The following is a 70,778-nucleotide window of genomic DNA, read 5'->3' as shown; positions in this document are numbered from 1 at the left end:
TCTTTAAAAAGGAAATTACCTGTAGGACAAAATTTGGATAAGTGCATGCAAAGCTTTTGCTTACTTATGGTTTCAATTAATACATATTTTCTTTATCGTATGATTTGAGTAATATAAGATTGACTTTTTTTAAAATTGGAAAAGCAAGGCTCACCCACGTAGGGCAAACATTGAGTGAAATGCCATTGACAAAACACGAAAAAAATACAATGAGGTTTCATTGCGTTACACTCTATATGACTGACTGAAATTGAAATATGCATGTTTAATTGCTTTAAATAATGAGGTCAAAAAATATATCCTGAAAGTTAAAGCTCGTTTAAATTACTGTCAAACTCCTACAATAAATCATTTGCAATTCCCGCCCACAACAAACAGACGTTCGTCTTACATCTGCGTCCGTCGTCTGCGTCCGCCGTCCGCGTCCGTCGTCCGCGTCCGCCGTCCGCGCCCGCTTTTTATCTACACCCCATCTGATCTGTGATCTGTTTTTCTTTTTTTAATGGGTTTTTATCAGGAAAGATTATTTTTTTACTTGATTAAGTTTGTAAACTGATATTGCTTTCAGATCACGTTGTTGCATAGGTTACACTTTATAAATATAAAATATTTGGAGTATAAGACAAGAAAACCGTACCATTTATAAGTACAATGTAGTATACGAGAAGAGCTGAAATGAACAAGTGGGTTTCTTCCACAGTGCATTCGTTCTTTTTGCTTTTAAATCATCTTACATCGTTTGTTGCAACACGATCAAGTCACTTGCTGAAGCAAAAAAGAAATCTTACAAAGTAGTGTGTGGGAAAAATAATAATCTTCCTCAAGGATTCTGTCTTGATTTCAAGGATGAAGCCAGTGCGTTGATGAATTCGTAGCTACGTTGCATTCAGAGGCGTAACTAGAACGTTAATGGGGGCTATATTCATATATTCAGTTGTGCCCTACTGATTTCTTTTGAAATTCAAATTACTTTCACCTTAACCTCATTATAATCAAATTACTTTCAAAAGAAATCAGTAGGGCACAACAGAATATATGAATATGCACCCCGCCCCCACCCCCCCTCAATTAACGTTCTAGTTACGCCACTGGTTGCATTGTGCTCAAATTCAACAAACTGTAAGCCCTCAAAATTTGCAAATTAATTGATTAGCTAAGGTAACCATGTGGACTGAATAATTTACAGAAATAGGTTGAACTCTGACTTAGTTAGCCCGTCTATGCACAGGTTGTCCTAAAATGTTTCCCTGTGCAATTTACTCATCTTTTGCAAGCACTATGCAAACTTTTAAACGTATTTTAAAATAGTCCTATATCCTCCAGAGCCTTTTTTATTGCGTTAGACAATAGTCATGCACATGCATGATGAAAATGTCGACATCTAGATAGGTTTATTGGTGCACTAATTTTTAATAAATTTAACCTTTCGCCTGTTTTTGATTCTTTTCTTTCTGTTGACATGCATGTCTAGCGCAAAAATGGATTACCTCTACCAAAGAATCTTATCAACTAAAAAGAGAATGCCACTAAGCGAAGAGTGCATTACTGGTTACTGCATAATTCACATAAGAAGCGCATTAAATTACATAAATGTCAATCGATTTAAAGAGGTATGTGAAGACAAAATCTCAACTTTAAACCTCAAAGTGAAAAAGGGCCACTATAGTTCTGAATCTTTTTTGTATTTCATTTTTTGCTGTTATCAACTTACAGATCTCTTTAGAAACATTTTGTTAGGGTCCTGTTCTATTCATAGATAAAAAAAGCTGACTAACTTTTAATAGAAGTTATTTTGCATTTCTTTTAAGGATGCATTGCGTGCAAAGGCATTAGCTATCATCGTATCATCGTTTGACGTTGTTAAGTCCCATAGCTATGTTATCGGAAAATTCAAGACATTTTTTTCCCTTTTGTGTAAACATCTTATCTTTTTCTTCCTTGTGGGGAGTGTTGATCAAGAAGTTTGTAAATTAATATTCCTTTCAGACCACTTTGTTTTAGATTACGCGTTATCAAGATAAAAACGCACATATAAAGGAACGTACACCGTAGCAGTCATTAGCCTTTTCGACAAAGTAGTAGCTAAAGATCTGTTCAAAATGAATAAGTTAGTTTTCCTCCTCGGTGTTTTCATACTGTTTGCTTTTGAATCATCTTGCACCATTTGTTGCGACACGTTAAAGGCACTTGCTGAAGAAAAAGAGAAAGCTTACCAAGTTGTGTGTGGGGCAAGTAATAATCTTCAAGGTTGCTGTCATGATTTTAAGAACGAAGTCAATACATTCATGAATTCATACGCTGTATTGTGCTCGAATTCGACAAACTGTAAGTACTCAAAGTTTGCAAGCCTCATTGATTAGCTTAAAAAACCATGTAGACTGAATAATTTACTGAATAGGCTAAACACTAACTTAGTAAGCCAGCCTTTAGTGGAAAATAAAATTTCCCCTAATACAAATTGCTCATCTTTTTTTGAAATCACCTAATTATACATCTCGAAATGAAAACCACTCATTTTTAAAATCGTTATGCTTGCTTCCATCATCGCAATTAATTACTTCGACGAACAGATTACTCACATTGTTTATGTTCAATTCAATTAAAATGCCATTGTAAAATAACGCTTAAGAATTATTTGTATATGGGGAACATTTCTTGGGACATACTGTATAGTCACGCTATGCAAATATTTTGATGATCAGTTACTGTGAAAACAAAAGATTTCCAAAAAAATGAACGATGGTAATATTCTGAAACTGGCATCCTAAATTGGCAAACTAATTACGCTTATTCGTCAAGTCGCCTTGATGAACGTTTGTTAAAATAAAATTATTTGTTGATCATAAAAATATATTGCAGTTTAGGTTAGCATTGATACACGTCACCATTCTAATTGGTGTATTTCCTAAAACAAAAATGAAGTATATACCTAAAATGTACGCAACATTTTAATTTATTTTTACTAGTCATCTGCAGAGATCCAAAACCACTCGGAATGGAAAATGGGAAAATACCAGATAGTGCTATAACTGCGTCGTCTGAGTATGCCAGTGCGTACCTAGCGCCATTTGCTAGATTAAGAAATACAAAATCATTAAAATGTTCTTGGGCTCCAACTGGAAGCAACAGAATGAACTCGTGGCATCAAGTTAACTTTGGTAAAAATACAATCATAACTGGTGTAGCTACTCAAGGATCATGCCAATCGAATGAATGGGCAAAGACGTACTCCATTTCATACAGTAACGATGGCAAAAACTGGTCATCTTACAAAGAAAACGGATCAATTAAGGTAAAATTTAAAAAATATCAGGAAAGACCTGTATTAATGGAAGTTTAAAAATGATTTTATCAACGCGTGAGTTCTGGCAATTTATATTTATCCTGTTTAATTGGCAAAAATATTAAGATCAGGGACAGCGGAACATCGATAATTGAAGGGGTATATTTATATATGAATGATATGCCATACTAATTTCCTTCGAAATACATTGTTTTCCACAAATTATAACAAGCATATACTATACTCCCACCCCACCCCATTTTTGATCTGTCAAAGTTCAATGAAAATATGTTCTCAAAAAAATATTTATTTTTCATCACTTTTTTTAAGATCGAATGATTCGAATTTGCCGGAATGGAAAATTTATATAAGTAGCTATCTAAGAAAAAATACGTCACCTTTTACTTATTATTTAAGTCAGTCCTAAATCAACAAAAAAGTCAAATTTGTATATCTTAAAGAAATACGAGATCACGCTTAATACTTTCTATCAATATTTACTCAGTAAATTACACTGGCAAATTCTCTGTAGACTATTAGGGGGACATCAGTTTACATTAAAGTATTCATTGTATTACATATAACTTTCCCAAGTTCATCATTAAAATAGCCTTATTTTGCAAAATTTTTTAGATCTTTCAGGGCAACAGCGATACAACGACAGTAGTCAAGCATTCCTTTTCATCACCAATAATTAGTCGCTTCGTCCGTTTCGTGCCCAAAACGTATCAGGGCTATCCCACAATGCGAATTGAATATTATGGATGCTATTGAAAATAATAATGAATGTGACAAATGAACTTTTTGTCTATACTTCATTTTTTACATTATGAGTGGTGTTCAATTGTAAACAACAGCAAAATGGGTCATAGAAATCAGTGAGTTGTTCTTTGTATGAATTAAATTTGCAAATTCACTGGCGGGTTGTAAAATCTTTGCTCGGTCGTTCATTACGTGAATTTTTTATCAACGTCAAATTAACAACATGAATTTGCAACAATGCATTTTTACATCAATACAAAAATGAATATTTTTATTATAATTTTTCATCGCGCACAAGTAGATATTGTGGGGGGTGGTTTCATTGTAAAATTTGGAATTAAGTTTCTCTTATGACGTAACACTTGAAATTTGACTTCATTCCATAAATACGGCCACTACCACAGAATAGATACGTAACAGAAGCGCCGCTCAGCAAAAAATCTGTCCCCCACTTGCACCCAGATCCCTCTAGAGAATAAGAGTTGGGACAAACGGTCTGGGGCGAGCGCGGAGCCGCCATTTTGGTTCGTACTTGCAAAGTGAAACTATAATAATACTATTGGAAATTGGGTTTATATGCAATAGAAGAAAGCGATTTAAGCTTATTCCATGGTAGTATCAAATATATTAGGAATAATAGCAAGCTCTTTGCGTTTTTTTAACGATTTGCGGTAGACCTGATTTAATTTCATGGGTTTGAGCTTCGTTTGCGGTTTACTAGTTTATGCTTCAAACTGATCGTGAGCCATGGTAAGAAGTATTTTTCGTACGTGAACGTGTTTTCTCGGCTTATGTTCCGACTCTGTAACAAGGTTTCAAGATCTTTAAGCTTGGTGGCAAGCGGCAATGTTATCCTGGCATCAGTGTTATCAAGTTATCAAAGACTTTGTTCGAAACTTCGAATCATAGTAATCATGCAGTTTTGGTCCGGAGAGATTTGCGTTCAAGATTTGTAACAATTTTATGCCCCCCAATTTAATCCAAGCATGATATTTTTTATCCTTAAAGATTACAAAATTTTCTTGCTCAGCAGAAAATGATAGACATTTTTAATTTTTAGTTATTGAAATATGCAATGATTTGACCAAGATGCATTTGGCCTTAAACGTTTTATTCCTTCATATGAAGTTATTTCGCCTTTATCACTTTATAAAGTATTAAAGTTTATTTCTAATAAAGTTTGTTAGGGATTCTGCTTAAAATTTTGGTGAAGCATTTCTTTAAAATGAATATATTATTTCTATAATATGAAACATTTCTGTTGTTGAAGAACAGTCTGTTTGCTATAAATGCTACTGTTTGTAGTCTTTTATACAGCATATGAGTCTGATCCAATCTTTAATTTAGCAAAGAGTTAAATTTATTGGTTGAGGAATGACAAAACTTCTATATGTGGTTAATGATCAAACAGGGGTGTGTTGGAGGGAGCTCAGCCCCGTTTGTTCAAATTCTATGCCTTGTATTGCCAGTGAAATATATATATCAAAAAGCTAGCAGCACCTAAATATATATCAGAAAGCCAGCAATATTTTAATATATATGAGAAAGGCAGCAACAGTTGTAATATACATTAAAAAGCCCAAATAGCTGAAATTATGGATATATGCCTCTGTGATCTTATAAACCAAAACCTACAATTAAAATATCATCGGCAAGTCTAGAAGAGAAGTAATGTACTACTTTGAGCTACAGAGGTAGTGTACATTTGTACAATTCATTACCAAAAATATATTGTACTCAGCTGTTTCAGTGAATATCTTAATTGTAATTACTTCATTTTTAAATGATGAACTGAAAGAAAAGAGGTAATGTTCTACTTTGTGCTGCAGTAGTAGGGTACATTTGTACAATTCATTACCAAAAATATATTTTACTCTGCTGTTTCAGTGAATATCCTAATTATAATTACTTCATTTTTAAATGATGAACTAAAATTACAAAATACAACTTTGAAAATCATAAGAGTTTCTGTGATTTGGTGTAGTTGTTTGTTTTAGTGTGGAAGTGGCTGAGAATTGAGAGGTTTGTAGATTGACCAATTTCAGAACATAATGAGAAATCATCTTCGATTAAAAAACAAGCTTTGGAGTAAGAAAACTATTGAAACTGCATCAGCACGAACTTTGCAATGTTATTTGGCGCAAAAATGTTTCTCTACTTGAGTCAGTTAATTGAACCTTATATCAAAAGCAGCTCAGTACAACAATCACCATACGCAATCAAATTTCGTAAGTTCGACGTAAAGGCATTTCTTTCATTTTTTTCGTAATCCTCGATTCTTTCGATATGTAATGACATTTGGTAGCCGTCGACAATCAGTTATTACAAACTTATCCATAAAAAAACGCAATATTATCTCAAAATACTGTATTACTAGCAGCAATTGCTATATAAACACTAACTCAAATTTCAAAACTAGGAACCAAAATGGCGGAAATCGATCAGGTGATCAATAGTGCCCTATCAACGTAAGCTAAACGGATAACAATAGATGTCCCAACTCTTACTAATAGAGGGCTCTGCTTGCACCCAGTTCTCAAATGCGCATCCATTGCGTCCGCCATTACTCCAGCCAGATAAACTGGCCAGAATACATATATGTTAATATTATGGAGAGTTGTTTTTCGAAAATTTAACGAATGTAAATTCACTTATCGACAAAATTTTTGATGCCATCGGACAGGATACCAGAGACATGAGGTGAGAAACAATTTTGTTGTAAAATACGTAAAACTATAATTTTACGGGTTTTATAGTTTCTTGCCTTGAATTGTATGCGCGATCCATGTTTAAATGTCTCTTACATTGAACGGCAATTGTCCTAAGAATTTGTAATTTAGGAATAATACAAAGGTAATAAATATATTTAGTGTGATTCCAATTCTGTATTTTCTAGTAAAGAGTTTCGTATTTGAATGGCCAATGGATTTGTTAGAAGCGATAAAACGACCTACTTTGCGTAAAGAACATTCTTCAGATGAAGACGTTATTTGTATAGAATTTGACTAAACTACTTTTATTTTTGATGATTGAATTGGGACTTCGCTTGCAGAGTAGCTTGTCTGCATAATTGTAATTGAAAGTTTTTATTTGTAATTGTAACTTGAGTTCCTATGGCTATCATGTCTGTCAAATTTGTATTAACTTACAAATAATAATGTTTTTTTAATTAGCAATATATGAAATTACAATTATTCAAAGAATGAAGTTAATGATAAATTGTTTCAATTAAATTAACACCTTTGTCAGTATTTCAAACATATTTTCAAACTCCTAGTGCTTACCTCTTTGGTTAAGCTTCACGTGAGTTGTGACCAACAATTGTATGTGGAAAAATGATTAGAATTATGTGTGATTCACCGCATTGACCAACCAGCAGAGAGAAATTATTGCAACAAAGGGCTCAGACATTTAATTTTTGCTAAAATCCATAAACTTCATTCAATAAATTAAAATTTTTGTTGTAAATAATCATGTCACAAACAGAACTTAATCTGACAAAAACCAGTTATAGTTACTCTTAATGCCATTATTTAAATCTTAATACTTTACACAGTAAGTTGTTTACCAAAAAATGAAACACAGATACACCAGAAAACTTTTTTAAAACATTTGACAACAGGGGGAAACTGTGCCAAGCCAATACCAATCTAATTCACAAAAGCATTCAGGAAGCTTTTCTATGCTCACTTCTCACATCATCAATAAGCATCCATGTCAAATATATAAATAATCTCCTGATTGAATTTAAAAAGGCAGAAATAACGTTAGTGAAGTTGTGAAATGAAGTTAAGTCATGTTGACCATATGACAGTATATGTTTTACAAATTTCAATTAAAGCACTCTATTGGTGGACCAACATGCTTTTGCTGATGTTCCAACTTCCTCAAAAAGTAATTCAAGCTTCACAAGTCACAACTGTGATGAATACAAAATATTTTGGCATCAGATGACCTTCATAGTGCCATGCAGCAGTCCTTTTGCTATTTTAAAACACCTGGGTAGACAATTTTAGTAATTCGAATGTCCTGCCAAACGTTCTTTGCAATATATAAACTAACTGGAGGATAATTTGTCATATGTTTCAGCCACGACTGAGACTTCAAATATTAGAACAAAAATCTTCAAGATTCTCTGCAGAATTCTTTTATGATAAAAATAAAACTGACGACCAGCCATATACCAAGAACACATCTCGTCAGATACATATTTACATTGAAAATATTCCGAATAAACCCTCATTTATCAAAAACGGACATTGAATTAATGGAAAAACTGTTGAAAGCTTGATGTGTTAAAAGCATCTACACAAAAAAAATATTAAAAAATGGCCAATCTATAGAAATATTTGTGTATATTTGCCAAAACCCTTCGGTAGAACTATATATTATATTACGATCTGGCTGCATTCATCTGGCTGCACTCATCTGGCTGGAAACATGGCCGCCGTTTAAAATACCCGGATTGTAGAACTCAAAACAGGGGACACGAACATCAAAGGCTCCGACATCGAGTGGCGCTTCTTTTACATTCCTTATTCTGGGCCAATCTAATACCTTTCGAAAATTACTTTTTTGGCTCAGTGTATAAGCATAGCTGAAAAAAATAAGCGAGCTAAATACGCACTCAGCATTGTAGGAAAAGATCTTTATCTGTAATTAAATATAAGAGCTCTGCAACTTAAAAGTTTCAAGTTAAAAATTTCAAAATAGTTTTGATTTAGAACATGCAATATAAACTAAACAAACCACATAAATTACCTCTCCAGATGTCTTTTATTATAAAACCATATTTCGCGTCTGTTCCTTTTAATTTGCTCTTCTCAATGACAGCGGAAGGTTGAAATTTTCTTTGTAGCTCTCTGATGGGTTGTAATCCAACGAGACTTCCTGCAAGACGTTTTGCATCTTTATTTAATAATTGGGGTAAAGGTAGTCGACGTATTTTCTGACGTTCTCTGAATGACATAGATACATAAAAATTTATAACATAATTATTCCATGGAGCAGAAAAAGATTATGGTGAAAAAACAAAATGGCCAGAAAGAGTATATTTAGAGTAGCAATAATTTCTAAGCAGTGAGAAATAAAAAATGCCAAAATTATAGAGTCTAATAGTCTCCAAACTACCATAGTAAATGAACATCATACAGTGGTGAAGTTAACCCGTAAAATTGCTCTTGCTATACAATTTGGTGTTCACTCTACCTGAGACTAATATATAAGAGACTAATACAAGACGACTAATATATAAGAGACGAATACAAGAGACTAATAACGAGATGGATTACGTTAATGATGAAAAATTTTCAAAGCATGATCAAAATTTGCGACCTGGATTTGCTACTGAAAAATATAGAATACATGTATATAAAATTTGTGCCTTTATTTGCTTTTCCCAGTAGCAAAGCTCAGAAACTTGTACACAGTGTCCATTGTCAACTAAACTGTAAATAAAGAATATATACATTACATTACAAATTGGAATTCAAGCCTTTAATGGATCTGTACACCCAACTGTTTGGATCCTCATACTCAGCACACACAGAACCAGGTTGTTTTCTTAGATCAAGCATATCTCGTGATTGATATGGTGTTGATGCAGGGGCGTAACTAATGGGGGTGTGATACCCCCAATTGCTGAAAACAGTGTTTTTTGCAGGGCATATTGCCGTGAAGTGGCAGGGCAGTGTTCAGGAAGTAGAAAAATTGCCATATCATCGAAAACAACTAAATGATTACAAAGTGGAAATAACAAACCTTTATTTTTGACAATTTTGGCTTAATTCTACAGTGCAATATGTCTGTGAGATGTGTAAGATGAAGTAATTTTAAACAAAGATACAGATTCCGCTGGATACAATGATTGCAAATGTAAAAAACATGCTAGTGCTAATTTTTGCATTGTCGAAAGCCATGAAGAGAGCTTCAATCCAATAATTTCTTCAAGTTCTATGCTGTTGAATGAAAGGTGAAAGGCTGAAAGAACTCATTGTCCTCTCAACCGAGAAGGATTTAACAGATACAATTCATTTGGATGTAGTACTAAAATCTTGGGTAGCCAGAAAAAACCGTAAGCTCAGAACAAAATTTAAGTAAAATACAACATCTCCAGAGTACGTTGAGATGATTCTCACTTAAGACTCTTGATATGAGAACAAATATACATTGTTTTACTGTTATGTCCGAAACGTTTAAGGTTTATATTTCAAAAACAGGCTTTGTAATAAAGTTTGTGTTAGAAACCTAGTCTTCAATAAGGTTTACTAATAAACCACGCATGCAATAATAGAAATGATTATAATTTGTCAGCCATAATGATTTAAGGGGCTTTTGTGGGCAACGCCCTTTTGCAGGGCAAATTTTCTCCACACCCCCCATTACTTCAAGTCTAGTTACGCCCCCGTGTTGATGGCATCAGGCCTTTTTGGCTTACAAAATATGTATTGAATTTATAAGCATCACTTTGTTTTTGCCAATCCGACCATATCTTATTAATAAAGCCATGATGAAGAAAAAACTTGGGGGCATAGAGTGCCCTTCTTATCAATAACATTGTACCACCAATAAAACCGTGCACATTGTCTTGCAAAACGTTGCGTAAAGTTTCTGCAAAGACTGTGAAGTTGGACATAGATAAAACATCCTGAATGACAATCACATCAAAAGCAGTTTCATTTAACCCAAAATTTCTCCTCAAGCAACCAAGATCATTTGTGAGTGACCACACTGGACTGCGAAATGTTACTGTTTTAACACAATGCTCATCACCGACTCCATTTCCTCCAAATCCATCTGACTCCACGCTCCAAAATGTACTATTAAATGGAAGGCCAGCATCAAGGCTCTAGTCCCAGTAAGGAACAGTAACACCGCAATCTATCTGACGTAATAAGTTTTCATATTGGAGGATAAACCATCGATGCCATGGAAGAAAGTAGAAGATTGATTTTATGAATCGATAAGTTATATACCATTCTGTGTATTGTAAGCAGGTTCTCGTATTGGGTTTTATAATTTGGGTTTCTTAAAGCAATCTTTACTGTGTTGATATAACGCATGCGTTCATCATAAGTCATTTCCGTAAATTCTTTACGCTGACAACAACACGACATAGCTTTGCCGTTCACACAGCGACATTTCCTGCCACATTCGTCATATACTACTTGGTCACTTACAATTTTTCGTCAAATATCTATAAAATCGAGTGTGTTTAAAAATGCAATGATTGAAAATATTTTTATCATACTGCCTGAGATAAGCACTGAACATTTATGGACTTGTATTTTTAATTTGCTTAATGGTGTTTGGGTGCAATGAGCTATTGTAGAATTGACTTATATGGCACTGATAGACATAACATTCTGATGACATAGCATTGTTAAATGATATAAAATATATGTGCACATATATTATGAGTCTGCTTAAGAAATAAAATTGGAAAGTTGCAATTTTCCTAAATTCAGACATATATTATTAACAAATCTAAAGCGATATATTTCTGGAAAAATTGCTCATTAACAAAAGAACGCTTTCGATGCAAAACAAAATTCCTGCAGATTAATGACTTGTTACAACGAGTCTTTATTTGTGCTATGTTTTTATTTGGAATGACGCTAAGTGCAAACTGGGCAATTTAAAACATTGACAATCTTGATTTCTTGATTTTTTCTTCAAGCTGGTATACCTAATATATCACTAATGAAGTTCGTTATCATATGTCTTTCTATAGATACACAACAAACTATAACAAATTTTCTACCAAGAAAGTTAATCGTGAATAAGCTGTGAACAATAACGGGCACTCGAAGCGTTCAGGCAATTCCTGCGTCTTGAACTCAAGCCTTGAAAAGCCAAACTCGACCTAGAGTTTCTCATAACGTGTAAGAAGCACTCGTTAATACCACGATTCCTATTGTTTAAGGTTGCTAATCGCAGATTGCGATCTTCTAGCGCCTATCAAATTATCTGAAGATGTCTTATGTTAAAGACGAAACGTTATTATTAAAAAACCTTTTATCTTTCTTTATTTTATTATTGTGATGGCTTTTTTAAAAGTCTTATGTTGGGCTATTATGTTCATATTGAAAATTCGCTTTCCGCTTAGCAAATCTCAGGCCACGATTTTGCGATCTTCTAGCGCCTATCAAATTATCTGAAGACAGGGGCGGATCTAGAGTATGTCAAATCCGTCGCGCGACTGATGTTTGAAATTCAAAAATAACCATTCATATTAATTAAAAATTCGTGAGTATTTTACATGTTCGTGAATGTAGATCGTTCAGGTTGGTATAATCCTGAGAAGGACTAAAAGACTTTTTGCATTAATAAAAACATAAATATTGTTATAATTTTTCATCGCGCACAAATAGATATTGTTGGGGATGGTTTCATTGTAACATTTAGAATAAATTTTCTCTTGTGACGTAACACTTGAAATTTGACTTCATCCATAAATATGGCCACCACGTTGATACAGCCATTTTTACATGTTTGTAAATGTAGATCGTCCAGGTTGGTATAGTCCTAAGAAGGACCGTTTTTGTTGTTGTTGACTGACGTTTCGACAACCTTAGCGGTAGTCATCTTCAGAGTCAAATGAGGAGTAAACGTCAGGTTAGCCGTATTTGTTATCTGGTTCTTACGTCATTGTATTGTGTGTACAGGAAATGTGTATTGTCATTGTGAATTAGTGTGAAGTGAAATATTTTTAGTTGTGATGTGTGATTTAGGTGTGATGTTTTTAGTTGTAATGTGTGGGTGTCAATTGTGTATTGTCATTGTGAATTAGTGTGAAGTGTAATGTGTTTAGTTAATCATTATTTTATATTGTGAATAAGTCATTTGTAAGGTGCTGGTAATTGCTGTGATCTGTTCAGTGGGGTTTGTTCCAAGTTGGTATACCAACTTTCTAATGTAAGCCGTTGTCTATAGTCAGTACTGTAAGTAATGCATTTTGCCGAGTCCCATTCAATGTTGTGCTTTGTGATTCAGTGATGTTCGGCAATGTGAGTAGTTTTGTCTTGTTTCTTAGTAGCTAGTTTGTGTTCAGTAAGTCTTATGTTTAAGTTGCTGCCAGTTTTTTTACACTTCACACTAATTCACAATGACAATACACAATTGACACCCACACATTACAACCAAAAACATCACACCTAAATCACACATCACAACTAAAAATATTTCACTTCACACTAATTCACAATGACAATACACATTTCCTGTACACACAATACAATGACGTAAGAACCAGATAACAAATACGGCTAACCTGACGTTTACTCCTCATTTGACTCTGAAGATGACTACCGCTAAGGTTGTCGAAACGTCAGTCAACAACAACAAAAACAGTCCTTCTCAGGACTATACCAACCTGGACGATCTACATTCACGAACATATTTCTATTTTGTACCAATTGTAGAGAAAAAACTACCGCCATTGTGCAAAAACGGCCCTCCTGTCTGTTTCAGCTCTCATTGCTAGCCAATATGTCTAGCAATTTGAAAAGCTAAAACGACCTCATGGTGCTAAATTGGCCCATTTCTTTTTAGTGTGTGGTGAGTGTTTATCAAGAAGTTTGTAAATTAAGATTCCTTTAAGACCACTTTCTTTTAGATTACGCGTCATCAACATAAAAACGCACATAAAAAGGAACACACACCGTCGCAGTCATTAGTCTTTTCAACAAAGTAGTAGCTAAAGATCTGTTCAAAATGAATAAGTTAGTTTTCCTCCTTGGTGTTTTCATACTGTTTGCTTTTGAATCATCTTGCACCATTTGTTGCGACAAGTTAAAGGCACTTGCTGAAGAAAAAGAGAAAGCTTACCAAGTAGTGTGTGGGGCAAGTAATAATCTTCAAGGTTGCTGTCCTGGATTTAAGAATGAAACCAATAAGTTTATGAATTCATACGTTGTATTGTGCTCGAATTCGACAAACTGTAAGTACTCAAAGTTTGCAAGCCTCGTTGATTAGCTTAAAAAACCATGTAGACTGAATAATTTACTGAATAGGTTAAACACTAACTTAGTAAGCCAGCCTATAGTGGGAAATAAAATATCCCCCTTTACAAATTACTCATCTTTTGTTGAAATCACCTAATTATACATCTCAAAATGAAAACCACTCATTTTTAAAATCGTTATGCTTGCTTCCATCATCGCAATTAATTATTCCACAAATAGATTACTCAAATAGTTTATGTTCAATTCAATTAAAATGCCATTGTAAAATAACGCTTATGCATGATTTGTATATGGGGGACATTTCTTGAGACATCCTATATAGTCACGCTATGCAAATATTTTGATGATCAGTTACTGTGATAAACAAATATTTCCAAAAAATGAACGATGGTAATATTCTGAAACTTGCTTCCTAGATTGGCAAACTAATTAGGCTTCTTCGTCAAGTCGCCTTGATGCACGTTTGTTTAAATAAAATCTATAGTTTTTATTCATTATTTGTTGATCATGAAAATATATTGCAGTTTAGGTTAGTATTGATACACGTCACCATTCTAATTGGTGTATTTTCTAAAACAAAAAATGAAATATATACCAAAAATGTACACAACATTTTAATTTGTTTTTACTAGTCATCTGCAGAGATCCAAAACCACTCGGAATGGAAAATGGGAAAATACCAGATAGTGCTATAACTGCCTCGTCTGAGTATAGCAGAAGGTACCTAGCGCCATTTGCTAGATTAAGAAATACAAAATCATCAAAATGCTCTTGGGCTCCAACTGCAAGCAACAGAATAAGCTCGTGGCATCAAGTTAACTTTGGTAAAAACACAATGATAACTGGTGTAGCTACTCAAGGATCATGCTATTCGGGTGAATGGGCAAAGACGTACTCCATTTCATACAGTAACGATGGAAAAAACTGGTCATCTTACAAAGAAAACGGATCAATCAAGGTAAAATTTTAAAAATATCAGGAAAGACCTGTATTAATGGAAGTTTAAAAATGATTTTATCAACGCGTGAGTTCTGGCAATTTATATTTATCCTGTTTAATTGGCAAAAAATATTAAGATCAGGGACAGTGGAACATCGATAATTGAAGAGGTATATTTATATATGAATGATATGCCATATCAATTTCCTTCGAAATACATTGTTTTCCACAAATTATAACAAGCATATACTATATCCCCACCCCTCCCCATTTTTGATCTGTCAAAGGTCAATGAAAATATGTTCTCAAAAAAATATTTATTTTTCATCACTTTTTTTAAGATCGAATGATTCAAATTTGCCGGAATGGAAAATTTATATAAGTAGCTATCTAAGAAAAAATACTTCACCTTTTACTTATTATTCAAGTCACTGTCCTATATCAAACAAAAGAGTCAAATTTAGATATCTTCAAGAAATACGAGATCACGCTTAATACTTTCTATCATTATTTACTCAGTAAAATACACTGGCAAATTCTCTGTAGACTATTAGGGGGACATCAGTTTTCATTAAAGTATTCATTGTCTTACATATAACTTTCCCAAGTTCATCGTTAAAATAGCCTTATTTTGCAAAATTTTTTAGATCTTTCAGGGCAACAGCGATAAAACGACAATAGTCAAGCATTCCTTTTCATCACCAATAATTAGTCGCTTCGTCCGTTTCGTGCCCAAAACGTATCAGAACTATCCCACAATGCGAATTGAATATTATGGATGCTATTTAAAATAAAAATGAGTGTAATAAATGAATTTTTTTTCTATAGTTTATTTTTTTATATTATAAGTGGTGTTCAGGTAACAGCGAGAATGGGTCATAGAAATCAGTCAGTTGTTCTTTGTATGAATTAAATTTGCAAATTCACTGGCGGGTTGTAAAATCTTTGCTCGGTCGTTCATTACGTGAATTTTTTTCAACGTCAAATCAACAACATTAATCTGCAACAATTTGCATTTTTGCATTAATATAAAAATGAATGTTGTTATTATAATTTTTCATCGCGCACAAATAGATATTGTTGGGGGTGGTTTCATTGTAACATTTAGAATATATTTTCTCTTGTGACGTAACACTTGAAATTTGACCTCATCCATAAATATGGCCACCACGTTAATACAGCCATTTTTACATGTTTGTAAATGTAGATCGTCCAGGTTGGTACAGTCCTGAGAAGGACTGATTTTGTTGTTGTTGACTGACGTTTCGACAACCTTAGTGGTAGTCATCTTCAGAGTCAAATGAGCCATTTTTGTCGTTAACAGCCATTTTTCTCGTTAACGGGGTTCCACTGTAAATCAATTAAATATTATAAACCTGCCTACCGCTATTCCAGTCTCTACTATTTTTATATTCACCGATTAATTATATTTTGCTGAAGATTTATTCTTAATACTCTTAAAGTTAAGAAAAGATAAAAACATTACATATATTTAACGGATTGCCATGCAATACTAGATATCAGGCAGATTATAACCGGAGCATTGAAAGCGAATTGAAACCGTCGAATTGAATTGAAATCGAAACCTTGCCTTAAAAAATAGTTTAGTATTTTATTAGCTAATATACATAAGACAATACAATCAGGTATTGTTTTTTTCACAGTTGTACGATTCAAAAACCGTTCCGAATGAAATGATACCAAGTACTCGAAATGAAACAACTTAACTCTTTCTCACATTTTCATAGTATACTTTAGAATATTTAAAATATTCCTGGTCTTTCTTGTCGATTAAGTTTTTTGTATCGTAGTATCAGAAGCTCAACAGATAGACTAGTACCCGAAGGTGCGAGTTCAAATCTCGTCCAAGTCACATGTTTTTCATGTGCATGTAAAAACCGTATTTTATTATCTTCATATCTGAAAAATACAAATGGCAACTAAGAAAACATTTGTTTGAAGTAAAAGATTTATTCAGCGAATCAAAGGATTTATTGCATGGCAAAGACTTGTAGACAATCAACTCACATCTCTTGGAAGGTTGCCAAATAATTGTCTTGACTTGTGTGGGACAGGTTTACAATGAGAAACATGTCATTTGCGTATTTTTTATTATAGAGAGTTGTGTTTATCTTGAGTGCCGTAGGCTTGATTTTCGAGACACACACAAAGGATCATTGCATGACGAATAGATCACTAAATCCTTTAGTATTTCAAACAAGTTTTAGTTTCACCAATAATATTACGTTAGCAAAATCTCTGCTAACATTTCGTTCTAAGTTTGTCATGATTAGTGATGAACATGTTCTTGTATGAATATTTAACAACAATTGAAGGAGAAATTTACCGAGCGTCCTCTAATCATGAACTTACTTACTAGCCCGTTTTCTAACAAGTACCAATACTTTCATTGGTCAGCAAAAGCAAAGGAGAATCAATCAACACGCGAAACTCACCTTAATCTAATCTCTAAACACTAAGCATTACATCAAAGTTAACCTAGTCTATGAGATTAAGGGTTGGATCGGGGGTTAGAGATCAATTTCGCGTATTTGCTTGACAACGAACACAGAATTGTTATCCAAATTATAGATTACGTCACTAATCAGCAACCCAGACTTATTGGTCTATTCATTTTTTTTTGTCGTTTTAACAACAAATTTCAAGATATCCTAGTTCTTTTTTCAGGTATAAATTTCCTTTCCATTTCCTTCCCAATTTGATTTCCTTGCCTTTTTCCTTGTAAAGGCCAAAAATTCCTTCTGCAAGGAAATTTCCCAGCAAGAGGAAGCCCTGGCGCAAAAGCCACCTGCCCCCCCTGCCAGCATGACACTGGAAGTAGATAAAAACTGTGAAATATACAATATTGAACTTAGCTTTCGTGCTCAGCGGTGACGTCAATCCCTTCGAGGTCTACGTAACATCTAACTTCACATAGCTAATTATTATTTTCGTCGAGGTGCAAAGAAACTGAACGATAACGGGCACAGAATACGGCCTTTATTGTCAGGAAATTCTTTTTCAACCCGAATAAGAAGGCACTATAGTAGTCCGTTTTTCGGTGACTATTTTCATGGTTATTGAACCCAACGAATTGAATATTATGGCTCATCGTTTTCCTAAAAATGACAGTTGTAAAGAAATTGCACGTATAATCGTTGTCGATTTGTGACTTTCATTTATCATCTCATCAAAATTACTTACTTGGGATTTGCCATACTCCGACAGACCTGTATCAATGCATGGATTCAGGTTGCAAGTTACGTTAGGTAATGATCTGCAGCTATGACGTTTTACACTATCACAAAGACAAACCATGATTTTTCGTGCCGATAGGAATAAACCTCGTCATCTTAAAATAAGACAAAAAATGGGTACGCAGTGCGTACGCGTGGGTAGTCCACTGATCTCGAAACAAGACTGGATCAAGCATTTAGCACAAAAATTGAAGACAAAAAATGAGCGCCGCCATTTCTAAGGGACCAACTTGCGAAAATAAGGAGAAAATATATTGTGGATTTGCACGCAAATAATCCTGAATTTTCAACATGTAACCACATGAACATAACTGAGGGATATATCAGTTTATAAAAGAGCTAAAAATACGATGAAATATGATGAAATTTGATCAAAATGCAGCGGTTTTTGTCATCGGTAAATCTACTGTGGTATGGAAAAACTATGGAAAACAGCCCAGAACTGCATGGAAATACCTAGAGTCGTCGGAATTGTAGTTCAGAAATACTAACTGATGAAATATTCTCATTTACGATCACAAACTGATCACTCCTTCAAAATTAAAAGCCTTTTTTATAAGTGATTCGGTTTTACGAGTGAAAGCCGATTACTCTTTCCGACTCTCTTTACTATCGCCCCGTAGGTTGTTTTTCACCTTCTGTATTTTTTTAAAGCATGATTTTGTTAAATTTTTCATATAGTTTTGTTTGTTGAATCAAATTAATCTTTTGTGGTCCCTTCGTAATGGCGACGTCGGCTTCGAAATTTGTTTATCATAAATATAGAGTTGCTTGATCCAGTCTCATTTCGAGATCAGTGGGGTAGTCTCATGAAAGTGAACCGAACTTTAATATGCTTTCATGCAATTAGGCCCCGTTTACACTACACCGGATTCTTATCGTAGCAGTTTGAATATTCTTTATATTAAAAGGCAGTGAAATTGTTCAACGTCAGAAACAGAATCAAATAGACTAAATCTATCAGTTTAATAAGCTTTTACTCCGTACAGTTACCCTTTAAAGTAAATGAAGATGTCGTGATGAGCGAATCCGGTATAGTGTAAACGCAGCCTTAATGTTATTGAAAATTTAATGCAAAATTCACTGTTGGAAATTGAGTGCAGTAAATGAGGTTTCACTGCCAGTTAAAACCAAAGTAAATGAGAAATACAATTGTTACTTGTAATTTTCATTTGAGTCGTACCCGAAGATTTCTCATTGCTATGAAACTCATAACATAGCTATCATACGAAAGCTAAACTGTAAAAATATAAGCTTAAAATGCAATTTTAATGACAACTCTGGGATTTTAACCCGAGAGCTCAGGATTTATTGAAGCAGTTGGGAATCTCTTAGGATTTTTAAAAAAGTAATTCTCGCGATTTTTTTTCATTTTTGAGTTGGAAAGTTTAGAGGCATTGTCTTTTCTAGGGAACGTAATTAAAAAAATCTGATTTTTTTCGGGAATTTCGGATATTTTGGAGCTTACTTGGGATTTTGACGAATTTACAGTTGGCAACACTGGTCGAAAAGACTACAGTTTTTTTTGAATACCCTGTATACAATGATTATGGTGAGAAAGAGTTCAGACGTTTGATTTCGAGTAGCTACTTAGAAGACGTTTTATTTATGAACTAGTTTGGAATTAGACCACTCTGAAAACAATACACATATCTTCTCGGGTTCTACAATTACATAAAATCTAGGAATTTGTTAGTATTTAACATCACTGCAAGTATACTTTGTTTATATCAAGTTGTTTTACGGATATTTTCTTGCTAGTTAAAGATCGGCGACTAAGTTGGTCAGCGGAGAAACGAGTGGCTTTTGATTTTAAAGTTGTCCCATTTGGATTGTCGTTTCTTTCAACTTTTACCAATGACTTTGCCGTGAGAACTGAATTTTCATGTAAATTCTTCCTATTTGTATCATCGTTTTTGTTTTCAGAATTTGACTGAAAAGTCACACCATTTTTAATTTCATATTTAGCTTTATCGCTTCTTTCTGTAGCGTATGGTTCTTTTAAACTTGAACCGCTTGAACGATTTTTTGGTAACGCCATCTTGTTCTGTGATTTTGTAGTGGTGTTTTTGTCATTTACTGTGATTTGCAAGGCTTTGAACTTTTGATTTTCGTTTTTTGAATCCTTTAATCTCTCCTCAACTGAGAATGTTTTGGACTCACCGACTTCATGAATATATTGGTGTGTTGAATTTTCTTTGCCAGGCTCTATCTCACTTGAAATTTTGAAGCTTTCGTTATCATCTTTGGTTTGTCCACCTCGTTTCCCGCCAAAATAGGTTTTTGAAGGTTTCACACTTCTTAAAAATTTATTTTCTTTTCTTGAAGGCACAAGTGAAGAATTCTTGTTCTGATAAGACGACATAGTAAGTGAATCGGGGTCAAAATCTAAGAAAACTTTACCGAGCGTTCCATCAAAACGATTCTTAGTCACCTAAATTTAAAATAACGACACAAAATAATTAAGAAGTACACAACAAAGTGTCGAAAAACTCCATAGATGGGTCAGTCACCAAATTACAAACTCTGGCAACACCATAGAAACAAGAGTGTTAGCGCATTCGCGTTATAAGTATAGTTTGCGTTGTTGTTCATTTTAATATTCTTAGCTATCATGCGCCATTTTCCCGAATTATTTTTTTATGTAGCTTCTAAAAACTTGTTATTTTGGGCTTTTTACTTCAAGATTGAGAATTATTTAGCTGGTATTGTGGCCGTTCCTTGGTGGTTGCTTGAGATGATTAAAGTGCCATCAAAACAAAATGTCGGATGTGCGTGCATGTTTCTTTCAAAAAGTCAAAGTATTAATCCTCGTGGTTTTTTGGATACCACAAATTATCAGCGTTAACTATAAACACTCATTTAAAAAAACTATCGTCATGTAATACTCTCACTAAATAGGAAATGAGCTATTTTACAGCGTAAAAACATACAAAAACAAAAACCGTAAAAGCAAAAGGTGTAATTACCAGCTTGATTTATCTAAACTAAGGAATAAAATGCTTTTTCACAGGACGAAATTCTTCCGTAGCTACCAAAAACAGCCCTTATCAACGACTTCAACCTTTTACGTCGCGTAAGAACTGCTAACAAGATTCGCATGTTAAACGAAATTCGTCAACACTCTCAATGAAAATTTCTTAACGTAAGGAACGATAGTTTTTACTTATCCAAAAAGTTGCGTACAATACCTGCAAATACTTTCCACCGTTCTTCCCCTTTTTATCCTGCAAAATAACGACATTGTCTGCCTCTTGACTAGCTTTTGCAGAACCAAAAATTGAGGCTGTTTGTAGCTCTGCATCGTCACTTTCCTATACAAACACGGACTTTCGAGTGTATATATTCATTAAGAGATAATGGAAAAATCATCAACATTGTTGCATAAGGTATCATAAAAATAGTGGCAACCTAAATATATAGTGAAGGGGGAGGGTATTTATTACAATAATAAGCGATGATATTACCTTCCTTGGATGAATAACAATCGTCACGTGAACATTCTTGGATGTTGCAAACTTTCGAAACTCAGCTATTGCTACATTTTGCGCGTGAAAGCGATCTGGACTGAACATAAAATTAGTGCATCATAAGTACTTTATAAAGAAAATGGTTTGAGCTCGTGAGTATCATTACATGTATGTAGATGTACATCGTACAGGTTAGTTGGTCCTGAGAAGGACTGTTGTTGTTGTTGACTGACGTTTCGACAACCTTAGCGGTAGTCATTTTCAGAGTCAAAAGAGTTGGACGATCTAAATCTACAAACATATAAGTACTTAGTTAAGGTGTTGTTGAATTTCAAAATAATGTCCTTATAAATAGTCCTTTCAGTGTAGTTACTGTATTTATCCAACACAAAAATAACATATTCTCATCAATTACTCCCACAACCACAGAAATGAACAAACCTGTAAGCATTTGATATCATAAACTGAAGATTATCCACTATAACATGTTCTATGTCATACACGTAAGCTGCATGAGACATTGTCTGAAATCATTTTTAAAAATTCACATATCAGATTTTAGAAATCAAAATCTCTATATAAATAAACATATCAATATCAACATTCAGATCATGGCTCGTTTAAAACAAAAAACATCGGTGATTTCGAATATTGAAATAACTTATTTTTTGGTTTGTCAATGTTTCAACAAGTTTTAAATTATCATTAATCATTAAATAAATCACTAAATCCTTTTGCATTCAGAGCACGGTTTTTGTATAATTCAATATACTATATTCCTGATTATCACTTAATTGGACGAAAGAACAGTTTTTGGTTTTATTTGCGCAATATAATAGTTCCCAAATAGCACAACGAAATTTTTCGGCAATATGCAATCTCACATGTTGCATTATATTATGTAAGTAATTCGTGTTTCATCAAACCTGTTATTAGTGATAATCGCGGGTGAAACGATCAATAAAGAGTTTGATTGGTTCAAGAATAATTTGTTTGATTTCGCGACAGTACAGGAAAATCAGACTTTGAAACTCGGGCTTACCTTCGTTAGCCACAAAGTAGCAAAAAAAGCAATTTAGAGTATTGACTAATAACGTTGCAAAAACTTCAATATAACTTTAAATAGTACTAACAACAATGCCAATACCTCAATAACATCTTGTAAATTTTGTGCGCCATAAAAGCTCATAAAATACATTGGAAGCATATCAAATTTCTCTGCCCAGTAGTTATACTGAAGTAAATTCTTCTCAAGATTCAAGCTGTGAAACAAAAGACATTTTCGTATAGTTCGCAGAGTGGATTATTTTTACATATGTTCTTATGATTAAAGACATCAGATATCATGCGTCATGCGCAGTAGCGTAGCCAGCCTGCAGATTTTACTTCCGCTGTTTAAATGGCGAAAGATTACCATTTTTCATTTCTTTAGAAATCTATTGTTCTTAAGGTCAGTGAACACAAAAATATTTTTGAAGCGGGAGTAAAAAGTGAGGCTGGCTACACTACTGGTCATGCGTGAACCAGAAAATAAAACGAAATAGAATTAACCATTTGAGAGATTTATGAGACACATAATCAAGCAATTGAAACTTCATTTTTCGCTCTTTACAGCGCAATCTCGTTTTCATCATGCATGTATTGTAATATTAAGCATACATAGCTGCCTATCACACTAAAAGAAGCGCAATACAGCAAACCTTTGCAGTCAGGAGAGGTACGCAGTGGCATTTTTATTTGGATTCTCCACTGATAAAACAAAGTTGTCAAAATGGTTTAACCGTGAAAGCATCTTACCCTGAAAACTGACTCAGCATTGCCTTTGCCAATCTTACATTACGTACTTCAAAACTTCCCCATAATGTGTTTACCTGAACAAAAAAAAACTCGTCAAAGTCAATAAATTAAATACAAAGCCAGTGACGAAGGTGGAGGATTTAAAAGCCACAGGTAGCTACAAACATGGAAGCTCTACATTTTATATCAAAGTCCAAAAATAACTCAATTAAACCACATCACAGTAAATAGGAATTCAGATGAGGAAAGGCACCAGAGGACGCACTTTTTGCAAAACGGTTGACAACGAATGAACCGATAGTCTATTCAGTAATAAAGTAAATGGTTTGAACCCGGGAGTATCGTTACATGTTTGTAAATGTAGATCGTCCAGGTTAGTAGAGTCCTGAGAACGACTGTTATTCTATTCAGTATTAACTATAAGTCTACTCAGTATTAACTATAGGGATCCAAGGATAGTGCAATGTTTCGAAATAAAAACGTTGCCTTTTGACTTTTAATTTGAATCAAACATGAAATGTTTAATACATTCATTTCATTTCTTCGTTGACCCCCATTTAACCATTTAATTATACTTACGCATCATGAGATGAACGTCTATTGAATTTATGGTAAATGAAAATATTTTTAATAAACCTCACCAGCTATAGCTTATTTAAATAGTTGTACACGGTTTACATGTAAACAATTTTCTTTTACTCCACAGTGCAATGTCTAGAGTTGCGTATTGTCTACTTTGCTTTTATACGTATTGTGGAAGCAAGCCAGGACGATAATGGTTATCGAGGTACAACAACATGCCATGTGACTGAAAACCTGCGCAGTCACTCGTCCAATTAGTGGAGTTCATACCAAGTAACTGGATCTTATTGCAGTGCTCTAGCTGGGAGTGACTAACTCGCTGGGTCATAAACCATTAAAAAATCATCTATAGTCGTGACAACAACAAATTACATCTACTTACACCAAGTAACTCGCTGGTTCAGTCTTAAGCTATTATGAAATCGTATGAGCATGTGCGGTTCACTGGACCAATCCACTTTTCTGTCGGTAGCCATACGTGTGAAAAATAAGAGATCAAATTACAAAATTCGGACAATCAAATGGTCGAACATAGTATTGCTTATGTGGAACAGTGGCATTATAGATGCTTTTGAGTTTTGGGGCAATTGTGAATTTTGAAAAAAGCCATAGCATAAATATGAACTATTTCGCGTTAGAAAAAAGCATAACGATCAAAGGAAAGCTTGAAAACTGGCATGTTGTCGCACTAATGACTGGCATGTTGTCGCACTAAGGATTGTTACGGGTCTTTACAGCCTGACTTAGATGTAGCCAAAATCGGATCTGGATATTCTTTGGTAGGGGGGTTTCTTGCAATGAAATTCATACTACATGCATGTACGTAATAAAATAGACGGCTGTCTCTATGCGATCAAAAAAAGTCCTTTGAATCCGATTAGTGTACTGTTTAATCGCAAAATAATTCGAGAAGTGAAGTTAATTCCTAGATTTAATCATGAAAATATTGTAAGGTAAAAAGAAATTTACTATCCAAAATGAATTAAAAGTTTATGACATAAGGATTCAATTTAGACGATAAAATGGCTTAGCTTATTAAATGTTACCTTCGTAAAACTACTTTAAAAGTAGATAATCCTTACATGTTTGTAGATCGTCCAGGTTAGTAGTCCTGAGAAGGACTGTTTTGTTGTTGTTGACTGACGTTTCAACAACCTTAGCGGTAGTCATCTTCAGAGTCAAAAAAGTAGTCATAAGATGACTACCGCTAAGGTTGTCGAAACGTCAGTCAACAACAACAAAAACAGTCCTTCTCAGGACTATACCAACCTGGACGATCTACATTTACAAACATGTAACGATACTCCCGGGTTCAAACTATTTACTTTAGATAATCCCTTATTATCACGACGCCCATGGATGCTTTCGTTCATGATTATATTCTAAAAGGAGGATCTTGTTCATCACGAGAGAGTTATGAGTTACATTGTAAAAGTTACATTGCAAAAAGGTAACAAGTAAAAAAACGTACAAACATGTTTAAAGATGGTTTAAATTATAAGTTAAAAAGGCAGAAGTTGCTTGAGCCTTTGCAGTATCGTTGCATGTTGTAGTTTCTTTTATGAGAAGAATTCTTGTAACGATAAAAGACGAAATTCGAAAGCAAAAAACCCCGTTTTAGGTCCATGCTTCCCGATACTTTCATAAGCGTAAGGGCACTAGAACGTCTCAACGTTTGTTAACGTTTCGGTAGGAGATTTCGGCCCCTCCACGCTATTCTACTTGGGGATGTCAATAGCAAGCTTCCGCCCATCAGATCCCAAGATCACCTGCAATAGGCTTTTCATGGGGTACGCAGGGAGAGTGAGGTCGCGACCGAAGTCTGGGCCCCTGAGCCACTTCATACCTAATCGCACCCAGGCTTCCACTGCAGGTTGACATCTACTATATGAAGTAATCATTTGGAAAATATATACATAAATTCAAAGGCTTACGAAAGTTGTGGTGTGATTGACTTCATTACCACGTATGCTCAGATGATTTCTTTGATAATTTGCAACTAAGTCAGCTAATTGCCACGAAAGTTATGCAAGTGCATCTAGTTAGTAGTTGCCATGACTATCAACAATTGTTTAAGTAGATTGCGCATGCTCTAGCGCTTGCGCAGATGATTCTTTTATTAAATTGTTACTAAGCATTCTATTTATTTCAAAATTGTTGTTAGTAGAAGCAGTTGGTCGTTACCATGACCATCAACTTGGGCAGCTGGTTAAGTTGATTACTGCGCATGCTCAAACATACTGGGCATGCTCAGTTGATGTATTAGAAAATTTGTGACTGAGCGAGCTATTTACGCCATAATCGTTACTAGTACATCCAGTGGGTCGTTGCCGTGACCATGAACTTGGAGAGTTGGTGGAGTTAACTATATAACCTCATTTTAATTCTTAATTAATTTGAAAATAGTGCTTGTAGATGCGCTGAGCAAGTTTTTAATCATATATTTTTGGCATGCTCTTTGTCTTGTTAAGCTTGATTTAACAAATGCATATCACACTCATCAACAATTTGTTACGGCACTCCTAATATCTGTAACAACGTTAGATCTGCACATTGCATGTCATATCCAAGCTTTCCTTTCAATTAACGGAAAATGGCTTTTATTTACTCTTACACCTTCTGCCTTTATAATTAGTCGTTCTGGATTTCTAAAATAAGATTTGCAAATGCCCCAAGAGCATCTTCTTTCCATTTTTATGCCACTATTCTACATATACAATACTATGTCCGACCATTTGATTGATCTCGTATTTTTGACACGTGTGTTTACCTTCGGAAAGGTGGATTGCCGAGTTCAACGTTATTAAGGTAATAACGGTTAAGACCTAGTAGCACTAATTTTTCAGTAAATAGTTCGTTTTGAAAATTCATTTGAGAAATTATCTGCGAACATGCAGTCTGCTTGATTAACTGTTCGAGTTCGAAATCATGGCAATGGAAGAGCTCACACTGTTTTCGTAATAACTGGCTTATTTTATCACATCTTATTATCGAGAATAAATCGAGTATTCCAAAGAATAATCCTTCACAGAAAAAAAACATTCAAATATTACAAATTTACAATAGAGAAAACGATCTCTCAAAATTTTGATTTTGGCAATATGTCTAATGAATTTTTAAAAAGAATAACTAAAACTGAACATAAATTGCATTCACCGCGCCCGTGCAAAATTGTGCACTACACTATGTTTCACTTGTTTGAATGTTCCCCACTCATCACAATACTGCAAAGTTTGCACAAAATAGGACATAAATTAAACATTTCTCACCCCTTGAATGCAAAGATCCAAAGAAAGTTCACTGAGCAATGTCGTTTTACCAGTTCCAGTCCCTCCAGTAAACACGGTGAGTTCACCACGACGGTGACCTTTTAAAATCTGGGAGAGTTTTGGATATCGAGACCACTGCAACATGGAAAATTAAAAACAATAGTTAACAGTTCACACCCCCTGTTCCTCATAACAATAGTCATAAGGAACAGGGGGGCGTAAAAAATACAATGGCTAAAACATTGTTAACACAAGCAATTTATACTTGGAATTTTCTACTTATCCGATTAAACGCTTAGCAATACGTTAACGCGAAAAGAATAGAGAAAGAGAAGATTAATAAAGATGTATTCAAAAACATGTCGATAGACATATGGAGTATTCATAAAAGGATAGCTTTGCAGCATGGAACAGTCATACGAGAATCTCAAATCAAGGAATTATTGTAGCGCCATATTTCCTAACAAACCTACATTCGTGACCTTATCAAAAATTGAAACAGGGCAACCGCTGACCTTTACTCCTGCAACTTGATCAGCGTTACGTAACTCATTGTACACGTCATCACGAAGCTGTAATGTAAACAAAACTCAAGTCGGTACTTTCATCTCGTTTAGAATATAAACAATACTTGATAAGGAAATCAGATTATCAACAAAACAACGGCCTTACTTAGGAAACGATCCATCTGTAATTGGAATTACAAAATTACAATTCCTCAAAGAGGCTCAAACATCGGAAAGAAATGGAAAAAAACTCATGGGAATTTTGATATCATTCCAGGGAGGCTAAAAATCTTTTATGCAAAAATAAAAAGTTTCAGGGGAAAACAGTGTCAGTAAAAAACTTGCAGTTTAAAAACAGTCCGGCTTAAAATGAACCAGAAAACTGATCTACTCAAATTGCTTCATTGAATGCCCTAATTAAAAACACATGGACCTATATACGTGGCTGAAGTATAAACCGACAAAGGTTGATTTGCTACAACTTGAAACATGGATTCTTCCAAGGTCACTGAAAAGCTAGTCCCAGACGCCGCAAATGACCTAACAAACGCCCAAGAGTTAAAAAAATCCAACAATTTTAAGGGGGGATGGGGAGGTGATTGTATAGATACGGGCGTTTAATAAAAAGGATTGTATTTCATTTTTATTAGTGTGTCTATCACTTAAGTGTAAAAATGTAAACAAAACGACAACTAAATACACATTTTATAAGCCCAATCCACAATCTTCAATAACAATGATGTTATAATAATGTGGCAAAGTGGAGGAAACGTCTCTTAGAGAAGGGCGTTTATAAGGAGAGTAGCCCCTACTACAAACTTATGCTTCAACGGGGGCGTTTATTTAAGAGGGGCATTCATTGGACAATATACAGTGTGACATGAAAATGTAATTGTATTCTGTTGATGAAGAGGAAGTACGTAGCTACCTGTTGAAATGTGACGATTTTCTCATGACTGGCTGCTTGAGATTTGGAGAGAATTGACTTCAGATCACAGCCCTAGGGAATAAATGTACATGGTAAATGAAATGAAAAATACTCAAGTTAATCTTAAGCAAAGGTTTCAAAGCAGTAAAATTAATGAAAAATGGGTTCGAGTAATGGGCAGTGAAGGATCCAGCCTAAGGTAAACTAAAATACATTAAAAAAGCTCATCAAAGGGGAAAATCTACTCTTTGGAATTTAAAAACCAACAACATTGGTTTTAAATAGCGTCTACGTAGCTATAACATATTCAGCATAAATCTGGATCCTCAACTGCTGGGTCGCACCATTCACCGCATTCAGAAAAAATTATACAACAAACTTTATTTAAAGCATCCAGAGCGCTGACTGGTCCATTGTTATCCGTTCTAAAATTGAGAACTCTACGTTTAATAGCATACGTAGCAATTCACGATTCAAGAGAATCATGAAATGGAGAGAGGAAAGTATACAACTGTAAATATGTCGATCACTAATAACAGTGAATATAAGTGTACCTCACAAAATGGCATCGTTGAATATTTAGTTTTCGTGCGAAACTGTTCGCAGCCTGTCTTGATCTGACGTCATTTCGAAACCATAAAATGATTTTTTCGAATTGCTCAAGGTGTGGAAGCACCTACAATATTTTTTGTAAATTCTTCAGACCAAGAAAAACACCTTTTTCATAAAATGGTATCGTGTTTTTTTTGATAAAAAGTACACATAAAATTTAAAACTAAGCCAATCCCAAAACGACTGTGGAAAACGGATCACGCTTTTTAACTTCATTGCATATCACTGTTCTGTGATATGCAGTGAAGAGATTAGATCAATTTTGACAAATCCGCAAACTAAGAACAAGAAAATATGATAGCTCGTTTCAAGAATGGATTCCACCTACACTCAAATTAACATTTGAATAAAGCATGAATCAGATGGAAATCAAGTAAGCCATCGATCTTGAATAACTTAATTTACCGTCATTAATCGTCACTACAGTTTTTAAAGCGTCACTACAGTTTTTAAAGCGTCGCTACAGTTTTTAAAGCGTCGCTACAGTTTTTAAAGCGTCACTACAGTTTTTAAAGCGTCACTACAGTTTTTAAAGCGTCACTACAGTTTTAAAGTCACCAAGTTTTAAAGCGTCACTACAGTTCTTAAAGCGTCACTACAGTTTTTAAAGCGTCACTACAGTTTTTAAAGCGTCACTACAGTTTTTAAAGCGTCACTACAGTTTTTAAAGCGTCACTACAGTTCTTAAAGCGTCACTACAGTTTTTAAAGCGTCACTACAGTTTTTAAAGCAGAGCAATTATTCCATGTGTAGTCCTAAGCCCAACTGAGTCAAGTATTACTCATAACTCACTTCGGGAGGCAATGATGAAAGTCCTAATGGAAGCGAAATGGCAGGAGATGACGTTGCCTGAAATACAGCCATTGCGTCAAACTCATCTGCCGTAAGAACAATCTCTCTGGCGTTCGTCGGTACAGTATGCCATCCAAACACGCTGGGTAAACCATGTCTGCGATGTAAAGTGATTTGAAGTATAATCAAGGAAAAACATTTCAACAGTTACTTTCTACTGTTCTCTTCAATTTTGGTGTTAGCATATTAAAGAATTATTTGGAATAGTCCGAATGACTCGTTGTATAATATTTTAACGGAAATATATTTAACAAAAGCTGCCTAATCATGTATGTTACAAATTTTAAGCAGACATTTTACCTTGGTTCCAGTGCAACATCTTCCTCTTTCGTTCGCACCTTAAAAAGCTTTATCCCGCACAACTTATCTCTCTCGTAATTAAACCATGGAAACGCAAGACATAGTTGCTGCTTTTGAGAGCCATCCGGAGACGAAAACTAACACAAAAAAGAACATTTGAGTCGAGCTTCATACAATATTTTCCTCAAAATCATGAGGGCTTATTGGTTCTTAGCTCTTAAACTTTACGTCATAAACACTGTTAGAAAGTAAAGTAAACGCGATTAAAGCACTTAATAAAAGTCAATGCCTTTAGGCAAGGGGGAATGGTGGGAGTGATGGCGAAGTACCTTGTTCAGTATGGTGTGAACCTTGTACAGCTTCATGGTTTCAGATGACAATGACTAAAATAGAAAACATACTCAACTTTAATGAAATTTCATCAGTAATTAAGATCGTTATTCTTTCTAGTTTTCAGGATGATAAAAAAAGCAAAGGGCATTTCACATAATCACATACCACATGTTACACAAAATTAATAACATCAAACTTTGTACACAGACGAATTTAAAATAGCATAGCAAGCTAGTTTTTTCAGTTCTGTCCAATTTTTTTTCCTAACTATGAGAATACACTATTTCAAATTTGAGCAAGGTAAGTTTTAATTTTCCAGCTTTAAATGGTAGCTTTTTGCAATGTTGAGATGGCAATTTAAACACCTGGCCGTCATTTCAGAAGAAAATCAAGTCTACCTGTATTTCAATTTTTCTCAAAATATATTTTCTTAACGAGTCTGTACATTCATCAAAAGGTTTTGTATTTTTCCAAAGATGTACAACTTTCTCAAGGGTTCCTGGGTTATCATTACTTGCTGTTATTTCACTCTTTTCTTCATTCAAAGGATGCTTTTTCTCACTTATCCACAACTAGAAGCAAGAAACTTTGAATATGATATATGAACAGATTAACCATAAATATGTTAAAGTAAATGGTTTGAGCCTGGGAGTATCATTACATACCAACTTGGAACAAACCCCCCTGAACAGATCACAGCAATTACCGGCAACTTACAAACGACTTATTCACAATACAAACAAACAATCAACTAAAAACATTACACTTCACACTAATTCACAATGACAATACAAAATTGACACCTTCACATTACAACTACAAACATCACACTTCACACTAATTCAAAATGACAGTACACAATTGCACCGACCCATTTATTGTACACACAATACAATGACGTAAGAACCAGATAACACGTATGGCTAACCTGATGTTTACTCCTCATTTGACTCTGAAGATGACTACCTCTAAGGTTGTCAAAACGTCAGTCAACAACAACAAAAACAGTCCTTCTCAGGACTATACTAACCTGGACAATCTACATCTACAACACATACATATGTTCATATGTTTTCATTTCAGTGGCCATTTTGTGAATTCTCAAACTTGTGCAGGTGGAGCACTTCATGCATACAACTTATCATGGTAAGCATGATAAACACATGAAATAAACAAGAGACTACTTTCAAACTAGCCTGGTTGGTTGTCTATGGTTGGTTGTATATTATTACCTGTGTATAACTTAAATTGATAGAGTGTAAATAAAAACTTGCAGTCAAGCAGACCAGCTTATGAGCCTTCAAAATACTTTTGCAAATACAAATTTAAATAAAAGTACTTAAGACTAAAGTTAATAACCATTTAAAAGGAGCAATTTATAAGAAATACAAATTTACAAGAAAATAGTGAAATTGTGGAAGATTTCTATACTTGTAAAGAAATACATAATTGTGTTTCTTAACAATGTAGTCACAAATAAAGAATTTATAAACACATCTAAAAATTTTGAAAAAATATTGACACCGGTCTTTAACAAATCAAGCCTGATTATAACCATGCCATTTTATCATTTCATTATCCCCCAAACGAGTCATGTTGAAATTGCACCCAAATGTTGTAAGATATTTATAGCTGCCTGTTCTCAGGGAATTGTAGCAATCTGCTGAGGGAGGTAAAAATTATTTTTCATTGGCCCAGACTGGAAACTTTGTACATGGCACACCTTACAAGGGGTGCCTATTAAAACCAATTTCAAATTTTGGTCACAGGTTTATAAAATTTCCAATTTGTACCATGCACAATGTGTCATACACATCTTGCACATAACACAACAGTAAAGTAAGAAATACCTTAAGTTGACTCCATGTTCCCGATACACCACATGTATTGCACACATTAGAACCAGTTGTTTTGTTTACAAACAAGCTGTAAGATTCCTTTCCACCTTGCTTCCTTGATGTCGCACTGTTTGTAGTTACACAAAAGGGACATTTTGCTATAATAGTTGTATGACCATGTTGGTATTCTATGTCTTTCTGCTTCAAATAACTTTCTATTGTTTTGACTGTTTGTGGCAACGAATCCTTTGTACTCGATGATAATGAGCTCATAAACATACCGTGTTTATTTATATTATAAACAATATTGGACATATAACACATATTCTTGATGTAAGACGCTGAACATCGAAGCATAGTGGAGTACATATTTCGAATAAATCAACGACATTCACCAATTGCTACACGTGACATGGTAAAAAGCGCGCTCGAGCCATTTCAAAACACACCTTAGCCAAGAAATCTTAATACACTTTTACATTTCACATTGACATTATGTACCACGTTTATACATTTACCAATGTTGCAAATTAGCTCATATTATTCATGTTCACACTATGTTCATCACAATACTTTTAATTTTTATGAATGTGCAAAATTCGATGGCTAAACTTCAACCATTCCGGAAGTTACCGAGAAACGGAAATTACGGCACCTTACAGTTTGCTTCAGCTTGTAAAAAGGTGTGTAGATTGCCTTTGCTTGAAAAAACCTGTCCGCTTCGAGAAGTCTGAAATGTGAGGATCGTAATTGGCTGGCCGAAAATTGGACAATGCTTGTTTAAAGTCAAACCCGCAATAACGGTGATTCTGGACGCTAGAGTCTGGACGCTAATGTCAGGAACATCACAACTCCGCTTCACCACATTCCTTCATTGAATGATAAGGTTAGGAATCATGGCCTTAGCTAGAACGTCAATTATATGGTGTATATTAATAAACGCAGTTTTGTCCGACGGAGTTCTTTTAAAAGTGAATTAGCTTCAAAAAAACCGGTCGGACACTTCTAAATATATGAATAGTCAGCACACTACCCCACCCCAATTAACGTTCTAGCCGTGTAGCCAAGGCCAAGTAGCAAAAGTTTCATTTTGGGGCATTTGATGTCCATGACATTTATCAATGATCTAAGTTATATGGCAATGTACATTAACAAGTAATGATGAAATAAGATTAGTTTTTTTAACGTTATATGAGGTAGGTGAAAAGTTATTTAATGCACCCTATAATTGTCTCGTCGTTCAAATCTAGACCTGAAATGATTATCCAAGTTATCAGGATCAGTTTTATTCACTCGAAAAATGTTAAAAATGGATTACATTACACATTTTTCTTCGATTTTTCAAAGATAAGATTTCCTTTCCGGTAAAAAATAATCCTAACTTTGGTCTTTAACGACTTAATTAGTGATATTTCAACGAATGCGGCTGATGCAGTGGTTGAACGAACCAAACGAAATACTCCATCGGTTTCTGACCTGGCGGGCAGTAAAGAACATGTTGATTTGTAGGAAAACACAACGAAGGTCGACAACGATAAAAAGCATGCAGCACAGGACTTCAAAACCAAAGAATACAAATCACGCTGCCAAATTGATACCAATATGGATTGTGAATACATGTGATAACATGACGTTCTTACATATTCGAGAAATGATCATTTACAGCTTCTACAAGATCACATTTCTTACTTCCACGACATTTGATGTTGTTGCATTTTACAAAGTCTTTCAGGACAGGAACAGTGAGTTTTTGCAACTATGGACGAAACAAAAATGATTGCTTAAGTTTATTACATTGATGTAATGGAAGAATTGGGCTCAATTGTTTCAAATAATCAAGACATCAAAAAAAACTTATCAAAGCCAATAGACGGACTTTCAGGGGAAGCAGGAGTGCCACACCCCAAAGATCAGATTTCGTCAACCCTTAAACAAACTGTCCATGCACCACTCTGCGAAACATTTTTATCCCTTCGTGTTTTTCTGGGCAATGTTTCAACTTTCAACACAACCTTTGGTGGTTACACTACCGGACCGCCACTAAAATGTAGACGTCATTGTCCTACGTCATTTTCTTATCAGCTCACCCCCCTAAATTTTTAGCATCACCCCTGTAAAAAATACGAAAATCCGTCAGCGACAAATCACATTGGCATGCCAAACCTAGTGCTTATGTTTCTATTGACAACAGTCTACTTTAATGATCATGTTAGCAGTTTTACAATAAGACTCCACAAAAATTTTATTGTTGTAAGTGAGGCAAGCCGACATCTTGAAATGTGGTAAAACTGATGGTAATTACAATATTTGCTTCCTCTGTTTTTCTTTATGCCATCAGTCAAGATGACCTAACCCCCTTAACCGTAAACCTAAACCTAACCCCGACCCTCACCTTCAACACGGTAGCTAAGCATCTAGTAAACAATCATTTTACTGCGTGGCTTCGAACTGTACAATCTATGCAAACCTTGTTCATTAGACAAACCTTTCCTGTTCTTGCCAACTCTTTAACATCGACTGCTTCCTCATTCTTTGCTCGTTTTGCAGATGAACTGGACGCACTAGTTGCCTGAAGTGCAAACGACAATACATCGAACAAGAGTGCTTTTAAAATGAGAGTTTACTTTTTCAGTAAAGACTTTGCACCGCTAGCCAGGGCAGTATCGTAACTATAACGTTAAGTGAGCGAGTCATGGGGTATGTTACATTCAGTTTTGCGTCATATATTCAGTTTCGCCCGAATGAATGCTTTTAAATGAGTTCTTTTTAAATCATCACCATATTGATGGAATAAGCATTTAAATTCAAGTATGATGCTTTAATAACCCAACACATATAATGTAAACATGAATCATATAAGCCATTACCAAAACGTCTTAACTTTCATTTGAAAAAGCTTTACCTTTGTTTTAGAGGTATTGCCATCAGGGTTATAACCGTCAGGAAAGACAAGATCTTTAAATTCTGTAGCCAGATTACCAAGTCTAGCGTCCATCTGTGTTTTATCGGGTTCTAAACAGTCAATGAACAAAACATCTTGAGAAAAATGGCATGAAATATTTTTCCCGTTTTAACACCACTTCAGACAGTAACCTGAACAATCTTTGAATTCTTCAGCGGTTTCTTTATCCAACGCCAAAGCTTCTAGACTACGATAATGTTTCTGCAATGCTGTAAAAAAACTCGGCAAATTGATCGCATCAGAAAAAAATACTGCAAAAATGCGCAGAGGCGCAGCTAGAACGTTAATTAGGGTGGGGTGGGGTGCATATTCATATATTCAGTTGAGCCCTACTGATTTCTTTTGAAATTCAATTCACTTTCATAAGAAATCAGTAAGGCACAACGGAATATATTTTTAACGTAATATAATTAATGTTCTAGCTACGCCTCTGAAAATACGTTTTCTGTGAAATACATTAGGTTGCAGTATTTCTGCCATAACTAAATTCATTTATAGGTTAGGTGAGAGTGGGGGTTGGGTCGAGTTTAACGTATATTGAAAATTACCCTTTCCATTTATAATAAAATTTAACATTGTTATTTATCGGTGGAATGTATTTGAAATCACTAATACACAAAACAACGAAAATCACAATAGTTTTTAAGAACTTATTTCAACAAATAACTTTATGGGCAAGCTTTTCAGGAAAACTTGTGAACAAATGGAATTCCCACCAGGGTGTCATTAAGAAAACTTATATTTTACTAACGAAATTCTTTAACAGCTCACTCATATCAACACTCAATGAGTACAACACCCAGATCGCTCGCTCGCTCCCTCTAATCAATGGGAAACTCATTTTTGAGAAAAAAAATAATTGAAACAAACAATCAGTGGATGGAAAAATGACATTTTCAATATTTTTTTAGGTGATTTTGAAGCCATTTATACTCATTTAGTATGAGTGAGATTTAAAACACAGGCGTAATTTTGTCATTTTTTCTTTATAGCTAGACTTCAGACGGTTCAGTTTGAGTTATGAAGACTTTATAATTGTTTTCAAATACTATTTCAGGAAAATACTGGAGCATTGAAATATATACGTACAAGGATTTTCTATCGCCATAGGATCAAAGTTTACGGTGAGAGCCTTCACAATTTCTTTAGCTTTTTCCACTTGCTCATCTTTCACTATATAAAAGATGATTATATTGTATCACGTAACCGATTAGGTTGTTCTTTCATAAAATCATGTTTTAAGGGATGAAAAGCATAAAATGCTTCATCTTAAATGAACCAATAAGCTTTTAGCGATGCCACTTCATTTCCTGCAAATAAATTGCTTGCAATTCGCAATTTAAAATTGCAAAACAATAGTTGCTTGGATGTTGCTTTCAACGCTACTTCAAATATTTATGATAAAAACTTGGTGAAATTGTCCTTCAAACTTTATGGCGTTTAGTTCAGTTGTTTGAGCCTGTCAGTACAAGTTATAAACAATCGATTTACTCACAAAAACGTCTTAAAATAATACATTTATTTTAAATGCAGCGGTAAAAAACTTCCTTAAATAATTAACCTCGTGGAAACTCTTTGTACGTCAACTTCCTTAGATCTTCAGCAAACGGAAGATAGATAAGATGAAAACCCGGTGGAGTGATTTGCAAGTTTTTCTCGTTCTTTTCTTCCTCCTAAAAAAAATGCATCACAAAGTGACTTCAAATATCGTCACATTACATAAGTTTGCAATTAATTTCAGAAAAAAAAAACCAATAAAAAATACATTAATGGCAACAACAAAACCATGAAAGTATTAAATTAAATAGTAAAACCATCAAAGACAACAATAATAAAACGATTAAAGACAAAAGCAAAACTATCAAAGACAACAAACAACCATTATGACAACAATAAAACCATCAAAGACAACAATAAAACATGGCTTACCTGAGGTAAGAGAGCACACAATCTGACAGATGCGGCTTGTCGTTGGACAAAGCGACAAATAGCGACTAAGTCTTTCGCAGAACACTTTTTTAATAAGGCAGTAAAAAGACAATTGCTGCCTGTCACAGACTAAGAATGCAAATGCTCAAAATTAGAAACCTAGCAGCAGGGTAAAAAGCCTGCAGACTTACTCTCTCTAAGTAAATTCTTAAGTATCACCATTGTTCATTTACGCTATCGGAACATGCATCAAAGAAGGACTCATCTAGTTTGTAGACCAAGCCTGAGACGGCATTTATTTTCTTTTCAAACTTTAATTTTGCGTGCACGGAATTCAAGACAGTAATTAAAAACAGTCCATTATATAGGGCCGACAATATGAGCCCGGACAGCTGAGATTTAGCCAAGAGTTAAATGATATATATAATATAGGCAAATTGAAAAAATCTGATACTTCTCAACTGTAAAATTTATATGTTTATTCTGTTTGAACTTAATATGCATATAAACATAAAATTACATCAACCATATGTATAATGATTTTCACAATTCAAGAACTACAACAGGAATTATTGGAGCTAAATAAAACTTTAAGCCTGAGGCTTTAACTTTTTTCAATGCGTCAAAATCTTTTCACGTTTCAGTTAATCCCATGCAGCAAACCAGGCTAATGAATGTTACCACTCACAGCATAAAGTCAATAAGCGTGTCTTGGCATGATTTTTAAAGATATGATTCCATAAAATTCATTTACTTAAAGTCCCTTTCAACGAATGATTGTTGTAACTTGTAATTTTTCGCAGTTTCAACAAGACACGTACCGAGCTGGGAATGCAAGGAGACTGACACCTTTCTCTTTTTAAAAGTAAAGGTAAATTTTTATAAGATAGATGATCATCTGTTTTTTGAAAAGCAGTCGCAAATTTTTATGCTTCTGCCATAAAGAAAAGCATTTCATCCATTTAATTTGGAACTATCGTGTGATATCCGTCTTATAAACTTAAGAATTATGATTTCCGAAAAGCGTAAACGGGCATTGTCTTTAAATAATTAACTTCGTCGATTAAATACATAACTGAAACAACCATCTCCCGCTCCAGTTATCTGAGCACCCTCGCTACGACTCTGGTGTCAATCAAGCGTATCTTTAAACTATTTCTACGCGAGACGACACGCACTGCATGCCATACAAAAAATTCGAGCTAGTCAACCTAGTTGTCATATTTCTTATTTTGATATTTAATTATAATTGGGACGATCTTTAATTATGACTAATATACGAAAATCTAGAAACCAGATTATAAAAATTCAAAGAAATAATTAGGTAGAGGGAGTGGACAAAAAATTATAAAAAATGGCATGCATATGGTTACTTAAAAACATCAATAGATGACTTGATGGAAAAGAAAATGCTTTAATTTAGCTTATTCTGGACAAATTCTTAACTAAAGAAAGCATATAATAGCTTTCATTGACGGCTTTACAACATCACAATGATCCAAAACACACACATACAGTTGTCTTAAAATATCACACAAATAAATAAGATTCAAAAAATCGATAATTTTCTATGCATGGGGACGATTTTTTGTCCTCCCCCCGTAACTCAATTATTTTTCTAACAAGCTTGCCTTTTCGTCAGGGTAAATGAACAGTGATGGTCGTATGTGATGATAATGCTTCAACAAACTTCTTTTCTTAAATCCCAACAACGTTAAGCCTATTTCAAAGAAAAGGAAATACGAGAGACAAAAGTATGTAAATGGAGTTGCGCAGTTTGTTACTATAATACTTTTAAAGTAAATGGTTTGAATGGAGTATCGAGTCTGAGTTTTGTTGACGTTTCGCCAACCTTAGCGGTATTCATCTTCAGAGTCAAAAGATGACTACCTCTAAGGTTGTCGAACGTCAGTCAACAACAAAACAGTTTCAGACTATCAACCTGGATCTACATTTTGTATATAACTATAATACTTCATTTAACGATCGCTACATGGCCATTTGGCTTTTGCTGAGGGACAATTGTGGCACTGGCTTTTACTCATAAGCAAAACAGCGCATTTTCGTAAACTAGTCAAACGAAGATCAAACGTAATCAAATAAACAAGTAACGAAAATTGTACTAGAGTAAATTATCTTAACCTCGATTTTCAAATGACTTCATAGCATCAACTTCTTCCTTCTCAAACACGATCTAAAATTTACAAGGGAAAAATGAATAAGAATGATGTGGTAATAAAGTTTGTGAAGAGAATAGAGGGTTTTCATAGGTCAAAGCGGTGAAGTTGGTAGGTTACACCAAAGTACATATAATTCCTCTCATTTTGTGGGATTTTTTAACTTCATGGCGAGCGATGAAAACACCCAGTGCTGTAGAAGTGGGGGGGGCGCTTGGGAGAGACGCCCCCCTTCTACCCTTGAAATGGGTCATTTTTCATAATTTTATGGCTTCAGCTACGTCAAGCGAGCCCCCCCTCGGATAAATTTAGTTCTGTAGCACGGAAAACACCCCTCAGATAAATGTCTGAAAAACAGCTTCTTAACACTTGAAAATTATTTCCTACTGTCCATTCCTAGTCCAAGAAAGGCCTTGGTTCGATTCCAGTTCACCGACAGCCGCAAAATTTAGAGAAAGCTTCTTACCTTCTTTCCACCGAACATTTGATAATATTTCAAATCCGAGGGTAAGAGCTCCACACCGGTCGTCTACAATAACACAAAAACGTGAACCTATTGCTTAACATGTTAATGACTTGCGAAACTGAGCGTCCTTTTATAGTATGCAATGAGGAAGGAAAAGAGAGGTGCAAATAATCACACTGCTTTATACAGCAATAAACATTACACAATCAATAAAAGCATTGCTACAATCAAAGGGGTAGGATTTCACGATTCTTGCTTTTCCTCTCTACTGCAAAAACTTAAGGCAATGTGTTGTAACAAACATTTTCAAACCCAGCCAACAATTACAGGCAAGAAATAAGTAGCACAATCCCCACCACCACCACCGAGCCCCCTCCCCCAAATAATTTTTAAAGATTTAAAATCGTGGCCAAATCCCTAAAGTTACACCTACATCAGATAACTTTACTGTGCCAGCAGACACATTAAACATTGTGTGAACATGTAGGATTAAATATACGTAGGGATCCTAGCATTAAATTTCTGGAGATCAAAATTTAAAAGTATACCAATAGGGATGTCCTGGAATCTCCTTAGCAATCTTATGAATTGAAGACGAGACTACCCTCCCCCAACCCAATATTTAATAACACGATTAACACATTTGTACGTATCCTGTTGAAAACTTATTTAGAGCCTCTTGAACATTTATATAATAGGAAAAGCAGTATGAACACAGTCTCGCTTGATTTTAGATGAAAACATAAACGATTTCGTAGGCATTTACCTCGCAAATCAATTTGGATACAGTTTTAACTTCTTCATTTGACCTGCTGTCAATATTGACATGTGAACTTTTTACAGCCGTACGACACAGACTATACCTGAAACATTTCAAAAAACATGTAAATAGCAATCAGTAATTGAAGAGCAAATTTATACGGATGTATTTAGCAAAACCAAAACATATATTACTATTAAAAAATATAAACAGCTACTCGTGTCATGTGTGCGATGAACTCATACGCAGATTCAAATTTTGTCAATCAACAGATTTTTTTGCTAGGTAGTTAATTTCGCTGCTAAACAGTACTGGGTATTTGATTGGTCAATTAATGTTAAGTACTGTATAGCGAGTGGAATATCGTCACGTGACATTTATTTGGATAAGGAAATGGGATTGTTGAAAAAATCATGCCGAAATGAGAATCAATCAGCACAATTCACCAGCAACAATATTCACTATTACCACAAACTACTCATACATAAAGTCTTGCATTGCATTATTCATTACTGAAAAGGTAACAGCCAAAAGTGAGTACGACTTTATTACACGGAAGTGTTGAATTGCACAGGGTACCCAAACATATGTAGATAAAACGTTACATACGTACACAGAAACACCTAAACTAATTCCCTCTCCAAGATTCCATGGTAATCTTGCTACTGGCCTCTTTCGATATTGTTTCGTTCGGGTTCTAAACGAGAGATAAAGTAGCCTATGTATAAGTTCATCTAACGAAATAAAATTGTTTTCTTCCAACAGCACCATTTTCTTCAAACTCACTGACGTAAGGCGTATACCATGCATGAAATAAAAATCATAGAAAACTACGACATAAACCTCATCAAAAGTTCTTCAAATTTCTCTGCAGGATCTGGCATTGTCGCTTTTTCGTCTTCGTCAATTTCAGCAACAATATCCTTAAATAATAAGATAATGTGTATTACATCGTCATGGCAACTACCAACTGGATCTACTAGCATTGACTTCGATGTACTTAGTTCGCCTAATCGACAAAATATTAGGAAAAATTATCTTCACATGCGCAGACCGATGGAGCACACACATAACAATCCATAGTGCATGGCAAAGATTACATAGAAAGTATCCACTAAAAAACCCCACTTTATCATGAAATAAATGCCCCTGCTAGAGATTCAACTTCGCTAGTTTAGAATGCATTACCAAAACTTAGTTTACATAAAAATCGGGATTTGAATGCCTGCAATAACAAATTTCTTTTATCTCATTTCGTCTCATTTATATTATTAACAATTTTGTCGTTGTAAATTGAAAGAAACACCGATAAAAACTTTTAATCGAACTAAGCAATAATTTCACCTCATAAAAAAGATTGGCGTCGAATTCCCCGACACTAGGCTTGATTGGAATGAGCTCAATATCGATTCCAACGTTGAATAAGTCCTGTAGAAATGTTTGAATACGTGTAAAAAATGCAAATGCGCAAAATACAAAAAAAAACGCTTCTGCAGGAAAAGGTTTTTCTTCGGGCATAATTATTATGACTGTGACTCAAAAGACAACTCGACAAACCTTTGCTTTTGTTTTCGCTTGCCTCTGAAACAAAAAAGTTGGATAAAGGTTTTAAAGTTTGTTCAGATATTACGTAACGTAATAACAATTCTTAGCACATGCGCAGTCTGCTTTTCTTGTTCTCATAGAGGAACCATGTTGCATGAACCTATGATTATGCTTTTCAGAACGGACTGCAAATTTACGTAATAAACACGTTCAAAAGTTGCATAGGCAAATGGGACGGTGGAAGGGGGTAAAGCCAAAACAGTTCAAAGATTGAAAAAGTTGTATAAATCTTTAACGTTAAGCGAAAATACGACGGAGCCTTCTTTGTGAGTTTGGGAAAATGTTTACTGCAACCCCCAATAATGATAGCTCCCCAAAGCTAATGAAAAGTTGGTTATATTTTCATCATGTAATAAAACATAGTTGTCTACGATTCATAGTTGTCAAATAAAGCAAACCACGTTATGGAGTACAACAAATGTGGCAAACGTAGAAATTATTCCGTGCTCTAACAAGTAAAGCTGAAGAGGGCGGAACAGTATGTATAAGACAAAAATAACAAGCATCAAACCTGTAACGATGGGTAATCTTTGTGCGGGTCGTCATTGTTGGTAAACAATAAAATACGTTTCGTAGAGATCTTCTGCGGACTGAAAAAATACATCAGTCGATTGTTTTTTGTCGAGGCACAAGTAAGGTAAAATAAAGAGGGAGAACCTATTTACATAAACAATGACTACTTCAGTTAGTTCATTCATATGATTAAGGTGCATATTTTTTACAGTAACTAACGTTGTCTGTGAATTAAATAAACCAACTTCGTCGTATTTATGCTGGTGTACGTAAGCATGGGTGTACACAAGTCCAACATGACAAATGCAGACTGGAATTTCTTTCAAATCAACCTTACTATTTCATTAAGAGAATGAAAGCAAAATAATTATTAAAAAATAATTATGACTTATACTCCAGTCACATGACCCACACGTTCGTTTCACGATTGCTCAAGCTTTGTATGTAGCTATGTATGTAGCTATATCAAAAACTAAACAAATTTACTTGAGCCAGCGATGATGTAGAAATTTTTTATAATTTCTCCAAAACGTTCATGCCGAGAGTTAGTCACAAACCTGAGGGAAAACATGTCGGAACAAATCCAAAAGACATCGTTTAGAGAAAAGCCAGAACTGTGACCAAACTTTCCAGTTGAATGTTCAATATCTATAAGGCAAAGAAGTTTGAAAAAGGCAAAGAAAAAAGCACAGAAGTTTGAAAAACGCAAAGAAAAAAGCAAAGAAGTTTGAAAAACGCAAAGAAAAAAGCAAAGAAGTTTGAAAAATGCAAAGAAAAAAGCACAGAAATTTGAAAAACGCAAAGAAAAAAGCACAGAAATTTGAAAAACGCAAAGAAAAAAGCACAGAAGTTTGAAAAACGCAAAGAAAAAAGCACAGAAGTTTGAAAAAGTTAAAGAACGGCGTTCAGCAAAATAGGCGTCGAGTATAAAATGGCAATTTTCATGTGACAGTAACCTTCATAGAGTTCTTCGACTTCCAATACTCTTTGTCCATCCAACATGTCTAGATTCTAACATGAACAAATAATATAAACAAAGATTTTCACGTTCTTCGTGCAACCTCTTATATTGTTTGGAATTTACATAAGTAGTTACGCAATCAATTATTCATTCATAGATCACATGTAATGATTTTACAACAGCTTAGAAAGAACGCATAAGCAATATCTAGTTCATCCTATTGGCATCACTCTGTAGGTATAGTATACTCTGTTCCGGTGTGTTAGTTAAAAAAATCAAGACTATTTGCAATAGAGCAAGGAGTCTTAGCATTTATTTGAGGAATTAAAGTAGCTACTCTGACCAGCAAAAAAAATTTTATTGGTGCTTCAAAACTAGGGTAAATGTCTAGCCTGTCTGTATCTGTTGAAAAGTTTTAAATTGGTCAAATGTTTCCATGTTCATGGAGGGTAAAGTGGGTTAAAACGCAATTACAAGAGAAGGCTTTCACCAAATTGAAAATCTTTCATCGTCGATACGTTAAAATTTTTTTTTCGCTGGTGGGAGGGTACTTTGATGTATGAAAATGCTGGAAGATTAGGTATCATAGGAAAATTTTAATTTATTCATGCAAGGTTAAAATATACACTTAAAGAATTTTTCATACATCGAAACTTCGTTAAGTGACAAAATAAATAAAAATAAACTCAAACACATTGTCACTTGCTTAGATTTTGAAATATACATAGTTCATAGCTTTAAAAATTTCGCTATCCACTTCATTCAGTGTAGACAAATTTTGCTCACATAAACTAACCTGAAAGATGTATATGTTTTGGAAATTGCCAGGATTGTGATGCTTCTCCTGGAAATATAAATTTGTGTTATCCTTATCTAACGTGACGTTGTTCAGTTTTTGGTGTACGCATATGTTGCATTTTGTTTAGGGGATTGAACTTTTCTAAAGAATATTTAAAAGTACGAAATACGTGCATCGAAAAAGTACAAAAACGGGCTTTGCTAAACAATATTTCCTGGATTTTCAGATAACAAACCTGGGAGGCTTGTCTAGGCTGATCAATTTTATGGTTGAATGAAACTCTTTCTCTATGCTTATTAAACAAAGCAGGAAAAAAATATTTAAAAATATATGCAGATGAATGAATCTATATTTTGTAGGGATAGGTACTTTAGGGGTGTGGGTGGAGGCAGTACTAGCCTTGCTTTAATTAGGCATTTATTCTAAAAACTAAATGATCATATTTAAGAACAAAATACATACACTCATTAAATCAGAGAGTTTACTTGTTGTATCACGATAATTCTATCTGTTTATCTGAAAATTTTATAATTTACTTACTGTGCCAAAGAAAACAATTCCAAACAGATCTTTCTCATTGGCAATAATCTGATTCTTCATTGTTGATACTGCACACTGAGAAACGACCACAAATATATTTGCAACAAAAATCATGAACAGACTAGCTTGGGCACCCAATTATCAGTATTTGGGGATAGAAACAAACAATCAATAAAATAAATTAAACCAACCAAATTGACAAGGGTTAGTTTTGTTAATGTGAAAAGCTATGAGATTTTAGAAGAAATGAGCTGAGCTTATAAGTGTTTGGTATATTCTGGTAGTGGTAGATGAATAACAATATTTAAACATTTTAAATAAAAAACAATATTTTTGAAACTTCTATTTTGTTTAAACAAAATTAAGTTGAATTCAACTTAATTCTATTGGTCATCTTCAGTGCGAATGGATAAAATATTTACAGTGTGGAATACATTAGATAAAAATATGCTATAGTGAGATATTACTATAGCATATTTTTATCTAATGTGAATATAATAATTACTTACAAATTGTTATGAAATAATGACCGGATGCAGGATGTGTGTAGTAGGTAAGTGAGAAAAGAAGGAAGTTACACATTGAAAGATTGTGTTGAAATGTTGGACTTGTTTGTTAAGGTTATGTTTAAGTTTTCTTATGTAAAGAGCTTATTTGGGGTGTTGTGAAACTGGAAGAAGTGTATTTTGATTTGCATTCAGGACTTAGTAGATGTTTGTAGTTGTGTGTGTTTTAGTCATAGGTGTGTGCCTTTGATTCTAGTGGTTAGATGTCGGGTGGTTTTACTTTATGTAGCAAGAATTACATTCTGCACAAAAAAATTTATATACCAAGTTTTGAAAATATTGTCGATTATTAAAATGTTTAATTAGTATTGTGCTGATAAGATCACATGGGAATAACAATCTGTTTCACCAATACATATATTTTTAATTTTACTAATAAAGCATGCAGCCTTTGGACCAGGACCCTTGACTTAAAAGAAACATGGTAGAAAATTAAAATCAAATCAAAATTTCCCCTATCAAATATCCTGTAAATTTATTGAAACTATTCCTAGTTTGTGATATATTAAACTGTTCAAGATTGTACCTTCATAACCAACTGAAAAGGAGTTGCCTCCTCTAGGGTATCAAACATTGACTTTGAAAAATCAACAAGAAATATTAAGCCGTCACGACTACCATGCGATCCCTAAAACATGAGAATTGTATTTCGTTATACAAAAAGGAAATGCATGTAGAAATACATGGAGCATTGTGGCATAATAATGAACCAAATTAATACCGCAGAAGTAGCATCATCACCAATTTCAACTGTTTCATCCTCATCATCTGATCCCAACCAAGACCAACTCATTTTTAGTAACCTTTTAACGCGTACAGTAATATAAAAAAAAGTGCACTAGCGTAAACGAAGTTGAACTCCACTAGCATCACAGCTAACATACTCCAGCTTATTTATTCTGATCTCAGTAATTTTAATTAGTCTTCACGTAATCTACTTACAAATCCTGACTTACTTTAACAAGTTTTACTTCGAAAGAACACGATTTCTTCCGTTCGATAAAAAATTGACATTGTCACATTCAAGGCTTTTCACACAGCTTTATCACCATGAACTATCAGCCTTATCAGCCTTCGACAACGGAAGCAAGGCAAGGAGTTGACATAGGAACATGGGATATGGGTTAGCTTTTGTCTCCATATTTGTCCGTTTTCACTATTCTCATTTTTTATTTCCCGCGAGAAATAAACAATTTTAAACAAAAAACTCTGACGTAGCTGATGTCGTGTCCACTGTACAAACCAATGGGACAAACAAATGAGACAAACAGGTAAAAGATTGCAATTTATATTGTTTTGTTGTTGCCTACGTTAGCTGCGTCAGCATTTTAGTTTTACTTTCTCTGTGTGTGAGTCAACACATCAAAATAACTAAAAAAATGTTTTATTCTTAGGATTTCTGGAATATAACGTGATTCGCATTTTCAATTACTTTTTTAGACCAAGTAAGTTTCGCAACTAGAAAATCATAATTGGTTGTCATCAGACAATCGTTCTCCCAGTCTCCCACTATTACAGTTTTCCCAGAGGGTTTTCCCTAGTACATCTTCCAATAGAATGGGCTAAAAATATCGCTATTACATAAGACCAGCCGCTAAACTAAGGTTTATCCTTAACTATTAGAATTTTAATTGATTTGAAGCAGTTTAATGAGGAAACTTTAATGTTTGTGTGCAGTTTACTGTTTGAGAATGAAGAGTCGGTGAAATGAAAAGTCACAAATAAACCAATTTCATGAGAATGTGGCGAAGGACTTATATATTGGAAAATGGAAAGTTCGGATTCGATTCCTACTGTAGGAATTTTAAGGACGTCTAAAAAGGAATTTTGTAATAGTCACAACCTCGTGAGTAGGCTTTCAATTTAACCGGTTGTCGAACTAAAAACAGGAAACTTATCCAATTGAACTTTAGACTTATAAAGTATTTCAATTGAATTGCCAAGTATTTCAGCTGTAGACAAGTTCAAGGAAAAATAGTAAAAGTATGGAGACCATGCCAGAAATGAAAACTGTTCTTTGTTACAAAATTTAGATTAATGAAGAAAGAAAATGTTGATGAATAGTTTAACGAGCTGCCGGTGTTTGAATTTTCGTAACAGCTTTGAGAAAATGAACGACGATTATAAGGCTGATATTTTTGCAGTGAAAGAGCACAGAAGAAGGGTTGATAATACTATTCATTGCATAATTTTTCATGGGTCAAACAAGAAATAAATTTGCGTGCTTTTTTTAAAAGGTGAGTCCTAATCGTATTTGAACGAGATTTTAAACCGTAAAGGCGTGACACGACATCGTCATGTTTAATGCGATGTTTCGTTTCATTTTATCACAATACATTGCTCTATTAATGACGGAGACTTCTTGATTAAGCGAAGTCAGCGAAATTTTTACTTATTGTGTAAAGTGTTCAAGTATCCCAAAACTAAACATTCCAGACATATATATTTTTTCTTGCCGTCTTCACGACTGAAAGGTCTTTCATTAATACGAGTAATTTGTGTGAGCATTTTTTTATTTGTTTTGTTTCATCCAAAATGCCAGATCTTAAACACAACATGTACCACAGTTTTGTCTAGAGCTGGCATTTTTACTGCTCTGAATTTCTGATAAAATTTAGATAGCTACAAAGCTGCACGATCGTTCATATCGATAATCTTTGCTTATGCTAAATGTGCTTTATAGAAGTACGACTATAGTTAATCCGTTGATAGTTGTTAGTTTAATACAAAGATGTATAACTTGAACCGCTAATTCTCTTTTTATGATGTGATATCAATCAAAGAAATAGTAATCTATATTTTCCACAAATCTGGTTATTTTTTGGTAAACCCTTGAATTTGCTTTTGGGCTATCTTTCTGTGTATTTCTTTACACCTACGTACATTGGAATCCAAGTCCCCCTGTTTCTTTACTAAACTGGAAATATTTCAAATACTTTTCCTTCCACATCAAGAATGTCTTGCTGTTGGAGTATTTTATGAGTTTAAGAGATAAACCAAGAGTTTGCACAGTTCATGTAATCAACCCCTAACCTCGAAAATCTAATTTGTTCATTGTACTGTATGTACATTGTGTACTTCCTTATCCCAAGAGCTTTAGTTTCCTATCTTAAATTCTTACAAGATGTCGGTAAGATCTTACTTAAGATTTCCACCAGAGCAAGAACAATTAAGTGGTATGCTCACAGAATGCAAAAAATTTTTCTTTTCATTTACTGTAAAAACAAGGAATGACCTTAATTTTTCAACAAGATGAACACTAATTTTGCTGAAAGTTTTCTAAATTTTCCAAAAGTTTCCAGAAAAGAGTAATAATTCTGGCTGACTTTCCTTCTGTATCTAAACTCATAACAAAGTTAACACTGGGTATGAAATGTAGGTTATTGCTCCAAGTTAGTTGGCCCAAAGTTATTTGATGCTTTTATGGACACTTTTTAAAGTTTGAACAGCTCTTTACAATTGTTTGTTCATTTTTTTTGGCAGATTTCAATTGATGTGAAGAATTTGTCATTGTGTGGGTCACCCTTTGAAGTGTGGCCAGAAAAAAGAACGAAAGATTGATTGTTTTGGAAATTTGACATTCGTTACGTTAGTAATTATGGGTAATTACTTTGCCACTGTGCCAAAGTACATAGGGAATAGTTTTCTTACCACAACTCATTTAGCAGACAGTGTGGATATGAATGTGTTTCCAACTAAAGACCCGAGAATGGAGTTAAATTTTGATGAACATTGGAATGATGGAAATATCTTAACAGTGGATGACCGATTCAGCGATACTCCATTGAAGGAAGATTCAATTATAGCAAAGCTATGGTGTAAATTTCAAAGCCTTTTTCATATGCCATATGTCTGTAATCTTTTGGAAAGAATACAACAATATAATACTTTATTTGAATCTACCAAGTCTTCAGAAAGCCTTGAAGAAGTCATTGTAGAATCTCAAACATCGGAAAGAGAGACTAAAAGACAGATATCTTTTAAGGAACCATCTTTTCAAAATGTCGTCTTTGAATGTAAGCAAAAGAAATCTGCTGTAATTTTTTCCACAAACCTTCTGCTTCATAATGTGAAAATGGTACAACCAACTTTTTTTCACTCGCTGGCAAATGATTTTATCATAACAGATAGTAAAGAAATAATTCATAATGAACGTGAATGCTTCAACTTAAAGTTAGCAAAAGATCATCTTCAACTCAATAATGATTGTCTTAATCCAAATCGTGTATTTCAAAGATTAGATAGTGGTATAGAAGATATTTCTAATGGCGATAAAAGTTCGCATGATACTTGCACCTTTGACTTAATAGACACCACTCGCGAATCGTCATCTTTGTTGAAGAAAGTTTGCATTGTGATATTAGGAGGAAGTTTCCTCGAAACTCTCGTGAAAACGCATCTATAGATATGAGTAAATCATGTTTCCGTTTAAAACCCGTTTCGTTTTTCATTGACATACGCGAGCCCTTCGAGCAAAAGCCTTTAACAGACGACTACAAATTTTATCATATGATAGTAAACGCAGCGATTCCGTGTTCAGCGAACAGTTCTCGTTAGACAGCTGTTCAGATGACAGCGACGACGATTTTATTGTATTTGAGGAGCACGTTTGTGCGAATAATTGCAGCAATGGTTTTATTGTGGAAATTACAACGCCGTATAAAACGTCATGTTACTGTACGTTATAACGATGGGTCGTCTAAATGTGAACTTTCCTCATCTTTCATGAATGAAAATCAAAATGGCAAAAAGCAAAAGAATGCCGAACAATGTCATGTAATGACTGAAAATAACAGTGTGTTCACAAGAACTAGGAGTAAGAAAGGTACCTTTCCTACACATGTTTCTGAATTATTAAAAGATCATGCACATAGTAAACATAACATAGAACCTACAATGGATCTCAACTATCACCTAAGTTCTCAAGATTGCCTTCATAACGTATTTACGAACGTCAACTTGGAATCTGCAAGTAGTTGTGTGGATTTTAAACATACTTGGCAAAACTCGTTATGTTATACTCAAACCAATCGTGATGAAAAATTTAATTTTAAGAAACTTCATTCAAATGATAAAATAATTAGAACATCTTTCAGCCAATCAAAAAATCTGTGTCACGCCACGTCACCAAGAAAACAATCAAAGCGAGTTTCTTTTCAAAAAGATGATAATCTAGCTGTTGTTCATGTTATGAGATGCTGGGATTTCGCTTATCGCAAGGCGCGCAAAGGAAAATGGGAACAATTTGCTGTTGATCGATTGCGATTTAAGCGTCGCATCCAAGAATTTGAAAGAACTTTTAGTCCGTTTTAAAACGAAAATTCTTTCTATACAAGCAAATAATAATTAAAACACTTTGTTTACTCGTGAAATATTTTCCTGATTTTGGGACTTATGCATCTTTTCTTTTCAATCTAATACATCGTATCCTCAAATTACGCTTTTCAAAATTAACATTTACCTTTTAAGATATGCGCGAGTTTGCAATATGACAACTATATTTATAATATGGACGAAACTGCTGGACTAAACTCTTAACTTTTCATTAATTTTGCATGAAAGAAAGAATTCAAATCAGCTGTAAAAATGAAAAACAACGTGAGAGCGGATCTATTTTCATACAGAACATTCACCTCTGTCTTCCTTAAACTAAACCAGTGCTTGTAGTTTTCTAAAAATACACAATGTACTGTAGCTTTATCACTTATTTTTAGATTAAAAATTGATTAGAAGCAGTTTGGATAATTATTATATACATTTCATGCGAATGGCAGGTTATTGAGCTGCTATATATTCTTCTCGAGTTAAGTATTCTCCAAATAGTAACATACCTTCAAATAAGCAATGCTTACGTTAACTACAAGTGAAAATCTCAGAAGTGAGAGGAATAATTATAGAAATTTGATTATCAACTATATATACGAAGATATTACTAAGTTGGTTTTTTCAAATTTTGATTTGGCCCGTTGCGATCCTCATCGACTGTGTTTACGTCGTAATGTTGCAAGTTTTTTGCGATAAAAATTGACTCATGACTGAAATTCAGAGCAGAAGAAAAAGCGGTATACCAATGTTAAATATGAGTACTTAAAGCTGCTACTGAGCAGGTTATTCTGTGTCTAAATGGCTTTTTCTCTTTTTGCAAAGGAGTTGCTAAAAGTAAAAACAAATGCATTGACTTTTAGCACCTTAAATATACAAATGGATACATGTAATTATAAAATAGTTATATGGTGGGAACGTTCGTGATTGGTCAACGATGCTACTGATAAAAAAACCCAACCAAAATAATTAATGTCTCCTCATCATCGATAATAATGAGAGAAACTGTTGTCATTCTTGCTGCAGAAAAACACTGTTCTATAATGTTTAGTTTTAAAGCTATTTCTAGTAGGGAAATAGTACCGCGATTAGATGAAGGGCTTTATAGCTCTTTCAGACTTTCACAACTTCCGGCCATTAAGCTCACTCATGTATAAAGGTAATTTTCATACATCAGCCTGAGTCTCACCACCTGCAAATGTTTGAGAAAACTACATTACTAGAGCATAAACAGATTACTTAGTAAAGACCCCGCGTCCGAAAATTGAGGACAATTTTATTTGGGTGGCTGAAAGTGAAAGATTACTGAGAGAAAAAATAGTATGGTGAAGAATATTTTGAGGTACAGTCATGATGAATACTTTCATTTAGCAAATTTTCGTTCATTTTAAATTTATTTTACTTTACTAATTTTTATGATCCCAGCCCGTCTAGGAAAATGTTTGCTCTATTCTTTACGTATGAATCTTTATTTCAACATGGAGCTTTATTAGAAGCTCTTGTAAAGGCCAGCAGAATGGAAGTTTCTCGTTCAAAGCAAAATAACTTTGCATTACTTACAAGCAGTAAATCTTTCAAATTCTTGAAAGTAATCAAGACTTGTGATATTCACATTGTGAACTACCTAAAGGCAGATAGAAACAGTTGGTCTTTCAAGGCAGTAAATATCTTTGATCAATATCGAAATAATAGACTTAAATTTCTTACGACTGTGATTTTGTGGTGTAATTAACCAAATTTTACTTAACTGAAAAATAACTTAAGGCTCATAGCAAGCTTAATAGCTTATAAGTGACGTTTTAATGAGCTAATTGCACCTTACATATCAAACTGCTTTGCCTTTTATATAACTTTTCAAGAGTAACAAAGAAATTCCAGCCAGTTCATAGCACTATTTGCGTCTGTTGCATCTAGCTTTACGCTAGCAAAATTATTTTCAGTTCCTTCTTCATCGCTGTTTTTACAACATGGAATGTTAGTCAACATCTTGTCAACACTCAATATTTGACAGAAAGAAGTAAAGGAATTCCTGGAAGAGGACTAAACCATTCCTACGTATTATATAACAGCACAGTGCAAGACGTGGAAGAATGTTTTATGGATTGTTTTCAGCATTGTCTTTGCATGTCATTTCAAATGTGCAATGACGACAAATGTCAGTTGCTATCAATCAACCAACACATCACTCCACTAGATGACACGATGACGCACTGCACATATTATGACATCAGTGTAATTGTCTCAAAAGAGGTAACTGTGATGTTTGAAACAGAAAATTTTATCCCATAGTTTCTAAGCAAGAATTTAAATAGAAAAATCTTAATGAAAGAATGGCATTGCTTGATCATGTTGGCAAACAGCATTCACGTGCAGTTTGATGTTAATATAATTGAGCAAAGATCAAGGGCTCTGGAAACTTTTGAACAATGAGGGTGTCCAAATTATTTGAGCATGTCTCTCTGAAAACAATATTTTTCCGATTTTAACAACAATTTTTCACCAATATATATATTAATCAAAATGACCTTCCTTAATGCGAAATCCATCCTAAATGCTATAACGGTAGGAATATCATGGATTATTTTACACAGCTGTTTTTACATTCTATAAATGATCACAAATATTTTTCACAATGTTTCCGTCGCTGTTCATTATAAGCAAATCCCTTGCAAATTACGTCAATGCTTAATGCACAAGCATATCTTTGTGAGCATGGCAATGAAATTTATTATAGAGAACTAATGTTTGATGCATAAAACATATCTTTGTGAGCATGCCAATGAAATTTATTATGGACAACTAATGTTTAATGCCTAAAACATATCTTTGTGAGCATGGCAATGAAATTTATTATGGAGATCTAGTTTACCGAAGGACCAGCTGAAAACACCAATTATTACTTAGAAAAAATTAAAAAGTTTGCGAGTGTTTTCCATATGAAGGACACCGGCTGCTTCCAGAGCTCCTGCCAAAGATTATATGAAAACATGGTAATTTTTAGTCTAAACATGATCAACCGACATATAAAAACAAGAAAATTTTAATATTGGAAATTGAGCTTTAGTCGTCTTTTTGAAACTCATAACTCATCATGAATATCAAATTTAACCTGCAGGTTGATAAAAGCATCCCACCACCACCACCATGCCAAAAATTTTGTCTTGTAAACCCATGTCAAAATGGCGGACGTCATGTTTCTTTCATTCCTACGACAAAAACCTCACCTCGTTTTATATGTGAATGTGCATCAGGATACGTAGGAAATCTTTGTCAAAACATTGCTAGATCATGTCGTGACTACGCCAAAGGAACTCGAAAACCTGGAATGTATAAAATATTCAATAAACAGTGGCCAATAAACGTGTTCTGTGATTTTGACAATGATACTAGTATGGCGTGGACACTAATCCAATCTTACTCTTATCAACACAACTCGGTCTTTAAGAAGCTTCCATTTTCTACCGACAATCGTTTTAATATGCACCATTTCAAATGGACAGAATACCGCCATTCCAAAGCATTAATGACCTCCATTAAAGAAGAATCCACCAAATTTCGTATGACTTGTGACTATGACAAAGATGGTGTTGTGTATCGTGACTATCTACAAGCAAGTACTAAACAATTCGATATTTTCCATTCCATTTCAGGTCAGTGTAAGTTCGTGGATTTTGTTGATGTTCGTGGACAAAATTGTAGAAAATGTACGGTGAAGTTTTGGCAGGTTGATAATGTAGCTTTTCACGTGGACTCTTATCACAAAAGCTGTGACTTTGTTGCAACTGGAGGCCTACCTTGTGAAAATAATATAGGAGAAGACAGTTTTGGCTTTTATACATGCGTTAACAGTAATCACAGATGTACTTCATCGTCAACTTCTACGTCCCAAGCTTGGTTCGGAGGGGAGTGATCTAAGACACTACTAAATAGTCAATCGCACTAATTCTTTTCACAAACAAGCATTCAGTTCATATCTCACAAAAAACTAAAAAAATAGACATTAATTAGTCAACAGTTATTTATTACAGATCAAGGGTTTTAAGATTTTTACAGCATGTCATGAATGTTTTGTAAAAAGATTGTCATTGATCATGGAAAAGCTTGATTTCATTGATATAGAAAATATTTATAAAGATCTCATTAACTTTTTGTTTAACTGCTTCACCTTTACAATGTCTTAATCCTTTTATGTCTTCCATGAATGAAAATTAAAAGGGCAAAGAGCAGATAAATGCTAAATATTGTGTCTATATATAATTGAAAGATAGGAAATGATGATGTATTCATTATACATGTAGCAGGATTATTAAAAGACTCCGCAACTACAGTTATTACTTTGGGAAAGTGAATCTCCGATGGATATCAATAATATTTAATTACTCATATAATTACTTCCAGAACATATTTATGAATATTAGTTCAGAATCTACAACTAATTTCTGTTACGCAGATTTTAAAGTTCAAACCCACGTTGCCTCACTAGTGCCAAACCAACAGTGATGAACAAACTGATAATAAAACTTAAGTGAATGATGTAGTTAAAAGCACCTTTTTGTCAATCTAGAGAGACACAACTTTACAAAAAAAAACAAAACACGAGCAAATCGAGTTTCATGAGATGATTTTTGATTTAGCTTATGGTAAGGTTCCCAATAAAAACTAGGAAGTGGGAACAAGTTAATATGACAGCAAGTAGTATATTTGCAATATAGCATCTATAGCAACGAGTAATTTTGGACAGACTGACAATTTATCTCATATTCATCAATAATTCAAGTATTCGATTTATATTCTTTGCAATATAATCAATAGTCTTTAAAAATCAAATTGTTTTAAATTACTAAACTAGAAATATGCGAGTGGTTGATGTCTGTGGAAACTGAAAAGTAGAGTTACAAAATACTATCCAGTGTTTGGATCAGGTACTAAAAAAAGGAAAATGAAATTACTTTCGTGAGAAATTTGAATATGTCTTGAAATAAACACAAGTTTTCAGGGAGGCAGAACAGTACGTGGATTATTGGGGAAGGGGATATACATATACCTGTAGTCACAGCTCGCCAAAAACAATTGATTTCGAAAGAAAGTAAACAGACAAAACAAGCACTTTTATCGACATTCCTCTGTACTCGCAAATTTTTTTGCATAAATTGACTAGATATGCATTTTTAGAAGAGACAACGTTAACTTCTTTGTTTACTAAATGTTAAGCTTGGTTTTTGCGAAATTTAGCTTTTATATTTCCACTTATTCAAATAAAGACTCTACAGCACTATGCATGCCATCTTGCTTATATTTAATAAAACAATTATTTCATGGTTTCAAGTGCTTAGATGGCATGATTCAAAATTTGTGAGTTTTGATATCCTGCTTGACAAAACTTCTTGACTTTTCATTAATTTTGCATTAAAGAAAGAATTCAAATATATACCCAAAGATATTACTGGGTCGATTTTTTCTAATTTTTATTGGGTGCTTGATGATCCTCATTGGCAGTGTTTGAACAGTAATGTGTATTTTTCAAGTGGAATTTCAAAGCTATCTTCGTCAAAATTGTCACATGACTAAAATCGTCCTTCAATTCAGAACAGATGAAAAAACGGTAAACCAGTATAAAAATATAATCATTTATATCTGGTGTGAGCAGGTTACTCAGAATGTAAATGATTTTTTCTCTTTTTGCAAAGGAGTTGCTAAAAGTAAAAACAAGTGCAATGACTTTTAGCACCTTAAAAATTTACAGATGTATGCATACATTTAATTATAAAATAGTTATATGGCGGGAACGTTCGTGATTAGTCTACTAGGCTACTGACAAAAAGCCAAACAAAAAAAATAAAGTCTCCTGATCGATATTAATGACAGCAAATGTTGTTATTCTTGCTGCATAAAAACACTGTTATATAATATTTTGTTTTGAAGCTAGTTCTAACAGGAAAATATAACCTCGATTGGAAGGAAAATTTTCATACATGTCTGAGTCTGACCACCTGCAAATGTTTGACAAAACCAAATTAATGAATGTAAAATAAATTACTTAATACGGACCCTGCATCAGACAACAGAAGACAGTTTTTTCATCTGAGTCGCTTAAAGTGAAGAAAACTCGGAAGATTACTGACACAATAAGCAATATGGTGAAGAGAATTTCGAGGTAGTAACACAATCATGGTGAATATTTTTCTTAAACAAATTTCCATTAGTTTTACAAAAACTGCGTTTTTCTAACATCCCACCTATTGTAGGAAAATGTTTTTTTTTTCACGTACATGAATTTTTATTTCAAAATAGAGCTTGGATATAGAAGCTCTTTTAAAGGTCAGCAGAATCGAAGTTTCACGTTGAATGCAGAATATCTTCGCAATGTTTACAAACAGTAGATCTTTCAAATTCTTTAAATAATGAAGACTTGTGATACTTACATTATTGTGAACTATACCGAGATAAAAATGTATTTTTGCGACTAATTTAGGGGGACTGAAGTCGATGCTTAGTTGAGCTGACCTAAGCTCTTTTTAACTTTAAGGGTCTCTGTTGCATTTAAATATACTAGAGTCCAGTTTAAATCCAACATTTTAAGGAATTTGTTAAATATTTATTATTTAGTTGTAATTCATTAAAATACGCATAGTAAAAACAATGCAACAATTTAGTACAGTCAATATATTATACAAAATGAAGAATTTAAAAAATAACCAGTGGTGCTCATTGCAAGCCACATATTCTAGTATAGTGTAAGTAATTATTAGATTATGGGAATTTTAACCTTCATCCCCTAAGACAAACTCCAGTTTGTTTAAAGGCTAAAAGCCCTCCTAGCCCCATCTGCTTCCTTTGCCTATGTTTAAAGTGCCCTTTTTAATCGTGGAATTGACTGCACCTTCTAACAGTTTTGCATTTTACATCAGTTTTTAAAAGTACCAAAGAAATGGCCGTTAGTGCAAAGCACTATTTAGATTTTTTACATCTAGCTTTACACTAGTAGTAATTATTTTTCAGTTCCTTCTTCATCGCTGTTTTCATAACGTGGAATGCTTCTCAACTTCTTATCAACGCTTACTATTGGACAAAAAGAAGTGAAGGAATTCCTGGAAGAGGTTTAAGCAACTCCTACGTATTCAACAGCAGCACAGTACAAGATGTCCAAGAATGTTTTATGAAATGTTTTAAACATTGTCTTTGCATGTCATTTCAAATGTGTAATGCCAATAAATGTCAGTTGCTATCAATCAACCAACACATCACTCCACTAGATAACACCATGACACACTGCACATATTATGGCATCAGTGTAATCATCTCAAAACAGGTAACTGTAATGTTTGAAACTGAGCTGTATCGCATAGTTTCTAAGCTAGAGGTCAAATAAACAATTCTTAGTTATGTCTTGCATGAATGTTAAATATCATTATACTTCATAGTACGATGGGAAATTGTGCGTTAGTTCTCTTTCTGGTGATCAGAATTCATTATAAATACGAAATTATATTTCAGGTTAACGAAAGCATCCCACCTCCACCACCTTGTCAACTATTTTGTATTGTTAACCCGTGTCAAAATGGCGGACGTCGTGTTTCTTTCATTCCTACGACAAAAACCTCACCTCGTTTCAAATGTGAATGTGCACCTGGATACGTAGGAAATCTTTGTCAAAACATTGCTAGATCATGTCGTGACTACGCAAAAGGGACTCGAAAACCTGGAATGTATAAAATATACAATAAACAGTGGCCAATATACGTGTTCTGTGATTTTGACAATGATACTAGTATGGCGTGGACACTAATCCAATCGTACTCTTATCAACACAACTCGGTCTTTAAGAAGCTTCCATTTTCTACCGACAATCGTTTTAATATGCACCATTTCAAATGGACAGAATACCGCCATTCCAAAGCATTAATGACCTCCATTAAAGAAGAATCCACCAAATTTCGTATGACTTGTGACTATGACAAAGATGGTGTTGTGTATCGTGACTATCTACAAGCAAGTACTAAACAAATCGATATTTTCCATTCCATTTCAGGTCAGTGTAAGTTCGTGGATTTTGTTGATGTTCGTGGGCAAAATTGTAGAAAATGTACGGTGAAGTTTTGGCAGGTTGATAATGTAGCTTTTCACGCGGACTCTTATCACAAAAGCTGTGATTTTGTTGCAACTGGAGGCCTACCTTGTGATAATAATATAGGAGAAGACAGTTTTGGCTATTATAAATGCGTTAACAGTAATCACAGATGTACTTCATCGTCAACTTCCACGTCCCAAGCTTGGTTAGGAGGGGAATGATCTAAGACACTACTAAATAGTCAATCGCACTAATTCTTTTCACAAACAAGCATTCAGTTCATATCTCACAAAAAACTAAAAAATAGACATTAATTAGTCAACAGTTATTTATTACGGATCAAGGATTTTAAGATTTTTACTGCATGTCATGAAAAAGATTGTCATTGATCATGGAAAAGCTTGATTTCATTGATATAGAAAACATTTATAAATATCTCATTAAATTTTTTTGTTTAACTGCTTCACCTTTACAATGTCTTAATCCTTTTGTGTCTTCCATGAATGAAAATTAAAAGGGCAAAGAGCAGATAAATGCTAAATATTGTATCTATATATAATTGAAAGACAGGAAATGATGGGGTATTCATTATACATGTAGCAGGATTATTAAAAGACTCCCCAACTACAGTTATTACTTTGGAAAAGTGAATCTCCGATGGACATCAATGATATTTAATTATTCTTATAATTACTTCCAGAACATATTTATGAATATTAGCTCAGAATCTACAACTCAGAAGCTTCCATTTTCTACCAACAATCTTTTTAATATGCACTATTTCAAATGGACAGAATACCGCCATTCCAAAGCATTAATGACCTCCATTAAAGAAGAATCCACCAAATTTCGTATTACGTGTAACTATGACAAAGATTGTTTTTGTTGTTGTTGACTGACGTTTCGACAACCTTAGCGGTAGTCATCTTCAGAGTCAAATGAGGAGTAAACGTCAGGTTAGCCGTATTTGTTATCTGGTTCTTACGTCATTGTATTGTGTGTACAGGAAATGTGTATTGTCATTGTGGATTAGTGTGAAGTGAAATATTTTACTTTTAGTTGTGATGTGTTATTTAGGTTTGATGTTTTTAGTTGTAATGTGTGGGTGTCAATTGTGTATTGTCATTGTGAATTAGTGTGAAGTGTAATGTTTTTAGTTGATCGTTTGTTTGTATTGTGAATAAGTCGTTTGTAAGGTGCCGCTAATTGCTGTGATCTGTTTAGGGGGGTTTGTTCCAAGTTGGTATACCAACTTTCTAATGTAAGCCGTTGTCTATAGTCAGCACTGTAAGTAATATAGTCAATACTGTAAGTAAACAATAACTTGGAACAAACCCCCCTGAACAGATCACAGCAATTACTGGCACCTTACAAACGACTTATTCACAATACAAACAAACGATCAACTAAAAACATTACACTTCAAACTAATTCACAATGACAATACACAATTGACACCCACACATTACAACTAAAAACATCACACCTAAATTACACATCACAACTAAAAATAAATTATTTCACTTCACACTAATCCACAATGACAATTCACATTTCCTGTACACACAATACAATGACGTAAGAACCAGATAACAAATACGGCTAACCTGACGTTTACTCCTCATTTGACTCTAAAGATGACTACCGCTAAGGTTGTTGAAACGTCAGTCAAAAACAACAAAAAAAGTCCTTCTCAGGACTTTATTAACCTGGACGATCATCATTTACAAACATATAACGATACTCCCGGGTTCAAACCATTTACTTTATTATGACAAAGATGGTGTTGCGTATCGTGACTATCTTCAAGCAAGTATTAAAAAAGTCGATATTTTCAATTCCATGCGAGGTGGCAAATTTTTTGATTACGTTGACATTCGTGGGCTAAATTGCCGAAACTGTACTGTGTTTGTTCATCAGGATGATATAAGGGTTTTTCACGTGGATTCTTACAACAATAAAAACTGTGACTTTATACCAACGGGAGGCGTACTTTGTACTGGCAACAAAGGGGAAGGTAGTTTTGGTTATTATGAATGCATTAATACTAATCACAGATGTACGTCGTCGTCAACTTCCACGACCCAAACATGGCTTGGAGGGGTGTACGCAATCTAGAAAACTACCGAATAAATGATCCCATTAATTATTTTCACAAAAAACATTTCGTTCATCTTTTCAAAAACTGAATTTAAGCCATGGAAAATTTAAGCCATGGACAGCCTGATTTTGCTTGTATAGAAAATAATCGTAAATATCTCATTAATTTGTCGTTTCACTGTTTTACATTTGCAATTTATTAAACAAGTCGATCTTTTTCATTCCATGCCAAGTCGGTGTAAATTCATGGATTTCGTTGACGTTCGTGTGGACGCAATTGTAGATAATGTGTTGTGCTTGTTTATCAGTATGATAATATAGCTTTTTACGTAGACTCTTATTTCAATAAAGGCTGTGTTTTTGTTAACTACTAAATATGATTGCGTTAACAGTAATCACAGATGTACTTAATTCATCGTCAAATTCCACGTCCTAAACATGGGTTTGAGGGGTGTGCTCTAAAACACTACTGAGCAGACAATCAAGAAACATTTAGTTGATATCTCATGAAAAACTAAAAAAGGAAGTTGATAAGTCAACAGTTATTTATTACGGATCGATTATTATGATTGTTACAGCGTTGTTTGTGATGGCTGTCTTTTAAAAAGACATGGTCACTGATTAGGAAAAGCAGAGAAAGCAAAAGTTTCCGTAAAAACTCTAATTGTAACAAATTGTAATATACATTGCTGCTTTAAAAAAATCAAGCTTTCTTTTTGCCTTATGTAAGGGAGTCTGGAATCAAGCAAAATTCAAGCCAAAGAAAGCCATTGATTTCACTGATATAGAAAATATTCACAAATATCTTATTAACTTGTCACTGCTTCACCTGTACAAAGTTTTCATTCTTTTACGTCTTCCTGGAATGAAAATTAAAAACTACAAAGAGCTAATAAATGCTAAACATTGTATTTATGTATAGTTTATAGACAGGACTTTTGACACACTTTGTCAAACTCGTTATGTTATACTCAAGCTACATGCAATGAAAGAACGATGATGAAAACTTAATTCAAATGATTTACATCTTACAAGTTGTAAAACATCTTTTTGTCAATCGTAAATTGTGTAAAAAGGCACAACGCTGTTAAAGCACATGCAAAGGAACTGGGAACATGTTGATAAGACAGCGAGTAATATATTTGCGATATGACAACGCCTGTAAATTTGGACGAACTGACAATATAACTCATTACTTATTAATCATTAAAATATATTCAGTTTACACTCCTTGCAATAGGCTTTAAGAAGTTGATGTGTATTTTATAAACTCTGAAATAACATTGTTTGCAAAAAAATTTTGATTCATTGATCAAAAAATTAAGCGTGAAAAAAAAGATGGAGTGCTTGCTGTATGAAGTAGAAGTAGTTTTATAAAATAGCATATGCAAAATGAGTACTAATATGATGCAGTTCCCATGTTTTAATCAGGCTATCCAAATATGAAGACGAAATTACTGTCGAGAGAATTTTGAACATGACTGCAACAAAGACAAGTTTTGCCTTTAAATTGACTTGATATGCATTTCTGGCAGAGCAAACGTGAATTTAAATCAAGAGTGGTGGCTTAAAATTTATAGATTTTGAAACTGCCATTGTTTGCAGTTTTGTTTGCTTGCAAAATTTAGCTTTCATTCTTCTGCTTATTGAAATAAAGGCTACAACACTATGCTCTCTTGCTGTTATTTTATGAGACAGTTACTTTATTGTTTCAAGCGTTTAGATGCATGGCATGATCCAAACCTTTCGGAATGTTGCTCAAGCTAAGAAGCCAGTGATACAAAACGATATTATAAATGATTTTTGTTATGTATGCAGGTGCTTGTGTGTTATGCATGCATTTTTTTAATACGCTTAAGCGTGATTGGTTCATTCGTGGTCACATCACTTCGCTAAAATAAATGAAATGTATTCCTACAGGGACACAAACATGAAAAACTGTTACCCTTCACGCACGGAATATTTTAAATATCCTGACTGTGATCTAAAAGTGAGTTTTTTTTGCAATGTATTTGTTTATAAGGTGCATGAAATTCAAATTTTTAAAGGATGCCAATTCTATGGAGCCAAAAATCAAGAATACATTTCTTTATTAAACAACGAAATTCATTCATTTATTTATAAAAGGGATTCAAAAAGCATTTGGGACTTGACCATATTTGTGGTAGTTAGTCATGTAGCATTTTGAAAAGAAAATAAATTTTGACGCACAAATCCCTCCCGAAAGAGGTTAATTTTATATTGATAAGCTGTCGAAATCTATAATCTTTTTCCCTATGTAACAAAATACTTATGTATACTCTCCTCGTGAAATAGTGGCATCACTTTCCTCAAGTCTCATGCAATGTTAAAAAACTTGCTGTATTTCTCGACAACATACATGAAATGTATTTTGTCTTTAGATAAAGAGAAGTGATCAGAATAAAAACAAGGTGCTTTTAGCACGTTAAATAAAAAATGGGTACATGCAATGCTTATAAAGCTGAACACACTATGGAATGTTCAAGATTAGTCAATGAGCATCATAACCGTTTTATATTGAAAAAAAAATCATTGCCTTTTTTGCTGCATAACAACGCTTATTTTTATGGTGCAGACAATACTTGTTTTTTAACGAAAAAGTGCCGTTTCTGCTCTTTTGAAACTTGCCGTCGATAACTTTGCTGATTCCAAACCCTATGATGTCATATACATATGTCTGAGTCTGACGACTTGCAAATGTGTCACAAAACCCCATTACTGAGGCAAAAGTCAATTACTTTGTACATGTTGGCATGAGAAAATTGAACACGAAAATTTTTTTCTAAACGCTAAAAGTAAAAAATATTGAGCATTGAGGTGTCAATGATGTTGAAGATTATTTTGAGGTAAAGTCATAGTCATTTTAATGATGAATAGTTTCACTAATCAATTTTTGTGTATAACTAAGCTTCTTCGAACTTTTGATAGTTTTTTCACGTTTAAGCCCCACTGGTTTGTTTTTTATTTGGACACCAAAGCTACTTGTGGGCATAAATGGTTGTTTCTATTCAATTTCCTTTGTATTTGGTTGTTTGTTTGTAATGCTTGCTTGAAGCTGCTAAATGCAATTTTGGCAATCGTTGAAGGCAAGATGTGTTCGCTTTGACTTAAAACAGTACATTTTTCAAACTCTTACAAATTGAACACGGTAGTGTTGGCGTTATAAAATTATTTTAATCTTCATAAATTGGCTCAAGTAAGAAAGTTTATATCAGTAAATTAATTCAAACGTATTTTAATTTCTCAAGAATTAAATTAACAGAGTTATTTTATAGTACCGTCATCGTTGCTGTTTTTACAACTTGGAATGTTTCTCAACTTCTTGTCAACGCTCTTTATCTAACAAAAAGAAGTGAAGGAATTCCTGGAAGAGGTCTAAGCGACTCATACGTATTCAACAGCAGCACAGTAAAATTCTTGGAAGAATGCTTCATAAAGTGTCTTCACCATTGTCTTTGCCTATCATTTCAAATGTGTAATGACAACCAGTGTCAGATGCTATTGATAAACCAACATATTACTCCACTAAATAACACGTTAACAAACTGCATATATTATGACATCAGCGTAATTGTCCCAAAAGAGGTAACTGTAACACTTAAATGGTTTGTAAATGTCGTGTATGTTGGGAAGTAGTAGTATCTAAGTCTAATTCACAGCCCTGTACCTATAACAGTTGGGATACGTATTATTCTCAGAATTTTGCATTACAATAATGGTGATTGGGAAAATATGGTTACATGGGTACCTAACCGCCATTTTGTTACAAAAAAGCAAATTATAACTTTTTACATAAGAGATAAATCTTAAAAAATGATTAGAATGATTTTATTTTACGTTACAATACAGCCATTGAAACAACAAAGAATGAATAGAAATCTACTCCCTTTTGGCAAAATTAGTCTCAAATGAATATAAATTATATCCACTGCATTAAATAAATGCTTTTGTATAATTATAACATCTATGAACAACTGAATTCAAAAGGTAGGGATCGTTGTCTATAGTCAGGAACAAGAAAACACAACAGAAAATTTGTTTTTCCCCCTTTTAATGTTCTGTATTTGCTTGCTTTTGGAACAAAAATGGCAGACGCTCAGCAATTTTACTTCCGTTGTCCCAATTCTTTTGTATGAAGGGCTCTGGTCTAGTTGATTTATTTGATGGTGGTTTCTTATTTGGTTTTGATTGCCCTGCTTAAACTTCTGTAAAGTAATGAATAAGTGATTATTGTTATGGTTTATCACAAAAAAGAAAAATGTCTTCCATTTTCTAGATCATTTTCGTAATCAACATTTACATGTAGTTTTGGGTTAGTCCTAAAATTCCACGATTATGCAAAAATACCATTGATCTCTATCAAATGCCTCATGTGATATGCAAGTTCTTTAATACGCTTCTATCGCATTGTAGGCCAATGGAAAACTATACGCCAGGATCGTATTGTAATCGTTACTCATTCACCATGAATATATATACTGATTTCAGGTTAATGAAAGCATATAAATTTCAGGTTAATGAAAGCATCCCACCACCACCACCTTGTCAACTACTTTGTATTGTAAACCCATGTCAAAATGGCGGACGTCATGTTTCTTTCATTCCTACGACAAAAACCTCACCTCGTTTTATATGTGAATGTGCACCAGGATACGTAGGAAATCTTTGTCAAAACATTGCTAAATCATGTCGTGACTACGCCAAAGGAACTCGAAAACCTGGAATGTATAAAATATTCAATAGACGGTCGCCTATAAACGTGTTTTGCGATTTTGACAATGATACTGGTATGGCGTGGACATTAATCCAAACATACGCATATCAATACAACTCGATGTTCAAAAATCTTTCCTTTTACACAAACGATCGAGTAAATCAAAGACACTTCAATTGGGAAAAGTACCGCCAATCCAGAAGGTTGATGAATACCGTAAAAGAAGATTCAACTAAATTTCGTATGACGTGTAACTATGACAAAGACGGTGTTGTGTATCGTGACTATCTTCAAGCAAGTATTAAACAAGTCAATGTACTAGGTCCTTTAGAAGGCTGCCAATTTGTTGAATTTGTTGACATTCGGGGGCAAAACTGCACCAACTGCACAGTGTATATACATCAGAGTGACATTCAAGTTTTTCACGTGGATTCTTTTCACAATCATAATTGTGGTTTTCTACCAACTGGAGGCATACCTTGTGACACATACGAAGGGGAAGACAATTTTGGTTATTATCAATGCGTTAACAGAAATCACAGATGCACGTCTTCATTAACCGCCACATCCCAAACATGGCTTGGAGGGATATAAACTAGAAAATACTGAGTTCTCAATCCCATTAATTCTTATCATAAAGAAAAATTTCGTTCATCTCTAAAAAATGTGAGAGAATAGACGTTAGTCAACAGTTATACGTTATTGAACAATGTTGAAGATTGCGACAGCATTACATGAATAATGGCTGTCTTTTTAAAAAGGTAATCAATGATTATGAAAACCACTTTAAACAGGCAACACGAAAAACCGTGGTTTTAACAAAACTGTAATGCATTGCTGCAAGGTTAAAAAATAATGATTTCTTTTGGCCCTAATAAAAAGTCCTCAATTAACCAAAATTGAAGCTTTGAAATTGTAAAACCACTAGTATGGAAACTGGAGTAACTTAATAGTTAGCTAGCTACCTACAAACTTCAACATTAAGAATTGCTCTTGCAAAAGGTTCTTAATTGAGAGAAAATTTAAACTATGTATAGAATAGAACAAAATAGAATATTTTAGTTTAGCAGGGTAACTTATTCAGTAATTGCTGGTATCTGGGCCCTTGCATATTAAACAAAACTTATATATAATAAACAAAGCGATTATACATTTATTAAATTGCTATATTTTAAAATACTAGTTAGTTTAGCGGTTATTAGAAATGACTTGTGCTATATAACATGCACCAAGAAAATCCTTCTTTTTTACCTGATATCTTCAGCAGAAAATAAATACACCACTAACCAATAGTCTTCAAAAATTTGGCTGTTCTTAGGTTGATCATGGCAGTACTCAAATTACCTTGGCTCTTCTTTCTTTGCATCTACTTCTTTACTTACTTGTAATTCAAGCAAAGTTAGTCAACCGAAATGTATTCATAAAATTCCACGTACTTGTCGTTTCACGAGTATCTACGCTACATGTCTACATCTCAGGATGTTTTTTATTGTTTTCTAAGTACAACTATAAATACTTACATGTAACAGTAGCAGGTAATGGTGTGTTTGATTAAATAAACAAACGACAAGAGATGATGGTACGTTTCCTAAAACTAGAAACCTAAAAGTTGACTAGATGTGACGTTACTAGTTTCTGTTACATTGACCTCAGGAGAAGACGAAACTATTTACTCATTAAGCTACCGTAAAAAGCAATGATGACTTGTTTTATCGTTATGTTGGAGCCTGTACAAATTTGATATTTGTTCTGCTGGCACATTATGGGTAATTACTAAAGTATTCTGCTATGTACATTGACGATAGTTTACCACAAACATTTTGGACGAAGTGCGAGTATATGTTCGCTCAGTAAGTTAAGTTAAATTTGAGGAGCATTGGCATGATGCAAATATGTTTACAATTTTAGCTATATTTACTTGTTAGAAAAGCATTAAAATCATAGCATAGTTATAGAATAGGTTTCAAATTTTTTTACATGCACCATACGACTCTAAGGCAACAATATAATACTTTAATTGACCATACGAAGACTTTGGAAAGTCTTTTTTCTGCCCTTTTGTCACTAAAACACTCAAGGTTCTTAAAATTATTAAAAAAATGCATGCGCATTTGTGAATCAAAACTAAGAAATAAATCGGAAAAGTTGAGATAGTTATGTGCTCAGCAGTTTGCAGCTGTGTCGAATAGTTGAAACGTAGATTTTGAAATTTTTTGTATGAACATTCTTAACAAGCATACCCGCAATATTAAATTGTCGTAAATTTTGTTAGTGGAGAACTAGTGATGCGTGTTAAATCCAAAAATGCGGTTACAATTTCAAACAATTTGCGTTAAAGAGATATTGTAAAGAAGTTATACTCGATGCATAAAGTTTTTTTCACTATATGAGAAGAATTGATTAAAGTAAAAATAAGTGCATTGGCTTTTAGCACCTTAATTTTAAAGTTACAAATGGATACATGTAAACATAATAAAGTTGAAGAACAAGCATGGTTGGTCAATAAACGTTCTTATCCAAATACATAAAAAAATTTACTCATTTTGTGCTGCATAGAAACACACTTTTACATTGTTTGCAAACGGATATAGTGCTATACAGTCGAGTCAGTATGTCAAAATATTGTAGTTCTTTGTCAGCTCTTCTACATTTGTGAAAAGCTCGCTTAATTAAGTCTGCTACTCTTTTTCATTCATGTCTCAGTCGGATCACCTGCAAATGTGAAACAAAATATTACTGGACCAAAAAGAAATTACTTGTTACAATGATCAGCATCAGAAAACAGAAGATCTCCTTAAGGTGTTAGAAGGGTTGGAAGGATTTTTCTTTGTTTTTATTTGTTGACTTGTTGAGTAGGTTATAGCATGTATGTCAGCGTTTTAAGTTGTATCTTGTAGCTCTGAAGATGACTAATAACTTTAATGGAAACATGGCGTCATCGATATCGTGGCCGTCATGATGATTCTGCAATAGAAGTAATGTTATAAGGCTATCATGCATGCAGAGGTCCAAATAAAGTAAGATTAATAGATTCGTCTACGATTCGTAATAGATTTGACGTGAGAGCAATGAAAGAATTCTTTCACCTTTTAAACATCGCCATGCCGGCTACAATCACGAGAACGTTCATGATTGGTCAGTTAGCGTCCTTCAAAATACATAAAGGAAAAAATGTATTCACTTTGATCTGCATAGAAAAACTGTTTTACACTTTTCACAAACAGTTGTTGCTAGACAGAGGCACCGGCAGGGGGTGGGAGGTCTGGGAATAAAAAAAGGGAGGGACTGACCCCTTAATATTTCCAATGATAGTATTTCTTTTTCATCTCTTTCACAACTTCCGTTTAATATATCATTTATATTCTAAACACATTTTCATGTCTGACTCAGACCATGTTGTAAATTGTCATGTTATGTTATGTAGTGTGTGACTGTGTCATATTTTTGATACTAAGATATAACGGATATTATGTTTATGTAAAATGTTAAGTCATATATTACTAGACAAATACGTATATAAATACTAAACTGTGGTTTCAGTGGAAATCCTGTACGTAAATTCAAAATATTTAGGAACACTTTTTCTACCCAATGTGGCATTGCGGTAGGATGTAGGTAATGACGGTACTCTATAAACGGAATGGCGTGTTGCAAGTCATGCAAACGCCCAAAAATCATATCCTAATAATTATAATATAAATAAGAGCTTGCAAGCGTTGGTTCGGCATTCGGAAAAACAGACGTTGTTAGACGTACAAAAGTGATAAGTTGGAAATCGTATCGCAGGAGGCGATAGCGTTTGAATAAGTTTCAAGTTTAAAGATTGACGGTTGGCCGTAATCTCAACGTTTCAATAATATATTTGTGTCGCAAAGAACCAACGTTTGGAACTCCGTATCATAAATCGTGCACAAACCACTGTAAATATCCTATCAAGTGTTAAATACAATTGTCAAAATACAGTCCCATCGTTCGAGTGAAGTCTCGAGAGCAGTGAACCAGCACTTCGCGCAGATTGTGCGAAAGACCACAAGCAAACATGAGACAAAAACACATTACAAGAGCAAAAACAAATTACTTAGTGGAAGGTTAGCGTCAAAGGACAGAACACAAAATTTTTTGAGGGCCGAATGAAGGAAAAACTGTAAAGTTTGCTGAGTCAATTAGCAATCTCTGGGATTAAATTTTTTTTTTAGTTTCTAATAATTGCCGTTTTTACAACCAAGAATATTCTTCAACTTCTTATCAACGCTCAATATCTGACAAAAAGTAGTGAAAGAATTCCTGGCCGAGGTCTAAGCAATTCCTACGTATTCAACAGTTGCACAGTTTAACACGTGCAAGACAATAAGTAGTGAAGGAATTCCTGGCCGAGGTCTAAGCAATTCCTACGTATTCAACAGTTGCACAGTTTAACACGTGCAAGACAAAAGTAGTGAAGGAATTCCTGGCCGAGGTCTAAACAATTCCTACGTATTCAACAGTTGAACAGTTTAACACGTGCAAGACAAAAAGTAGTGATGGAATTCCTGGCCGAGGTCTAAGCAACTCCTACGTATCCAACAGTTGAACAGTTTAACAC

At 34.1% G+C, this 70,778-nt stretch overlaps 7 protein-coding genes across 9 annotated transcripts; 5 read left to right on the top strand and 2 right to left on the bottom strand.

Moving 5' to 3' along the window:
- The first annotated feature begins 2,011 nt into the window (after nt 1–2,011).
- On the top strand, nt 2,012–4,199 carry LOC124455634 (lactadherin-like). Its single transcript, XM_047006282.1, has 3 exons — nt 2,012–2,325; nt 2,967–3,292; nt 3,917–4,199. The coding sequence occupies exons 1-3, from the start codon at nt 2,100–2,102 to the stop codon at nt 4,055–4,057; spliced, it is 693 nt and encodes a 230-aa protein (XP_046862238.1). The 5' UTR covers nt 2,012–2,099; the 3' UTR covers nt 4,058–4,199.
- A 9,263-nt stretch (nt 4,200–13,462) lies between these two features.
- On the top strand, nt 13,463–15,875 carry LOC124455632 (lactadherin-like). 2 transcript variants are annotated; one of them, XM_047006281.1, is made up of 4 exons: nt 13,463–13,603; nt 13,662–13,985; nt 14,643–14,968; nt 15,597–15,875. In XM_047006281.1, exons 2-4 carry the CDS (start codon nt 13,760–13,762, stop codon nt 15,741–15,743), a joined length of 699 nt encoding a protein of 232 aa, XP_046862237.1. In that variant the 5' UTR covers nt 13,463–13,603; nt 13,662–13,759; the 3' UTR covers nt 15,744–15,875. The 2 variants fall into 2 exon arrangements, with proteins under 2 accessions (XP_046862237.1, XP_046862236.1); XM_047006280.1 differs by having other exon boundaries at nt 13,463–13,985.
- Nucleotides 15,876–19,782: 3,907 nt separating this feature from the next.
- On the bottom strand, nt 19,783–33,866 carry LOC124455497 (twinkle mtDNA helicase-like). Its single transcript, XM_047006126.1, has 16 exons — nt 32,706–33,866; nt 31,254–31,427; nt 30,852–30,905; nt 30,523–30,659; nt 30,163–30,319; nt 29,313–29,434; nt 29,138–29,183; nt 28,759–28,830; nt 27,840–27,896; nt 27,325–27,459; nt 23,474–23,547; nt 22,824–22,938; nt 22,118–22,200; nt 21,674–21,773; nt 21,398–21,520; nt 19,783–20,640 (listed from the first exon to the last, which is right to left on the bottom strand). The coding sequence occupies exons 1-16, from the start codon at nt 33,060–33,062 to the stop codon at nt 19,912–19,914; spliced, it is 2,535 nt and encodes an 844-aa protein (XP_046862082.1). The 5' UTR covers nt 33,063–33,866; the 3' UTR covers nt 19,783–19,911.
- Nucleotides 33,867–33,963: 97 nt separating this feature from the next.
- Nucleotides 33,964–47,393, bottom strand: LOC124455498 (X-ray repair cross-complementing protein 6-like). Of its 2 annotated transcripts, XM_047006127.1 has the most exons (24): nt 46,928–47,393; nt 46,693–46,774; nt 46,498–46,599; nt 45,406–45,480; nt 44,863–44,910; nt 44,062–44,116; nt 43,663–43,753; nt 43,104–43,182; nt 42,545–42,568; nt 42,332–42,415; nt 41,831–41,910; nt 41,601–41,684; nt 40,994–41,090; nt 40,228–40,290; nt 39,727–39,778; nt 39,216–39,304; nt 37,585–37,713; nt 37,217–37,328; nt 36,745–36,828; nt 35,787–35,864; nt 35,596–35,705; nt 35,179–35,262; nt 34,334–34,449; nt 33,964–34,169 (listed from the first exon to the last, which is right to left on the bottom strand). In XM_047006127.1, exons 2-24 carry the CDS (start codon nt 46,762–46,764, stop codon nt 34,013–34,015), a joined length of 1,965 nt encoding a protein of 654 aa, XP_046862083.1. In that variant the 5' UTR covers nt 46,765–46,774; nt 46,928–47,393; the 3' UTR covers nt 33,964–34,012. The 2 variants fall into 2 exon arrangements, with proteins under 2 accessions (XP_046862083.1, XP_046862084.1); XM_047006128.1 differs by lacking the exon at nt 46,928–47,393 and having other exon boundaries at nt 46,693–46,898.
- Nucleotides 47,394–47,741: 348 nt separating this feature from the next.
- On the top strand, nt 47,742–55,627 carry LOC124455613. The gene is made up of 4 exons (XM_047006263.1): nt 47,742–48,208; nt 49,455–52,635; nt 53,234–53,543; nt 54,409–55,627. The coding sequence occupies exons 2-4, from the start codon at nt 52,616–52,618 to the stop codon at nt 55,201–55,203; spliced, it is 1,125 nt and encodes a 374-aa protein (XP_046862219.1). The 5' UTR covers nt 47,742–48,208; nt 49,455–52,615; the 3' UTR covers nt 55,204–55,627.
- Nucleotides 55,628–57,331: 1,704 nt separating this feature from the next.
- LOC124455711 lies at nt 57,332–60,008 on the top strand. Its single transcript, XM_047006348.1, has 3 exons — nt 57,332–57,447; nt 58,293–58,602; nt 58,788–60,008. Exons 1-3 carry the CDS (start codon nt 57,428–57,430, stop codon nt 59,580–59,582), a joined length of 1,125 nt encoding a protein of 374 aa, XP_046862304.1. The 5' UTR covers nt 57,332–57,427; the 3' UTR covers nt 59,583–60,008.
- Nucleotides 60,009–64,224: 4,216 nt separating this feature from the next.
- LOC124455788 lies at nt 64,225–67,486 on the top strand. The gene is made up of 3 exons (XM_047006412.1): nt 64,225–64,328; nt 64,758–65,067; nt 65,996–67,486. The coding sequence occupies exons 1-3, from the start codon at nt 64,306–64,308 to the stop codon at nt 66,788–66,790; spliced, it is 1,128 nt and encodes a 375-aa protein (XP_046862368.1). The 5' UTR covers nt 64,225–64,305; the 3' UTR covers nt 66,791–67,486.
- The last annotated feature ends 3,292 nt before the right edge of the window (nt 67,487–70,778 follow it).

This window comes from Xenia sp. Carnegie-2017, unplaced genomic scaffold, assembly GCF_021976095.1.
Source record: "Xenia sp. Carnegie-2017 unplaced genomic scaffold, XeniaSp_v1 HiC_scaffold_4, whole genome shotgun sequence".
In the NCBI taxonomy this organism is placed as follows: Eukaryota; Metazoa; Cnidaria; class Anthozoa; order Malacalcyonacea; family Xeniidae; genus Xenia; species Xenia sp. Carnegie-2017.
The sequence above is the reverse complement of the archived record's forward strand: the minus strand, read 5'-3'. Positions and strand labels throughout refer to the sequence as shown.

Excerpts from the sequence above, each read along its gene's own strand:
- LOC124455634 (XM_047006282.1), top strand. The coding sequence starts at position 2,100 with ATGAATAAGTTAGTTTTCCTCCTCGGTGTTTTCATACTGTTTGCTTTT. Across the intron at positions 2,326-2,966 it reads GTGCTCGAATTCGACAAACT|TCATCTGCAGAGATCCAAAA; the intron begins GTAAGTACTCAA and ends TATTTTTACTAG. Across the intron at positions 3,293-3,916 it reads AAGAAAACGGATCAATTAAG|ATCTTTCAGGGCAACAGCGA; the intron begins GTAAAATTTAAA and ends AAAATTTTTTAG.
- LOC124455632 (XM_047006281.1), top strand. The coding sequence starts at position 13,760 with ATGAATAAGTTAGTTTTCCTCCTTGGTGTTTTCATACTGTTTGCTTTT. Across the intron at positions 13,986-14,642 it reads GTGCTCGAATTCGACAAACT|TCATCTGCAGAGATCCAAAA; the intron begins GTAAGTACTCAA and ends TGTTTTTACTAG. Across the intron at positions 14,969-15,596 it reads AAGAAAACGGATCAATCAAG|ATCTTTCAGGGCAACAGCGA; the intron begins GTAAAATTTTAA and ends AAAATTTTTTAG.
- LOC124455497 (XM_047006126.1), bottom strand. The coding sequence starts at position 33,062 with ATGTACTCCACTATGCTTCGATGTTCAGCGTCTTACATCAAGAATATG. Across the intron at positions 31,428-32,705 it reads GAACATGGAGTCAACTTAAG|TTGTGGATAAGTGAGAAAAA; the intron begins GTATTTCTTACT and ends TCTTGCTTCTAG. Across the intron at positions 30,906-31,253 it reads TGAGAAAAATTGAAATACAG|TCATTGTCATCTGAAACCAT; the intron begins GTAGACTTGATT and ends TTTCTATTTTAG.
- LOC124455498 (XM_047006127.1), bottom strand. The coding sequence starts at position 46,764 with ATGAGTTGGTCTTGGTTGGGATCAGATGATGAGGATGAAACAGTTGAA. Across the intron at positions 42,569-43,103 it reads AAGATTACCCATCGTTACAG|AGGCAAGCGAAAACAAAAGC; the intron begins GTTTGATGCTTG and ends TTTTTGTTTCAG. Across the intron at positions 35,263-35,595 it reads GCAATACCTCTAAAACAAAG|GCAACTAGTGCGTCCAGTTC; the intron begins GTAAAGCTTTTT and ends TTTGCACTTCAG.
- LOC124455613 (XM_047006263.1), top strand. The coding sequence starts at position 52,616 with ATGGTGAAGAATATTTTGAG. Across the intron at positions 52,636-53,233 it reads ATGGTGAAGAATATTTTGAG|TTCCTTCTTCATCGCTGTTT; the intron begins GTACAGTCATGA and ends AATTATTTTCAG. Across the intron at positions 53,544-54,408 it reads GTGTAATTGTCTCAAAAGAG|GTTGATAAAAGCATCCCACC; the intron begins GTAACTGTGATG and ends TTTAACCTGCAG.
- LOC124455711 (XM_047006348.1), top strand. The coding sequence starts at position 57,428 with ATGGTGAAGAGAATTTCGAG. Across the intron at positions 57,448-58,292 it reads ATGGTGAAGAGAATTTCGAG|TTCCTTCTTCATCGCTGTTT; the intron begins GTAGTAACACAA and ends ATTATTTTTCAG. Across the intron at positions 58,603-58,787 it reads GTGTAATCATCTCAAAACAG|GTTAACGAAAGCATCCCACC; the intron begins GTAACTGTAATG and ends ATTATATTTCAG.
- LOC124455788 (XM_047006412.1), top strand. The coding sequence starts at position 64,306 with ATGATGTTGAAGATTATTTTGAG. Across the intron at positions 64,329-64,757 it reads ATGTTGAAGATTATTTTGAG|TACCGTCATCGTTGCTGTTT; the intron begins GTAAAGTCATAG and ends GTTATTTTATAG. Across the intron at positions 65,068-65,995 it reads GCGTAATTGTCCCAAAAGAG|GTTAATGAAAGCATCCCACC; the intron begins GTAACTGTAACA and ends TATAAATTTCAG.